The 72,089-nt window shown below is 42.9% G+C and overlaps 1 protein-coding gene across 1 annotated transcript; it reads right to left on the reverse strand.

Moving 5' to 3' along the window:
* Positions 1-23,149: 23,149 nt before the first annotated feature.
* TRIB2 (tribbles pseudokinase 2) lies at positions 23,150-45,293 on the reverse strand. The gene is made up of 3 exons (XM_032775179.2): positions 43,721-45,293; positions 39,147-39,439; positions 23,150-24,708 (listed from the first exon to the last, which is right to left on the reverse strand). Exons 1-3 carry the CDS (start codon positions 43,988-43,990, stop codon positions 24,240-24,242), a joined length of 1,032 nt encoding a protein of 343 aa, XP_032631070.1. The 5' UTR covers positions 43,991-45,293; the 3' UTR covers positions 23,150-24,239.
* Positions 45,294-72,089: the final 26,796 nt, after the last annotated feature.

Here is a 72,089-nt window from a genome sequence, read left to right on the forward strand (position 1 = left end):
GCACCATGGGAGTTTTGGTGTACCCCCCTGAAATATATAATTATGACTTTTTTCATGGTTGTTTACAAATTTTCATTTCACTGGTAATGACTGAAAGAAAATAACACATTTTAAAGACAAATAGGTGGTGACTGTGACATTGCACCCTATAATGTTTTATAGAAATATGCTTATGAGTGTAAATATGACATAACTGAAATATGCTTTATGCTAGATATGGCACGTAACATATCTTTTCAAAGGTTATGATCTACTACATATATTCTATTTGTATGCATGTATCATTTTTATATCTGAGGTTATGAGCATTGGCTCTGCTTGTATTTAAAGTGTTTGCTGTAGGAAGCACGTAAGGCAGATTTGGTCAACATAATGTGAAGGGGTTATGCAAGTAATTGGGAGCATTTAACTAGTAATGGACTTTGGGAGACGCCAATCCACATCTGAGCTTTCTTCGGATCATTCAAACTACCATGTAAACAATGGCATCGGCTTGCAAAAAGATGAATCATTTATAGATATCTGACTTGCCCAGGTGACTGCAAACTCCATCTTGTTGAGGGGATTTTACACAGGAGAACAGAGGGGTTTCCACCCACGAGAGAGAGAGAGACTATAAAAGGCCCTGGAAACCCCTCCATTTTGTCTTCAGCTGGCTCAGAAGATAACCTGTCCACCTCAAAGAGATGCCTGAAAGAAACTGGAACAAAGGACCATAACTATGGGGGTGTGAGTGATTGCTAGACCCAGACTAGGAAGGAATCTAGTCTGTTAAAGAAGCTTATTGGAATATCTCTGAGGGTAAGATTTACCTGCATTTAGTTTCCTGCTGTATTAGGCTTAGACTTGTATGGTTTTTGTTTTATTTTGCTTGGTAATTTACTCAGGGCTGCCCAGAGGATTTGGGGGCCTGGGGCAAAGCAGGGGAGCTGCAGTGCTTGTACTCACCTGGCGGCGGTCTGGGTCTTCGGCGACATTTTGGCTGCGGGGGGCCCTTCAGTCCCTTCGCATTTTCGGCATCACTGAAGGGTCCCTTGCTGCTGCAATACCGCTGAAGACTGGGACCGCTGCCGGGCCAGGGCTCGCGGGGCCCCTGTGGGGCCTGGGGCAAATTTCCCCATTTCCCCCCTCCTCTGAGCAGCCCTGAATTTACTTTATTCTGTCTGTTATTACTTGGAACCACTTAAACTCTACTTTTTATATTTAATAAAATCACTTTTTACTTATTAATTAACCCAGAGCAAGTAATTAATTCCTAGGGGAGCAAACAGCTGTGCATATCTCTCTATCAGTGTTATAGAGGGTGAACAATTTATGAGTTTACCCTGTATAAGCTTTATACAGAGTAAAACTGATTTATTTGGGGTTTGAATCCCATTGGGAACTGGGTATCTGGGTGCTAGGGACAGGAGCATTTTTTAAGCTGTTTCAGTTAAGCCTGCAGCTTTTGGGGGATGTGGTTCAGACCTGGGTCTGTGTTTGTAGCAGGCTAGTGTGTCTGGCTCAACAAGACAGGGTTCTGAAGTCCCAAGCTGCATGGGAAAACAGGCTCAGAGGTAGTCTCAACACATGAGGTGGCAGTCCCAAGAGGGTTTCTGTGATCCACTCATTACATTGACTCATGACACAAACACTTAATCTGATACTCAAACAAAAGCCACACTCATTTTTCAAAATTTAATTTTGACATGTTTAAATACCAGCAAGGGAAATTATTTTCAAAATACTGTAGCAACACTTTGCATTACAAAGATCAAAATACTTAAGGGCAAGTGTTAAAATTTTGCAATGCTGTAGCAACAAATACACATTATATAAAAGGGTTACAGGAGGGCAGGATAACATCATAAAGGGAAAGTATGTGACTCACTTATAAGGGTAAGTGAGTTATCCTAATGTGCAGTCTGAAATGGAAATAAATGGATCATTAACAAAATATTTTACATAAGGCAGAGTCCAAAAGTAAGGGGTTGTGTAAGGCTAACTGTAAAAATAAGCAGATGAATCCTCTATAATAATATTGCAACATTTTTTGGCTTCCATCTATCGGTTGCCATAGGATTTTTACTTAGTGAGCAACCATTGAACACAAGGCAGCACGCTTGCCAGAAGAACTTAGAAAATGGTTAGTAAGAACCCATTTCCCAGCTGCCCAAAAGCAAATAGATTTGCAACTGGGATGTGTATTATGTATGCCTGATTTGAATTTCTCTCTCCTTTTGAGAGTATGCAAATTTCTCTCTGAAATAAAGTTACTTGTTATGCAAGGAATCATTTAAAAAAAAGGCTAAGGGAAAGAAGGTTAAGGTAATGTGTATATTGCCTAAAGAATCATGAGGCACATTAAAAATCTCTGTGATACCAGCTACTTCTGCAAACGGAGAACACCTTGTATGTTCCTCTGGTGGACATTAAAACAAAGAAACAAGAATAGCATTAAACCATTTTATTTCTCTGCCAGTTTCCAATTTCTAAATTTCCCTTGCTGGTATTTAAACCTGGACACAGTAAGATACAACTCCTGCCACAAAAGGCTAACAGTCTAAGTGGACAAGATAGACAAAGGGACAAAGGATGGAAGACAAAACAAAGGCACAGAGTGTGGAAATCACTTGCCTAGAGTCAGATAGGATAGAGAACGCAGGTCTCCTCACTGCCAGTCTAGTACATAATCCACTAGGCTGCACTGTATTATTGTGTCAACTTCTGCTATGTCTCTTGGGATGATTCAGTTAATGATTTCAGGTTTTGTTTTCTTCTCCTTTTGAAAGAACAATTAACATGATTTAGGCTTTAAACCTAAGGTGTTATAATGGCAACTTGTCTATCAGTGTAGATTTTTCTACAGAATCTATCAGCAGAACCTGTGAGTGCTTCACATATATTAATGAATTTATCCCCAAGGTAGGTCAGTGTTGTCTCCATTAAACAGGCAGTGATCTGATCCACAGGAAGACTAAGTAGCTTTCCTAGATTCACCAGGGAAGTCTGTTGCAGAATGAGGAACTAGATCCACATCTCCATCCAGTGCCTTTACCACCAGGCCACCTTTCCTCTTACCATGGACCACATTTGGAAGTACATTGTCCCACGGCACAGCTTAGCAAAGTTAATAATTCCTGTTCAGGTGGCATTACAGGTCAAGACTGAGGTGCACTGACAGCTATGTAAAAGTGCAGATAAGGATTGTGCAATCTGTCAGCCTCTACATTCTGCCCTTTAAGTCCCTAATTTTCACAAGCAACAGCATTGCCCAGAAACTCAGGCAAAAAAGAGAACTTTAGCATCTCCAGATGACATCAGGTTGTAATGCAGTTGGAACTCACAAACTGAGCAGGATTCTACCTGGATGGAACACCTCAGAAGCCAGCCCTTAAATTTGGGTGATGTTATGTAGCTTGGGATGTCAAAGCAAACTAATTCTCCAGCATGGCAGTAGGGGATTCTTTGCTGCTGTAAGTGCCATCTTTCAGGTGCTACAGAAAAGAAAGATCCTGATCACTTGTAGTTAATGAATGTCCCATGAAACTTTTTGAAAGAGTAGGGGTATTAACCCTGATGTCCTGCTAAACTCCAGTTTAGATTATGGATTGATGAGGTCGGATATGGGGTTGAATTGGGAATTTCAATAAGGCTATGAAGTTAATATGTAAGTGGTTTGGAATTCTCTATTGGGTATTATTTTGTTTGATCCTATAAAATCTAAATATAATTAAACACTAATAGTATGCTTAGCACTGCAGGAAAAGAGGCAGAGATGCCCCCTGCTCATGGAATTTACAGTCTAAATGACTGACAAAACAGAGCAAACTCACGGTGAAGAAGCTGGCTGTTCATTTTTTAAAAACATTTTTTTTCTTTGTGGGCTTTAGGAAAAAGTGAGTCTTCTGGAGAGATTTAAACAAGCACTGGATGGATTATCTATCTAAGCACATCTAATGTTTTCATCATCATAAGCCAGGATTTTCAACAATGACTAGTGATTTTGGGTGCTTGAGTGTTTGGACAGTCAACTTGCCACCCTAAAGGAGCTTGATTTTCAGGAAGCACTAAATATACCCCCTTAGCAAATCAGGCCTATTTAGTGTGTGTCAGTTTGGACACCCAAAGATTCAGGCACCCAAAAGCTCCAGTCCCCTTTGAAAACCTTTGGTCATGCTGGATGGGGGGAAGCCTTGTGGATGGAGGGAAGCAGTAGTTCTTGTATATCTTGACTTTAGTAAGGGTTTTGATACTGTCTCACATGAACTCAAACAAACTAAGAAAACACAACCTAGATGGAACCTGTATAAGGTGGGTACATAACTGGTTGGAAAACCATTCCCAGAGAGTAGTTATTAGTTTGTCGACACTCAAGCTGGAAGGGCATATTGAGTGGGGTCCCACAGGGATCAGTTCCGGGTCTGGTTCTGTTCAATATCTTCATCAATGATTTAGATAATGGCATAGAGAGTACACTTATAAAGTTTGTGGACAATACCAAGCTGGGAAGGGTTGCAAGTGCTTTGAAGGATACAAAATGGGAAATGACTGCATAGGAAGGTGTACTGCAGAAAGCGATCAGGGGATGATAGTGGATCACAAGCTAAATATGAGTCAACAGAGTAACACTGTTGCAAAAAAACAAACAAAAAAAACCAAACCAATATCATTCTGGGATGTGTTAGCAGGAGTGTTGTAAGCAAGACACAGAAAGTCATTCTTCCGCTCTACTCTGCGCTGATTAGGGCTTAACTGCAGTATTGTGTCCAGTTCTGGGTGCCACATTTCAGAAAAGATGTGGACAAATTGGAGAGAGTCCAGAAGAGAGCAACAAAAGATTAAAGAGCTAGAAAACATGACCTATGAGGAAAGATTGAAAAACTTGGGGTTGTTTATTCTGGAGAAGAGGGAACATGATAACAGTTTGCAAGTACATAAAAGGTTGTTACAAGGAGGAGGGAGAAAAATTGTTTTTCTTAACTTCTGAGGATAGGACAAGAAGCAATAGGCTTAAATTGCAGGAAAGGAGGTTTCGATTGGACACTAGGAAAAGCTTCCTGTCAGGGTGCTTAAGCACTGGAATAAGTTGCCTGTCATTGAAGATTTTTAACAGCAGGTTAGACAAATACCTGTCAGGGATGGTTTAGATAATACTTAGTGCAGAAGACTGGACTAGATGACCTTGCGAGGTCCCTTCCAGTCCTATGATTCTATGATGTCCTCTAGATCCTGTTTACATAGTTAAAATTGAGAGGAAGATTGTCCTTGGGATAAAGGCACTAGACTGGGACCCATGAGATATAGGTTCAATTTCGGGCTCTGCTATAGACCTCCTGTATATCCTTGGGCAAGGCATTTAAACTGTCTCATTTCCTCGTCTGTAAAATGGGCGTAAGAATACTTCTCTTCTCTGACCTTTAGTCTGTCTTGTCTATTTGGATTGTAACCTCTTTGGGCAGGGATAGTCTTCTGTTTTGCATATGCACAGTGCCTAGTACAAGGAGGGTCTGACACAAGTTTGGACAGATAGGTAAAACAAATAATAATTGATAGTGAATTCTGTCAGTTAAAACCTAAACATGCTGCCTCCCTTTATTTTAGCTATTTTTGGGCCCTTCTGCCGCAATTCAAGGACCTGGCTATAACCAGATTGCAAAACTGTCAACACGTCGTGTTAACACTTGATAAAATTTTGTAGCGAAGACAAGGCCAAAATTAGATTTGCATCCAGCCAGTGCTTAAAGTAACCTGAAACACGTGCCAGTTCCCCTGCCTAGCAATTAATTCTGCTTCCAGCTGCCAGATTGAGTCCCCACAACAATTCAAATCCCCACATGGGTTCCACCTGTCCCCCACCTAGCCTCACTTCTGCTCCTTCTGCATCTCCTGGGGTTCTTCATCCCAGCGTCCAAGGAATGGGGGCAGCTGTAGTGGGGTTCCCTTCCCCCTTTCCAGGCTGGATGTTGCAGGGAGGGAGAGGAGAGGAGCAGAGGCACCATCCCATTACTCACAGGTTAGGGGAGCACAGCCAGACTTTGCTTCTGGGCTTTCCGTCCCCGTCTCCCCACTCCTTTCCTGAGAGAATAGTGTTGGCTCCTGTGGGGAAGGGGAGACAGATCTGGCTGCTTTTCACCAGGAGGTGAGCAAGTGGGGAAAGCAGCCAGTCAGAGGGGGATTTCCCCCAGGCATCACTTAATGCATGTGCCCCTAAGGGACCTAGCTTGTTTTTTAGAAATTTTATTTCAGAGGCCTGTGACCCAGCTCACTTTAAGCACGGCATCCAGCATAATTGTTGCAATCTCACATGTATTCCAGCAACGGATCCTGTTGCTTTGACCCTAGGTTGTAAAGCACTATACCCATCTAGCTAGGCATCTAGGATTAAATTAGCTGCAGCCACATGAAGGGTGGCAGAGAGTTGTAAGAGGCAAGCAAACATGATATGTTTGACATTCTCCCCCCACTATTTTGAACAATGAGTATCCAACAGCGACTGTATTAGAAACAGGCTGGTAGTGGATGGGCACAGTAAAATTGTATAGGATATTTTAACTCCACGCCCCATCGGAAGAAGAGAATGCAAAGATTTTACCCTTGTACTGAAACTGATCCTTCTGAATTAGACTCATGTCAGAATTTAGGTACCTTCCTCTTCATATTTATGCAGTGCCCTCACTATGGCATCTGAGCACTCTCTGCTGTGACCCAAGTGTGTGACCCAAGGTAACAGGCTTCACATACAATTAAGGTTGTCTTAAATGAAAGCAAAGTTTATTGGCATAATAGAGAAAATACAGGGAAAGTCATACAATGAAACTGGTTAAACCAACTGATATTAACTAAGCATACAACCACAAAATGTGCTATTAAAGTGGCTTAAGCAAAATTAACACCGTACCAGGCACAATGCCCCACCTTTACAGCAAGTAGTCTCTGATCTTTATCTCAGCAATGAGCATGGTTCAAGTCCCAAGATGTCTGGATAGATCAATGGGGGATTTTTTTGTAATTTTTTAATTTTTTTGCTGTATAGGAAAAATAGATTATCTTCCACAAAAATATAGGGTTTATCCCATAATCTTTGTAAGTAACAGACCATCTCTTCTTTCAGGCACCTCTGTTCAAAACTGCATAATTATTAACCTAAACAACCCACCATCACCTTTGTTCCCCACTATGGCCCTTAGGTGTGAACATTTCAGCCTGTCATAAACAGATTGTTAAGGGTTAATGTCTCTTCTGCCTTTAAAGGGTTACAAGCAGGGAACTGGAACAGCTGACCAGAAGACCAATCAGGAGACAAGATACTTTTAAGCCTGGGTGGAGGGAAGTTTTTGTGTGTGTTCTTTGTCCATTGTGTGTGTTCTTCTCTCGGGGGGTCTGAGAGAGACCAGACATTACTACAGGCTTTCTAAGTTTCTGGTTAAATAGTAAGTAAGAACAGGTGATTTTAGTCTTTATAATTGTTTTACTCTATTTGCAATTGTGGATCTGGCTGGTTAACTTTTATATGAGTAGATGCTGGGAATATTTTGATTTGTATTGGTACTGGGGGAAAAGTTTCTTTCTGTGTCTGTAGCTATAGGACTCTGTAATATTTACATCTTGAAGTTACAGAGATAATTCTTTACTTTTTCCTTTACTTTTTCCTTATTCAAAGATTTCTTTTTAAGACCTGATTGATTTTTTTCTTTGGTTAAGGCTGAGGAATGAAGGGAGGGGGATCTCTTTGTGTTAGATTTATGGAGCGTGAATCTATACTGCCTCTGGGGAAGAGGGAAGGGGGAGGGAAAAAACCTGCTCGGTGTGTTTCATGGAGTTTGAAGCACAGGATCTTCTAGGGGAACCCAGGGAGGGGAAGCCTAGGAGTGGCACTAGTGAGGGAAAGAGTTTACTTTCCCTGTGTTAAGATCCAGGGGATCTGGGTCTTGGGGGTCCCCAGGGAAGGTTTTGGGGAGACCAGAGTTTATCAAACACTCAGAGTTTTGATTGGTGGCAGCATATCAGACCTAAGCTGGTAATTAAGCTTAGAGGAACTCATGCAGGTACCCAAATTTGGGACGCTAAGGTTCAGATTTGGGAATTATACCTTATGACACAGCCCTTTCTTCTTTAATGATATCTAGCTCTTATACAGTGTTCTTTATCAGTATCTCTCAAAACGCTTTACAAAAGAGGTAGTTGTTACTAATCTTAATTTATGGATGGGGAAACAGAGGCACATAGAGGTGACGTTACTTGCCCAAGGTCACTCAGCAGACCAGTGGTCAAGCCCAGAATAGAATCCACATTGCCTGAGTCCCAACAAAGTATTCTGTCCACTAGGCCATGTTGTTTCCCATATCAGTTATTTTGGGATGTCCCAGTAATGTTTTGTCCCTAGTGGGATACCTCCCTTACCTTTATTTCTGCAAATGTAGCCATTTTGGATGTCAGAGAGAAGAAGATCTACAGTGGGTCTCAATCCCCTGTATTTTACTTCCACACACACACAACTGTGCAAGATCTGCTACACATGCAGCCTATACTGTGGGAAACGGAACTGCAGAAAAACTTTCCTTTACATTTAGCCTCCCCGTGTCTCCAAATGCTTTACTCACACATACATTTGTGGATCCCAAAATATCACTAATAGTGAAATTTAAACAGCAGTAGACAAATTTCACACAGAATGAAATTCACCACTGTGCACGTGACAAGAGCAAGGCCTTTGCACCACCTGAGTTCCAAGTAAACCTATTTTTTTAGGACTTATCTGGTGATGAGTCCTTGTGCTTGCTCTCTGCAAGTGGGTAAACTTTCATCCTATGAATAAGTCATGGTTGTGTTGATGGCCTGGTCAGCAGGAGGGAACAAAATTGTATATGAACCTCAGAATTCCAGTTTCATCAGCTGTGGATGGCACCAAGCTATCAGTGAATTTCTCTGAATCACAAGAGCAAGTGATGACAACATTCTTGTGGTCTGCCCTGTTATGTGCCAAGGCACAACCATCACCATCAAACCAGCATGCGAATGTCACTCAGCAAAGTCCTGGATTCAACAGCAATGGAAATATTTCAAAGGTTTCTCCTGATGTGAAAGCGACTACCTAGCTTGAATTACACAAGACAACTAGTTCCGAGTCAATTAAATAGCTATTTCATGGCATTTTTATTCTGCTGTAAAATCCCAGTTGCAGTCTATACTGTAGTACTTCAAGGATGTGTTCCTTTGATCAAATCACATAATGCATACGAAATAACATCTGGCATAGCATGCAAGTGACCTTAGATATGTTGATTTGAGTGGCTTTCAATTACTGAAGCAGTGCAGGTACTTGATGCACCTAGTATTTTGAAGTGTATGGTTACTTTAATAACATGCTGTTTGTTACATTAAACTATAAACCAATACAGCCTGACCTCTGCAACTCTATTAGACACCAAGAAGTTGGACCCTTTCTCCACATATACATTCCACCTTTCATAATACCCCATTGTAAAAGGATCTACTAAATGATAGGTCTCAGGCCCCTTTCATCAGAACAAGTTGAAAGCCAACATGATTAATGAACAATGTAACCAAACTCTATGGAAAATCTAGATATAATCTGCAGTTACTGTGATTACACATATGAGTGAGTAGTATACGAGAAACACATTGATAAAGGTACCTGGATTAGTCAGCTGGGATCCAGTAAATATTCTTTCTCCTTTTCCCTCCTTAAGACTAGAGAGATCTCGCACTGGACTTTTAAAATGAATGATTACAATACGAAACATCAAATTGTACTGTACAAAAAACACTTAGATCCAAGATACTAATTTCTGTTCAGCATTCAGATTTCTAAAATATAGGGCCAGTTTCTACCCTGTTTTACACCTGGTCATGAACTTAGAGGGAAATTTTAACCATCAGATCTTATATAAGAAAAATTCAACATAACTAAACTTTGGATGAATACAAAAGATTTGAAATGACATGCATCAGTCATGTATAAGCTAGGTAGGGTATGAATCTTGAAGTCCTTTTCACATGCAAAATTCCCATTTACTTCAATGGGAGTTACAAGCATGCATAGACGGTGAGATCAGGTACTTGAAAGGAAATTCTGAACTACCTTATCCGATTTTGCAAAGCATTTAAGAACATACTTAAGTTCACTCCTATTCGGTAAAGCACTTAACCCTATGCTTATTGAGTTGGGGCCTAAGAGAACAGCTTTTCACAGATATACCAAGCTATTACTTTGAAGTTTGCATAGTTAGAGGGCCTGAACCAAAACCTCTGAAGTCCCTTTTTTTATTTTAATAGACTTTGTATCAGGCCCATAAGGAATAAAAAACTAAGATGCTTACTCCCTTGGAACATACATACACAAAAACAAGTGTTTAACTTGATGTTATCCTCAGCAAATGACATCTTGGAGAGCCCTGAAAAGTACAACTATATAAAGTGTGCCACCTTGAAGTCTCTTATAGCATAGCTATGAATAGGGGCAGATGCAAGTGACCTCCTACAGACAAGTTTATCATAGCAGCGTCTTGAAAGAAAAACAGGGAAAGAAATCTAGTTACTTTCCATCACTGTGTGTGTGCTGCCTTCCAAGCCTCACATAGGTTATTTTGCCCCCACACTACTCACACTTTAAAATAAACATGCCTTTTTATTTTTATTTTTATTTTTGTTTTTATTTTTATTAAGTGAGTAGCCTTTATACCCTGTTTTCATGGCGTAACATTCAGGTGATTGCAGGCTCCAGTTTCTGCCTTTTTCCTTCCTGGATTCAGTAATTAGAAAATCTGACATTGCATGACAACCTGTGAAGAGAGACCATGAAGAATCAAACATTTATATGTCAAAACTAAATGTACATGTTTTATAGAAACATTGGGAGATAGTGTAGGTCCAAATTTATTCCTAGTGTAACTCCACTATCTGCAAAACCCTGTATCTCACACTAAGTATCATGGCTTTCCCATAAGTGACTGCTCTGTTGGGATGCCAAGAAGTGAAGTAGTGATCAAAATACCATTTCCCTCTTTGTATGCTCGCTCTGCAGGACGTATTTTCCGAACCTAATCAGATGAAGATAAACACCTTGTGATGTATTGTAAGTCTGGCTGAAGTTTTATTTTTGTACTTAGTATGTTGCCAACTCCTACTTGAGAAATGCATTTAATGTTTGCAGTGGTGTAATAGCTGTACTGGTCCCAGGATACAAAGGGGAGAAGGTTGGGGAAGTGTTAACCCTTCGGGGTGCAATTCAGACCAGTGAGAGGTTGTCACTTCTTACCCTGAGTGCCTCACAAGGGTTTGCTACTGCAGCTCTCTGTCTGGGACACTTACAGTCCGCAACAAGCATGCATGTCATATTCTGTGTCTGTGTGCTATGCAAGCGAGCCCTGCTTCACCAACTCTGACCCCAACTGCCTGGCTACAGCCCCACACTGGCTTCTACCCACTTGGATGACAACCAGCAAGGTGACCCCAACACACTCCCAGTCCTGAATTTCCCCAAACTGTATGCTCTGACGTGTCCAGTCATTTCCATTCAGAGAAATGAAGTTACTCACATTGTGCAGTAATGATCGTTCTTCGAGATGTGTCCCCCTATGGGGACTCCACTGCTGGTCTGTCTGCATCCCTGCACTACTGATCGAAGAATATTGGTAGCAGTGTCCGTTAGGCCCACACATGCACTGTCCATCCTCATGCCCCACCATGAGGGCAGTCAGCACGCACAGGCTAACTCCCTTTAGTTCCTTCTCAACCACAGAGTCATTGACAAGAACTAGGAAGTAGAGGGGAGGAGAGTAGGTTGTGGAGCACTGTAGCAGGGCGGGGCACTCACCGCCACTGCGCCTCTTGCTGGTCAATCCCGGAATTAGCTCATCCAGCTCAGGAGCGCCCTCCTCTGGCCGGTTTCTCCCCTACCCCTCTGCAGTCACTTTATCTCCACCAGTTCAAGCCCCACATCCCTCCCAGACCACGGTGCCCCTTACCTTGGAGTCCTGCTTCACAGCAGTGTCCTCACACTCTGGATCTTTCCTCCTGGGGAACCTTGACCCCCTACACTCACCTTGCCTCAGTGGCTACTGCCAGTAGTTATCTGGCCACTTTTCTCAGTGGCAAACTGCAGTCTGAAATGGTCCTTAATCACTGGCAAGGGGGTTGGACCTGGTTCCTTTTCTTGCCCTGGCTGCCTCCAGGCAGCCCAAGTGCCTCCTCCAGCCTTCACTCAGGTGGAGCTGCAAATAGTCCATCAGCCTAGGCTCTGGTTCAGAGCCAGGCAGTAAATAAAGTCTCTCAGCTCCACCTGCACTCAGGTGGGGCTGCAAGCAGCTAATGAGCCCAAGCTCTGGTTCAGAGCGGGGCAGGAAACAAAGTCACTCAGGTCGGGCTGCAACAAAGTCAGTTAACTTAGGCTTTACTTCAGCTAGCCTGAGGGATGCGGAGACTGCCACCCACCACTAGGATGGCAGGGGGGATGCAGGCCCTCCCACTGCACTGCATCCCGGCCCAGGGCACTCAGAGTGGCAGAGGGGTCTGCCACTGCATGAGCATGGATCCAAGCCGCAACATGCTGACTCACCCTCTGTCAACGATGCAGCCAGACAGCGGTCTATGACCCCTGGGACAATTCAACTTTCCCCTCTCCAAGGGTACTTGCTGGTCCAGTGAGGGTAGGGTGATCAGTGGGGGTCTCAGTTGCCAGCAGAAGCTCTGCTGGGGCTGAAAAAGTCATCTGTCTCCTGCGGGGTCGGGTTGTCCAGGGGTCCAGACCAGTCATCTGCTTCCTGTAGGGCCGGGTCATCCAGGAGTCCGCACTGGTCTGGGCCAGTCGTCTGCACTCTGTGGGCCTGCTGCCACCTCCTAGCGCGAGTGCTCAGGGGACACATCTGTCCAGTGGCTGGGCCCCTACTGAGCTTCCAGGTCCCACCTTCATACTTCCAGCCCCGTCCCTTGACCTCCAAGAGCGGAGCTAGGGGTAGGGCTCTGCCCACAAGGGGATGGAGCCACCCTCTTCCTCTGAGTCTGGGGAGGACCAGTCTACCTCACTACAAGCACCCACAGGGAAATGCTGAAGAATAATCATTGTTACTGCACAAGTTGAGTAACAACTTCTTCTCTGAGTAGTATCCCTATCATTAGGGCCCTACAAATTTCATGGTCATAGGATTTTAAAAAGCGTAAATTTCATTATTTCAGCTATTTAAATCTGAAATTTCATGGTGTTGTAATTGTACGGGTGTTGACCCAAAAAAGGAGTTGTGTGGGGGGGGGGGTCGCAAAGTTATTGTGGGGGTTGTGGTACTGCTACCTTTACTTCTGCGCTGCTCATGGCGGTGGTGCTGCCTTCAGAGCTGGGCAGTTGGAGAGTGGCGGCTTCTGGCCAGGATCCCAGCTCTGAAGGCAGAACCACCGCCAGCAGCAGCGCAGAAGTAAGGGGGGCATGGTATGGTATTGCCACGCTTACTTCCATACTGCCGCTAGTAGGTTGCTGCTTTCAGAGCTGGGCACCTGGCCAACAGCTGCCGTTCTCTGGCCATCTACCTCTGAAGGCAATGCAGAAGTAAGAGTGGTAATACCATGAACCCCCGGCAACTCTCTTTTGAGTCAGGACCCGCAATTTGAGAAATTCTCTTCTTCCCCATGAAATCTGTATAGTATATGGTAAAAGCACACAAAAGACCAGATTTCATGGTCCGTGATGTGTTTTTCATGGTCATGAATTTGGTATCAGTGCTTCACTGTAGGTGATTCCTGAGCTTTGGAGTTGGGTCAGTTATAGCTGACAGCATTGTGGAGTTAAAGACGGCATTATAGGTGGAGTCCCCAGTGATGGCACAGTGTTCTGAAGTGTGGACTGATGCCCACGTTGCCACCCTACAGATCTCTGGGACAGGGACATTCTTGAAGGTGGTGAAGGATGAGGAGATTGACCTTGTGGAATGTGTATGAATAGTATCTGGAGGGGTCAAATTGCTAACTTGGTAACATTGTCTGATGTAGTTGGAGATCCACTTGGAGAGTCTTTGGGCTGATATTGCTGAATCTTTGGATCTTTCCACAATGGAGAGGAAAAGACTTGGCGACTTCCTGAAATCCTTCGTCCTATTCAGGTAGAAGGCTAGGGGTCTCTTGATAGCTAGAGTGTGTAATATAGCCTCCCTTGTCTCAATGAGGCTTGGGATAGAATACTGGAAGATTAATCAATTGGTTCATGTGAAACGGGGAAGTTATCTTTGGGATGAATTCTGGATGCATCCTGAGCGTAACCTTGTCTCAAAAGAATACTGTGAGAGGGGGATGTACCATCAGAGCTGCTATTTCTCCTAGCCGAAGTAATCACTATCAGGAAGGTTGTTTTCACTGAGAGGTATGTAAGCGAACAGATGGCCATAGGTTCAAAGGGGGGCCTAGTCAGATCTTTCAGTACCAGGTTTAGGTCCTACAAGGGATAGGCAGTCAGGTTTGTGGGAAAAGATATACTATATCCCTGAGGCCTGGTCTACACTACGGAGTTATGTCAAATTTAGCCGCGTTAGGTCAATTTAAAAATGACTGCCTCCACACAACCAACCCTGTTCCGTCGACTTCAAGGGCTCTTAAAATCGACTTCTGTACTCCTTCCCGGCAAGGGGAGCAGCACTAAAATCGACCTTGCTGGGTCGAATTTGGGGTAGTGTAGATGCAAATTGACGGTATTGGCCTCCGGAAGCTATCCCAGAGTGCTCCATTGTGACCACTGTGGACAGCGCTTTGAACTCCGATGCACTAGCCAGGTACACAGGAAAAGCCCCAGGAACTTTTGAATTTCATTTCCTGTTTGGTCAGCATGGCAGCAGCACTGGTGACCATGCAGTCCACTCAGAATCGCAAACGAGCTGCAGCATGGACCAAAAGGGAGACACTGGAACTGATGGCTGTATGGCGAGCAGCATCTCTGCAGGCTGAACTCTGATCAAAAAGAAGAAATGCAAATATATTTGCCAAAATCTCACAGGGCATGTTGGACAGAGGCTACAACAGGGACACACGGCAGTGCCATGTGAAAGTTAAGGAGCTCAGGTAAGCCTACCAAAAGACAAAGGAGGCAAATGGTTGCTCTGGGTCAGAGCCCCATACATGCCGCTTCTATGACCAGCTGCATGGCATGCTAGGTGGGGACCCTACCACTATCCCACCACTGTCCGTCAACACCTGCAAGGGGGGAGTCTCACAACAGGGAGAAGGATTTTGCGGATGAGGAAAAGGAGGAGGAGGAGAATGTGCAGCAGGCAAGTGGTGAATCCGTTCTCCCAGGCAGCCAGGAACTTTTCTTCACGTTGGAGCCAATGCCATCCCAAGGTGGGATCCCAGACCCTGAAGCTGGAGAAGGCACTTCTGGTGAGTGCACATTTGCAACTACAGTACAGGGTTTAAAAGCAATAGTGTTTAATGTTTGGTTTGCCCTGAAGACTTGGGATGCATTTGCAGCCAGTACAGCTACTGGAAAGGTCTGTTCACATGTCTGGGGATGGAGCGGGAATCTTGCAGGGGCATCTCCATGAAGCTCTCCTGGAGGTACTCTGAAAGCCTTTGCAGAAGGTTTCTGGGGAGGGCTGCCTTATTTCATCCTCCACTGTAGGACACTTTACCATGCCAAGCCAGTAGCAAGTATTCTGGAATCAACACAGTACAAAGCATGGCAATGAATGGTTCTGGGTTTTGGTCACATTCAAGCAACATTCGGTCTATATCTTTCTGTGTTAGCCTCAGTAGAGTGATAACGGTCATGGTCACCCGATTAAAATAGGGGAATTTTTGTAAGGGAACAATAAAAGGACCCCGTTCATGCTGGTCTGTTTGCGCTTGGCTAAAAGGGATCATCCCAGAGAATAGCCACGCGGCGGGTGGGAGGAGAGAAGGGATCATCCCAGAGAATAGCCACGCAGCAGGTGGGAGGGGAGACGGGATCATCCCAGAGAATAGCTATGTGGTGGGGTGGGGGTATGTGTGTGCTGCACATCCACCCAAAAACCATAGTCCCTCCTTTTAAATGTGAAACCCAGCCCATTGCTTGCTCTGGGAAAGGAGGGTGCTGCAGCTTGAAAACATTCCAATGTTATGAAGGCATTAGAAGCCAAACCTACGTACCTTTTGGCTAACCATGACTGCCTGGAAACCGAATTCTGTTGCCCAGCCATGTGTGATGTGTCACCATACCGGCAGGTGCTCAACATAAAAGGCAAAATGTGACCTTGTATCTAAAGCACATGTGCTGTCTGCTGTGAATTGCTTCATTCACTGTGAAAGAGTCTCCCTTTTGTTCTCAGAAATGTATTATCTTAAATTCTACTCTCCCTTTTTATCTCCCCCAAGTGCAACTGTTTCTACTCTCCCCCTATCATCTCCGTCCCTGAGGTTATCGCAGATATAGAAGGCGAAAAAAACTTACTCGCGATAACATGTTTTCCGAGCTGATGCTGTCCTCCCATACCGATTGGGCACAGCTTAATGCATAGAGGCATTCAGTGGCAAAGGCCAGGAAAGAATTAAGTGAGCGTGAAGAGTGGAGGCAGGACACGATGCTGAGGCTAATGGGGGAGCAAACGGACACTGCAGGATCTGCAGGAAAGCCAACAAGAGCACAACACAACTTATTAACTTAATTGGGGTAAATACACCCTTCCCTACAAACATAGCTCTGATATATGTTTACTACATTATATAAAAACATAAAACATTTACTGATCATCGGATATAGGTTAAGTGATGCCAAGTAAAAGAAATAAAATCAGAGGCTGTTACAAACAAATACAGGAAAAACACACAAAACAGTCTAGCAAGGTACAGGTTTTTTCGTGATGGCTTTTCTCACCCAGTCTTCCAGCAAAATGGCCGATCCTCCAACCCTTGTCAGGATCTCCTCCAGAAGCCCAAAGCGCTGGTTCGTCTGTTTTCTTAGGTGAAAGAGAGAACTAAGGGTATTCTACTCCTTTCTTTTATAAACCTGCAAACCTTTGATTCTTCTGAAGGTTACCCCTCAAAGTAAAGTTAATTCAAGCTGTGAGGGAGGTAACCCGGAGTCTGGTGATGAAGGAAGCTCCACACTCTTTCTCCTCCTGCTGGTGTTTGCTAAACAGCAAATCGTTCTGTTTCCTGCAATTCCACCTCCCATCCCCCTTGTTAGTTTGATGGCCCTATTTACTGTTTATATATAAATTAAGGTAAACCTACATTCTTTTGTTTAGGATAGACCTGTTTAACAAATCCCTCTGACATGCCTGGTTTAAACACACTTTACTCATAATTACAACATATATCCATAATTCTTAACACACACCACATACATACTTCATACAAGAATATTAATGATCAGTGAGTTTAGTTTTTCCAGTGATACCACACAAGGCGCATTTTGTTCAAAGATTATTACAATAGTATGTTGGGTGTGAATATAATAGGTGTGTTTAGGGTCACACTTCCCACCTCATTTCAGGCCCTGGGGATTATAAGGCAGACAGTGACAACCCCTCACTAGTCCGAACTGCATCCCAGAATGTTGGCAGGGAGATATCTTTTACTAGACCAACTTGTTTGTGGAAGAGAGAAACAATATCATGTGCAGAAATAGATTGTCAATTGACCTACTACTTTCTATAGGTTACTATATCAAGATCAATTTTTTCCCCTGGAGGGGATAGATGTTGTGCTAAGGCAGGGGTTGGCAACCTATGGCACACGTGCCGAAGACGGCACGTGAGCCAATTTTTAATGGCACCCTGCTGCCTGCCGGAGTCCCAAGGGGACACAGCGAGTGAGGGGCAGGCCCGTGCCCCCCGAGAGAGGAGCCGCCTCAGCGACCTGCCCGTGGGCTCCCGCGTCTCCTCGCCCGGCAAGGAGCCCTGCCCGGGGACGCAGAGGGGCCCGCTCACCTGGGCCACCTTGGTACAGCTCGCCATGGCGGATTGGCGGCCCGCTGGGGGAGCGGGTTCGCGGCGGGACCTGGTCCCGACTCCCGGCGGCAGTATGCAGAGGCGGTGGAGGCGAGAGAAGCTGGCGGCGGCAGCTGCTGAGTGTCCCGGGGAGGAGGCGCCCAGCAACGGCCATGGCCCAGTACCTGCTGTTTGCGAGTTGGGAGGAGCGGACAGCCCGGCGGCACTCAGCGTGTAGCAGGTGTGGGCGAGCAGGAATCGGTGGTGGGCAGAGAGCCTTGGGGTGAGGAGCTCGCGTACCGCGTGGTCATGCGCCGTCTGGAGCGACTCCTCCAGACACAGCCAGAGGGGACTCTCTCGCCAGGGGCGCTAGTTGCATTCGTGCTGTGCGCCACGGGGCCCCAAGTGGGTGAGCTGGCTGGGGGTCGCAGGAGAGGGGCTCTGCCCTGACGCACCCCCCCACCACACACACACCCAGCCTTCTCCCCTGAGCCCCCCAAACACACACTCAGCCCTGAGTCCCACACACCTCCCAGGCCCATGCCCTGAGCCCTGTACGCCCCCCCCCACACTCATCCCTCTGCTTGACTCCTTTACCTCCCCTCTACAACCCCAGCCCTGATTCTGGCACCTGCACACATACCCAGCGCCCCTCTGCCCTGACACCTGCACCCCCCTCACATACCCTCAGCCCTCTGCCCTGACTCTTGCACCCCTGTCACATACCCAGCTCCCCAACCCTCCATGCACCCCCCACATCCTGACTCTTGCACCCCCCACATCCCCACCCTGGGCACCAAATGGGAGCTCTTGCACGCCCCCCCCCCACATTCCCACTTGCACCCCTTGCACCAGATGGGAGCTACTCAAATAAGTACCCCACACCCAAACCTCCTCCCCCAACCCTGAACCCCCTCTCTCATTCTAGTTCCTGGCCAGACCCTTCATCTCTAGTCCTGTGCTCAGTGCACTCTCACCCTCAGCTCAGTGGAGCGAGAGGAAGAGAATGGCCAGAACCAGGGAGAAGGTAGGTACCCACTGTATGTGGGCAGGGCCAGGACCCCAGACTGGCAGCGGGCTGAGAGAGTCTGGCAGCCGGGATCCCGGCTGGCAGGAGCCGGTGGATGGAACCCCTGAGCAGCAGTGGGCTGAGCCGCTCAGCCCACTGCCGGTCTGGGGTTCTGGCTGCCGGACCCTTGCCAGCCGAGGTCCTGGCCGCAGGCCCCACTCAGCCCGTTGCTGGCCCAGGTGAACAAAACCCCAGACCAGCAGCAGCCGGAGCGGGCCGGCGGCATAAGATCAACATTTTAATTTAATTTTAAAAGAAGCTTCTTAAACATTTTGAAAACCTTATTTATTTTACAATACAACAATAGTTTAGTTATATAATAGATTTATAGAGAGGGACTTTCTAAAAAACATTAAAATGTATTACCGGCATGCAAACCCTTAAATTAGAGTGAATAAATGAAGACTCAGCACACCACTTCTGAAAGGTTGCTGACCCCTGTGCTAAGGAAACACTTGTGTCAGGAAGTTGTGGTCCGTTGCTCTACCAAGGCTACACTAAGCCGAATTCAGAAGAAAGTCTACCTGAATTTAGAGAAGTATGAGCTGGTGTAACCAACACCTTCTTCCTGCCCACTCTGAATGTCAGGTATACCAATTTAGACTCTTAAGAGTCAAATTTCTGTGCTGTTACACTGGCATGTCATTGAATTGGAATTACTAAGGATTTACTCTGGTATATCTCTGAGCAGAGTTTGTCCCTTAGATTCACACCCATTTGCCAGCATAATCAAACCTACACATCCCCTGAATTTGGTCCACTGAGTTTCCAAATCCTGATCCTATGGAAGTCAACAGAAAAACTAATTGACTTCAATAGTCAGGCTTTTAACCAATGAGTCTATCTATATTGGTTCAACTCAAAAGTCAAGGAACTGGAGGACAAGGATGTAACAGGAAAAGTACCTAATACAGGGATGTTAAGAAGGATGCCAGTTAACATGGGAAGTGGTCTATTTTACCCTATAATTTATGATTCCCTCTTGTAAAATGCTTTGTGTATTACAGGTAGAAATATACCACATTACAGGTGACTTACACTGTGGTTCACAGACTTGCTTCTGAATTTGCCTCATCATATTAGTAATAACTTCTAATATTTGGACAGGACAGTTAAAAGTTGGTCAAGTTTTTGGCTATATTGACAGTTATTAAATTAGCGAGTTTCTTCGATAGAAAGCTTAGGAGAAATTTTAAAGAATAAGGAACCAATCATTAGTAATTCTTTTGGTATTCATTATGCTATTAGTCACAAAGCTCACTCACGCATTTCCAATTTCTATATAATCATTTCAGGGTGAACAGTATTTTTTTCCCTTCCCAATAATTTTCCCTTGGCATCACACTACATACCCTTCCTTTTGCTGCCTGCCAGGAAAGTGTGGGATTTTTTATTTTTTTAAAAGAGAACTCTTTTTTTGGAAGCACAAGTGACAGGTTTTACTGTTTTTTCACGAAGAGATTATTTATAATTTAAATGTTTATTCACTAAGTTGGTGCACCTCCATAATTCAATGTGATCAGCACACATGATACAACTGTGGTGAATGAATGACTAAGTTGTTTATGTCCTCTGGGATGAGAAAGTCACAAGAAAAGTTGCCTGCATTAAAAACCACCACAGTAAATACTGCAATACTGGTAGCTTTTTGTCTCTGAAAACTGGCTGTAGGGTTGTGTCCTGATGAATGATTTCATTTGTGAACGAGGCTTTTCATTCTAGTTTGTTAGACACTTGCCCACAGAACGAACCAACACTTCACTGAACAAGGTTGGCAGTCTTTGCTCAGGAGTGTACCAAGTCTGGAATAGCAGTTAGCATCCAAGTCAGGCTTGACCTGTATTAGCAAAGCCATTGGGAAGATACCATGATGCCTGATCCCTAACTACTACTACTTTCAGGAACACTAAATGCACCTATAAGATTAAATTGAAAAAAAGCCAAAAGACAAACTATTTGAAAACCAGCCCTTCCAAGGTTAAGCTCTGGGTTCCGGAAAGTTCAGAGCTCAGGCTACAAGGATAAGGCACTCCATCAGCATTGCATAAAGAAATTGACTCCCAGTGCCAAAGGCTTCCTTCACAGCAGCATCAAGCATACTTTATTGTTTAATATAAATCACTGCAAATGAGCAGTCATTAGTCAGCCACATTTTTTTTTTCATATAATTACTGGCACTGAAAAAGAAAGCATACAGGTTGTCGTAAAATTAAATCCAACTATTTCCACCCAAACAGAACAGAAGCTGTTTGCATAAGTTTCGGGGTAGATTGGTGGGTGTTTATGTGAGTGTTGGGTGGGAAGAAGGGGAAGGGAAGAGACACCCCCCTCTTCCAAATCTCCTTTTTTGTGCAGGATCACAATCTGCTTTTTCCTATAAAGCACATTTATTGTAGGAGTTTGATTTGAAAGAGTTTCAAGTAATTTAAACCCTGGCTGCAGACACAAAAATCATTTAAAAGCTAATTTCTCTAGGAGTTTCCACATATTAATGACATTGTAGGACGTCACTGTGAAGATCAATTTGTATTTCTCAAACAACAACCACCCAGCATATAAGACGTGTGCCAGAAAATAAACTAGGATGAACCAGCGTGGTACAGAATTAGCCAACATGGTATTAATGGCTGTAATATGTACCAAGGAGTGGATTTTCACAGAATGTACCATTATTTTGAAGCGTTACTCTAGGTGTGAATTCTGGTCTGCAGTGGCTCTTCACGCCAGCAGACATGCCCAGAACAGAATGCTTTTTTCAGAACCCTGCACTATTTTATACATGAAAGCTCAGATTCCAACAACCTTACTCGTACACCCTGAAATGCACCTTCTACTGAGAACAACTGAAGCACTTGAGGAGTAAAGTACTAATCAACATGAGTAAGGGTAGGAGACTCAAGTGCAAAACAAAGACAGTGCTTTCCTCAGCCATGGCTTTAGCTCCTGTGGTATGGAATTTAGGGGTACCATGACATGTTGGACTTTGGTAATTATCGGTATTTCCTCTTGACTTGAGGAGCAAGACAGCACATTCATCCTGCAAAGAAATTACATTGTCTCACTGGAGAAGCATAACTCTCATTAATGGACGCTATTCAGGTGCACCAAGAGGAAACTGTCTTATCCTGACATCTTAGCAGGCCTCAAGAAAACTAATTTCATTCGCAGAAGTTAAACTGTGACATTTAGGTCTGAAGACTTAAGCGTTCTTTGATAAGCTATCTGAGGCCTGTCTTTACAGGTTTAATGAGCACTTAGCAGCAGTTTGGAGATGATACAAGCTAAATGATGAGAAATGGGCAAGATTGCTGCAGAAGTGTGGAAGATATAAAAAAAATCCTTCACAACTGTGGTTTAGTTAAATATGCACAATTTTATTTATTGAAGAGATTAGGACAAAAACATTAAACCAAATACATGACAAAGCACCAGAGGCAGTAAAACCCCACCATGCACATCACCAATCTTTCCTCCTACAAGGTACTTATAAAATTAAAAAAAAAAAAAAAAAAAAAAAAAAAAGTCCTTCTTGACACAGCACCATCTTCAGAGTCTAAAAACATACTCCCTTTATATTCTTAGTTACCAAAATAGAACCAAGGCAGGTCAGCTGCAGCTAGCTTCATCTTTTGATAAAGGCCCGTGAAACATCTTCGAGAGTGGGACCGTAACTTCCCTGCAGGGCAGGCAAATAGCATCCATACGTCAAATGCCAAGCAGCTGTACGCACATGCCACATACTATAATTGAGCACAAATTCAAGTAACATTTACATACTACAGAGTCCACATGTACCTACCCAAAAAACATGACCACTTCACAAAACGTATACAGGCAGTAATATCAGAACAACTGAGGTACTGGAAACACAAATATTTATGCCAAGAGATTTCAATATCATACAGCAATATAAAAGCAGTAATTAAAAACCATTTGCCAGTCTAAATCAAATAAAGCTATCTAGAAAAAAAGCTAAATAAAAAGTTATTCAGGGACAGAAATACCTGAACAGAAAAGAAATGTGTTAACTACAGCATGTAACATGTCATCCCAAGTCAACCCGTAATTGAAGTACTGGCTTAATACATCACTACTGTGACATTTTCTTCAATAAATAGAGTAAGTCTTGACAATACAAAAAGGTGCATATTACTGTGTATGTTTCGGGAGAAGTATCGATATTACAATAATGTTCAGCTTATTAATACCCTTTTATTTCTTATTCAGGGCATAACAAAATAACCCCCCAAAACCAAAGAAATAAAACAGTTGCCTTCTCAAGAGGAATTCAAAAGAAAAATGTTAATGTTTTTCTTCAATAAAGAGCCCTCTATTTACATGTGGGCCAGTCAGTTAAACAAAAGGTTGGTTCTGAATCTAGAACTGATACAAGGGCTTTCTGCCCTCTACAGTCACACACATGCAGCATGGCAAACATGGCAGCCAGTATTTCAAACCCTTTAGAAATAATACAGGTTTTCTTTTCTTCTTTTACTATTATAGCAGTAATGCATCTGGAAGTTTGAGTAATAATAGCTTCCTGCAACAAACCATTTGACACAAAACAGAACAGCTTGTTAAATGACAGTTATTTCCCCTTAAGGGAACAAAGCATTAAAATGTCATTTCCTGACAAGAATATTAAGTAGTATATTTAGAAGAAATATGAGTTGAAAATAGCTATCAAGAGACATGAACTGAACTTTTGTTTATTTTTTTAGCACCCACTTTTCATGTCTATGTGCATCTAATTTTTTCTTAAATGAATCCCGTTAATTATTAGACATCAGATTTTAAAAAAAAGAAAAAGAAAAAAAAAAAAGAGTTGCCAATTGAACTTTCCCTGAATAATGGCTGAAGTTAAATATTTAACAGTGCGATGCCAAGATGCGTGTTGAGGCAAAAAGTTTCTCTACTTGTTGTGAACTGCAACTATTTTAATGAAACAGAAATAGGAGGGATACAGCTGCACTGGAATTGGCATGTGCAGTCAGTCTCCTTGGCTCCAAAAGGTGAGAAGCTACAATTGCTCCATGCTGCCTCCCGCCCCGCCCTCCAAATCAATCTAACCTGATAGCAAGGCTCCCTCCCCCCAAAATCTGTCCCCATGCTACATTTGTTATATTAGCTCCTTGTGGAGATTCCTTCTCAAACCAAGGAACTCCAAGTGTCTTTTGCTACCAAGCTAGGCTGATGCAGGATGTGATTTAACACGGTCAGGAAGGACTCCTTCATGTGACCATCTCTAGGTCATTGTACCTTCTGAACATCAGTCTTTGTGCTCAGTTAAAAAATGGGTCCAAATCTTCTTCCATGTTGACATCAGGCACCAGCTGATCTGATACTTCCTTAGCACCATATCCTGAATTAGAGACATTAAAATCTGTAGAAAACCAGGGATGGTCCAGAATTTCCTGTGAAGTCAGCCGTTCCGATGGCTCCCGGCGCAGTATGCTACGTATAAGGCATTTTGCCTTGGGGGAAAGAGTCTCTGGAATGTTAAATTGCCCACGACGGATCTTGCTGAAGAGAGAACTAGGCTCAATGTCATGGAAAGGATAGCGTCCAACTAACATTGTGTAAAGCATGACACCTAGACTCCATACATCTGCTGCCTTGCCAGAGTAGCTGCCATTTGTGTTCAAGATCTCTGGACTCACGTAGGCCGGGCATCCATGCTTATCAGAAAGAGAGTCATCATTTCCTCGTAAAATATACGCATCTTCTAGACTTTCCAATTTTACTCTAGTCCTGTAGGGCAAGAAAATAGAGGCAACCATTAAACCCACTGATGAATTCCAGACTATTGCAGTTACACAATTATGATAATAATAAGTCAGAAAAATCAATAATCCTAAAAAGGTGCATCAGCTTGGAATCCCCATTCTCAGGCTAAGATTTCCTTTACTTATAGTAACATGTGCATTGTCTCTTCCCTCCCACTCAGACACTTGATTTTATTAAGAGAATAAATATAACCCCAATCATACGAGCCTACACTTTTTGGTAACAAGACTTCAGTTAACTATAGTAAGGTATGCCTGAGAAGTCATTCCAGAGCTCTTGCTCTTGGTGGAGTCTTTCATTGCCAAGTTCACTAAGATTGTAACAAACGGGAGTGGGGGGTGTTTTAGATTGTTCTTGTGGCATTGATTCTTCCCCGTTTATTATGCAAGTTAGGGTGGTTTCTTTGTTTCCAGAGGGAAATTACCCAGTTCACTAAAACTCAAGAGATAGCTTCTAGCTTACAAAAACTACAGAATTTTTTTTATTACAAATTGACTAAAACTTTCAGATGAAGCACTTACAGTCTGTATGGTGAAGTGACATCCGAAAGAGGATAAAGCTCAGAATCAAGGAGCAGCTGGTACAGTAATAATCTACTAGTAATAATTAACATAGCCTTTTCCTCACATAGACCAAAAAGGTACATACTAGCTAAGGGCTAGAGTACAGCTCCCTTATTCACATTGGTGAACAGTCACTCACATTAGTCCCATTGAAGTTAATTGGAATAATTAAGTCACAATCTCACCTTAAAATATCTTCTCTCTTTAACCCCAACACACAATACAGGAAGAATGAACTATACAAATAAAATTTAACTCTTCCCAAACATTCCTTTATTCCTTTAAATAGGATCACATTAGTTAGGTATGTTAAAATGGTATTTAACAGATTAAAACAAGACTATCCTGCTTAGGGGAATCAAGAGAAAGAAGGAAGGCAATACAGTTCTTTGTGATGGACAGATTAACAAAAAACGATTTTCAGCAGGACCATATAAATGGCGTATCTAGATTGGAAGCTCTTCATATCTGAAGTGTCATGCACTTGTTAGCACAATGCAAGAATAATCTCTGCAGTGGCAAATTCTCTTTTTATTTCAAACTAAAGTGAAAAATGACTCCAAGCTTCCTTGTTACATTACTGTATTAGTACAGTCTAACTGTACATATCTATATAGCATTTAAAGTTGAGATCCCTTTTCACTGACAGATGGGACACTGACACTAGTTACCCTTTAGTCTATAGATTTTATTCGCCAGTAATGACAGGTATTTTAGGAACAATTTTAGTGTAATGCAAGCACATTGGAATCCTTCTTCTCTGAATGGAAAAGAAGCATGACATTTAATCAGGATTTTCTTTTATGAGACAGAGTGTTCAATGTAAAACATTCACATCAGGGATCATAACCCAACATTGGCTAATATGGTCCTAGTCTCTTGTCATCATTGATCCCTGGTAGGCCCCAGGACAAGAACAGGCCCTGTACAAGACAGTATTCCAAAACCATAAATTCACAGGTGGGGCTGTGAACAGACTGCAGGCCGCAGCCCTTCATTACAAAGCACCTTGTTGCTAAGTATTAAGACACAAAAAGGGAGTCCTATTTCTTAAATGTTTACTGAGAACTTTGCTTGGGCTTGTGTAGTAAAGGCAACCATGACCCATGTTGGCTTTAGAACTGGATCCAGGATGGCTCAGGGCGACACTTGTAAAGCCAGTCAGGGCATTCTGTTGTAAAGTGCTATATAGCAGACTGCTCTATAAACTCTCCAACCACCCTCAGACCATTTCGACATCTACAGACATTTACTAGTCGAGGTCAAAGCCCTTTTGGCAACATGCCTCGAATAAGGAAGTCATAAATACCTAATTCAGAATTCCTGACTCCTAAATACAGTACATAAAGGCAGCTTATTCTATGATTAAATAGGCCAATGTCTTCTCCCTTAGTGCACAGTGATGGGATGTGTGCCACGCATTAGCTTCCTAATTAACTACCCATTGCCGGCTTACAGACACCTCTGGTGGCAATGGACAGGCAACCAACCTTTAGAATTCCAAATAATAATCCAGTGCAGTTATACTTCAAAACAGGAAAAGTTGCAAGATCACGGTCAGCTTCCTTCTGTGTCAAGTTCAGAACCTCTTTATGCACAAAAGGACTGAAGAGGGAAGCTGACTAAGAATGCTGGTAGGATTTCCTCTGCAATCCTAAATATACACTTGTTCCTCTATCTAAACAGGAGAATAGAAAAGGAGGGAAGACGAGAGAGAGAAGAGAGAAAAGGACAAAGGACAGGAGAGAAAAAGCACAGGGCAAAGTGGGACTGAAATTGAAGGCAGAGACATGACTGGTGGTCCCAGTACTGTAGCTCGTCATATTTTCCACCAAGATGTAGAGCAGAGTTACTCAGATGTGCACTTCGGTCACTAAACTGCCAAGCAGCAAAGCCATCAGTTCACCTTTGTTAACTAACCGAGTAAAATACACCCCCCACCACCACAGACACACACAGGCTGGAGAGGAGTATTCTATTTATAAACAACTAGTGGGAGGGAATCCAATACATGCACCCCTACATATTTCCCTGTACTGTTGACACTCAGATGGTATTTATTCCCTTATACTTTACATTTCCAATAGAGCTTTGGATTAAAAAGAGAAAGACGAACTAGTGAGTATTTTTTGTGTGTTTTTTTTTACTTTTATAACCAAGTTATTTGAATTCCCAAGCATTTATGTTCTTGTGACTGAGTGGTGCCATATAAAACTGATGCTGTGGGACCAGAAAGACTGCTCCTCTCCCTTTAAAAATATTTGATTCCTAAGAAATCCAATGAGAGAAGAGGCTTCCTTTGTTATAAAAGCAAGCAACGCGCACACACACTGGAAACAGAAAACCTTACTATGACCTTGAGCCTTATGCAAGGTGCCCTGCATTACAGGATCAAGCCCTATATGCCTGCTATTGCAAGTTTGGTTTAAACTAGTAAACTGAAGAGCAGCTGACCATTTTTTGCTTGCTCCACTGTAATCTATGAGTGAATGAAGCAAACAGCCATGTTTTCATCCTTCTGAACAGAGTGGACTTCAGGAAACACAAACAGACCACCTCGAATCTTTTTATATATATATATTTTACAAACACACACACACTCTCTCTCTCTTTTTTATTTATGGATTAAAGCAAGGAAATGGTGGCCCTGCTAGAAGCAGTGTTTCAGTGAAGGTGATCACTAAACATGCAAGCTAGTATATTTGCATTTCACTTTGTATAAAACTAGTAGCTTGCTTTCTTAAGTTCTTCCACATCAGGTGTACTGAACATAAATTAGCACCTACTCACATACCATGAACTGCTCGGACATTTTAGTTAGCTAGGCTGCTTTTGTGAAAGATCACTAAGACCAGCATGAATTTACAACAATGAAAAAATTTTACCTATTGGGGAACAACATTAAGGGTATGAGGAAACCAATCATATGATAAAGCTGTCTACACACAGACACAGAATATGTGCAGGTATTTCCAAACGCTTTAGATGCCAAGACCCATATTCAGTGAGTTCGGTGGAGAAAAGAGAGAAACCCAACCTCCTTAGTACTTAAAGCAATGGAGAAAAATAATCTGGCCTTTGTTTTCAGAAGTGACAAGAGCTTTTGGATGCCTCTGTTTTGGAGTGTCTAACTTAAAACATCTGATTTTCAGAAGGCATGAGTACTCACCCTTTTAAAGCACGTCACATTAGCAATTTTGGGCTGTCTAGTCATTCCTGAAAATGTAGGTTTCTGTGCAAAGGGTAGGAAAGTCATCCAGTTTCAGAGTAAACAGACAAGCCTAAATTTGATTCTTAGCAGGCTAGAGCAAGTATTTTAAAATGAATTCATGATCAGTTTTGAAACTCTTCACATTGTGTTGTTACCAATTTGGAATAAAAGAAAACTAAAAAAAATTAATTTTGCAGTTAAAATCCTTCCTTTCTCCCAATAAATCCACTTGACAGAAACAGGAACAGTGTTTAAAAAGTACTATAGGAATGGCTGATGCAAAATTAATCCCTAAAGTTCAGATGTACACAACTGCCAAAGCCAGATGAGAGTCACTTTAGACATGTATTGTAGAGCAACAAAGACTTTTGTGAAGGCCTGCATAATTATAGTACATAATTTCAAGTTTTAATGCAGAGACTGAATAAGCACTTGGAAAAAGAACATTATGCATCTATCAGATCATTGATAAAACACCGCATTAGCCTAATGCATTAAAAAAAATACAACCCTGAATCAAGGCTATTTAAAAAGGGGAAGCTATTCTGCCTGTGAACGCTTTCCCATTACTGGTGAATGAAACCACAGAAGTGCAATCAGAGGGCAGCAGTGGTACTCAGACGGGAAATGCGTCTTTGTCCCCATAGAAACCGTCAGGGAAACCCATGAAAAACAATACCACTCTGAATTTCTTATCAATATGCCATTCATTACTTGACTGCATTCAGACTGTGCTCTTCAGTAATGTAACAAAACCTGATCAATTAAACCTCTTCTAGAAGATTCTTCAATGTAACCTCCTGAGTTGGCATCAGTTCCTGGCAGACAGCTTTGTTATCATACAGCCTACACTTTTTCACAGTGATTCACATTATTCCTCCCTGCAGAGTTTGGGGATTACGGACAAATTACTGCACTGCCTTCTAACACACAGAAGCCAGAGCCACAAAAACTCTGCAATCACACTCCAGCTTCAGTCATGTTCTCCAAAAAACAAACAAGATTTCCAGAACTAGAATCAGTGGAATTATTCAGAGGCCTCAAAGCTCATTTTTACCACTAAGGGAAAAAACTGATCATTCAACAGATACAGTGTGAATGAAAGGGTGTTTCTGAGGTGCCCTATAGTTAGGAAGGCCATGCATGAACTGAAGGGGTGATTAGTAACAGCATCTGTTTCTTACATTTCTCCGATACAGTGTATACGGAAACTGACTTCTTGGCCGCAGCAGCTGAAGGTAGGGTTAACATTTTAGGAACATAGAGACTGCAATACTGCACCAGACCAGTGGTCCACCAGTAGCCAATACCAGCTGCTTCCAAGAAAGGGGCAAGAAACTACTCTCACGTCTAACTTGGTAGGTACATTACCTACCTGCTAGTCAAGCATTGTTGGGAGTGAGTGTTCAGGAATGACAGTAATTTAGCCAGTAGCCCTATGCTCCAAGAGACCAGAAACCAATTTCTATAGTCATTTGTCCACATCTCTATAGTTATGCACTAGAGAGCAAACCAATGTCAAATGATAATCTTTTCTCCTCCCCACAAACTATCCCTTCCATTCTAAGACTCCTTCCTAGGTTAGACCACACACGCAACACATCCACATGACCACATGTCATAGGCAACATCATTCTGGCCTAGGACAGAATGGCATTTCCTTTGGCCCCCCACAGACGTGGCTCTCACTGAACAGAGACTGTTGTTGAGCCATACTCTTTCCCCACTCCAGCGACAGAGACTACTCAGGCAGGATCAAGAATTGCTCCCACAGAGCCAATAATCAAGTCCAATCAGGGTAATTTAGTAGCAGCTCACTCTAAAAGGCAAAAATTGAGCATGGACTGACTGTGCCATCAGATTTGTGAGAAAACGCTGGCACTGCTCACTATTCTTTGCCGCGAACTGACTACTGTAAATAAGAGAAAAGAACCTCTTTTAAACAAACCAGGACAGCGGTTTGAAGTGAACATCTACTTTAGATACACACACTATTAAATCCCAATATTTGCTAACGTGAACATATAATAATTTAGTTCAAAATTCATCTCTGCTCCAAGGACCATGCTATCTTACCCAGGGCAAAGGGGACAACCCCTTCCCTCCCCCTGCAACAATTTAGCAATGGAGTGCAGAAGCGGGAAGTGCTGCATTCTCAGTATTAATCCTCCTTTCCCCTATGTCACAGAACTCTTTCGGTAGGGATTAGGCTCCACACTGAAGGCGGAGGCTGGCAGTTCTCCAAATGCAAGGAGCAAGAGGGAGGTGGCTCAAACAGCGCAGCTTTGGAGGATACGTATTACCAAAGGAATGGAAAGATTCTCCCACCACCCCACTACCATGCAGTAATGGGAACTGCGCAGATTCCCTCACTATCCTTAGAAGAATGCCTCTGCAAGTGCAAACTTCAACCCAGTTGCTCAGACTCCAGTGTGATAAGCATGGCTTAGAAATTTAGGGCCAGAACCTTAGCTAGTGTAAAGTGACATAGCTCCACTGACATCATCTGAGCTCACATCAGCCAAGAATGAGGCCCAGACTGCTCTGCATTCAGGATAAACCTGCAGTAGAAGTACCTTATAATGCATCCTTCAGTGTTCCTATAGATTTAGGACACAAGACCTTCACTAAAGTTAATGTAGTTCCGGTTCTGTACTTTTCTAACTCAAGAGGATCTCAGTTTTTTTCAGTGAAGGATAAGACCACAAGGATTCCATTATTTGATAAGGATCTGGGATAAGGTGGCTATCTGAACTCACTTATCTTCCTTAGATCGCATTAGAGATCAATGGTTTTAAAAGGCTCCACTTGCAACTCTATGCACCTGTATCCACCATGTTCTCCAGAGCCTTTTACACCAGGAGCAGCAGGAAGGAACAAAGACAGGAATTTGGTTCAGTTAAGATAGCTGTCCACAAGGAATGCAAGAACTAACCCCAAGTTTACTGCCTCAGGAGACACACTAAATAAGCAACCTGATTATCAGTGGTGCTGAGCACCCACAGCTTACATTGCGCAAAACTGGATCTATGGAAAACAGTCCGAGTTTTGAAAAACGGCTAGATTTTGGGTGCTCAATTTGAGACACTTTACAAGAGGCTGGTTTTCACAAAATGTTGGGCGCTGCGGGCGGCCTGAAAAAATCAAGCACCTTTCAGGTATCTCAAGCTGGGCAACCAAAAAAACACTAGCCACTTCTGAAAATGTAGGCAATGCATATTGGCCAAATACTTATTTTGGTTAAGTGAAACAAATGTCCAGTAATCAAAACTTGCAGGGGATGGGAGGGAGGGGGAATTAGTTACCATCGACAACAAAAACCCTGCGGAAAGTCAGCAATGCAACTAGAACGTGACTGACTTGAATTCAAAACAAAATGCTGAGCATGGTCAGAATTACACAGTTCATTCAGGAGTTTGCTGATGCAGTATTATCGCCTCAGCACAAGGTGAGGGAGAGCAGCCCTCTCAGGGAACATGGTGCATGCCACTTGCTGACTTGTCTGAAACACCCGAGAAGAGGAGTGCCAATCACAGGAGAGTGCCCATAGACTGAGTGAAGCATCATGTATGCGCTTCAAGCACACCAGAGTGTGGAGGCACCTAGGCACTAAAGAGTAACAGACCCCTCAGAGAAAACGGTAAATACCTGTGGAGGTGGGAATGATGGAAGGTGGTCTCAGGAAGCGGGAGAGAGGAAGGGGGAAAATTCCTTCCAGATAGGTGGGAGTGGTGCAGGTATTCCACAAGGCATAGTCAACTCCTGTTGGAGGACCCAGTCTTCTCTAATCGCTGTCTGGTCAATTTGGAGCTCCCATGCTCTCCCAGAAACCAGTGCTTCAGTACTGGGATTAGAACAGCAGAGAGGACTCCTGGCTTCTATTCCCAGCTTCTGCTACTCCCTTGTTTGTGATCTTGGTCAAATCACTTAACCACAATGACCACATTCACCTCTCTATAAAATGGGGAGAATATCTGCCTACCTCACAAGGACATTCTGAGGCTTAAGGTTTGTCGATTGGTTCACGGACTCTAGCAAAAAGGCACCGTATAAAAATCTGGATCAAAAAGGAGGCTTAGCAATCAAACGACACAGAAAGCAAAGGGATCATGAACCTGGCTGCTGACAGAAGTTACTTAACTGTTCTGTTTTATATTTGAAGTTTGATGAATGAGGATTTACTGCCTGAGAAGACACAATCCAGCCTTCCCACACACTAAGGCAAAATAATGAGAAAGAGCCTCAGTTTCTGGAGTGAGATTTGATCTATGCTTAGACCCTCCACACTTCAAGTTATACTATTTAACGCTACACCTTTCCTCTGAGATTAGGTTAAAAGAGGATGATAGAGCGGTCTAGAAAAGAAACCCACTTTTGTTTCTGCATCTTTATTTTAAGAAAGCTCTGTTTACACAACTGCCATTGCTACAATTGAAAGCTCTTTGAACAGTTTCCCTAACTCCTAGAAATCTTGTTTGTTCACTGTGTGTTCTAAGCAAGGTTAAAGGTTGCTAACATCAGAATGCAACCAGCGGACTGCACTACAATACAGGAGTGTGTGGGGAGGATGCATGGTGGACAGAGAGGAGTGGGGGAGAAACAGCACTACCCAAAATAAGAGAAAGAGTCACTTAGGGCAGGTCTACACTTAAAATACTGCAGTGGGACAGCTGTGGTGCTGTAGCACTTCAGTGAAGATGCTACTATGCTAATAAGAGAGCTACTCCAATCAGCACAGTTAATCCACCGTCGGGAGAGATGGTAGCTATGTTGACAGGAGAAGCCCTCCGGTTAACACAACACTGTCTACGCTGGCAGCTAGGTAAGTATAACCACGTCACTCAGGGGGGTGAATTTTTTATGCCCGAGTGACATAATTATACCAAGTGTACATTTGTAGTGTAGACCTTGCCTTAATAGCCAGTAAGTATGCAGCAAATTAAATCTCCGCTCCAAATATCTGTGGGATCCGTTTTACTGTGCTAAGATGCCAAAGAACAGAACTAAGTTACCTTAAAGCAGAATACACTGGTCCCAAGGAACTAAACAGTTCCAGAAAACAATATAAAACTGCTCAGTGTACCAAATAAATACATATTACACTACCACAGGCTTTCTAAATTAGTGGATTGTGCTGGATGTGTTGCCTTGGCATAGGACGAAGTGTCAAGTTATACTTATTTTGATTAACTCTCACCTGCATGCAATTTCCCATATTTACTAGAAGAACAAGGAAAAATTACAATATCTGGAATACCAATATTATTTTCATTTTCCCTATCAAGAACGATTAATGTGCAAGGTCCTCATGCTTCAAACATTATGACAGCTAATATTTTAATATAAATGAAGTCTTTAAAATGCTATAAAGAAATTAATAATTCCTTGATAGGAGAAGTGATACTTATGTTAGGAAAGCCAACGCAAAGAGCATGCTACATACACAGACTGATTTGATTCTTAAATCTTCAATGTGGCTCCTCCTGGAACAATTATGTTTTATATAAAACTGATGAAATACATATACAGCAATACTGGACACACAGCTATTTTTAGCACAGTTCAATGAAGATGTTACCATTCTGTGACATTATTGGGGGGCAGAACAGCTGGGAGAACTGCACATTTTCTCTGCTCAAAGGCACAGAGTATGCTGCTAGGTCAGTCTATAGGAGAAAAATATCTCATGACATGAGCATACATAAAGCCCCACAAACCTATAAAACAATAACCTGCCTGTCGCTCTGTGTGTGTAAAAGGGAGAGGTGGTATTTGCACATCTTGTGCTGTGAGTGTGTCAACTATTCCACAGCAGTCAACTTTTTAAAAATTAAAATGTAAGGAACAGATTTTTAAAAGCGCACAGCACCCAACATAGCTCCCAATTAGGCGCCAAAAAACAAACAAACAAAAAGCTGGTCAGCTCCTACATGGAAGCTGAGCTGTTTTGAAAGTCTAGCCCTGAATTTTATATGGCAAAGTCACAGCTATCACTACATAAACAGATGCGCAGCTGCTCTCTAACCCAGCCTTATGAAGTGTTTCCACCCACACAGCAACATCTTAAAGGTCTTTACTTCTTCAGAGATGAGGTATGAATTTAAAAGTCTAACTCTGAAATCCCAACATTAAGCTCAGTCCATTTCACCCTGACAATTTGTATTTTAAAAAGGGTAAATTAAATGCAAAAAACCTTCTGTTACATAAAACAGTTAGATTGCATAGTTCAAAGTCAGGAAACACAATAGTACTATTGTAGCAGTACCCTGACTACGGTGCATATCTGTATATTTCATATAATTCAATTAACAATGCTCAAATATATAGGCTCTCAAAGCTGGATAAATTAACACAGCTGTAAGACCCTAGGGCCAGATTTGCAGAAGTGCTAAGCCCCCCAAATTCCAAATGAAGCTGACAGATGTAACAATCACTGGGGGAAAATAAATCTATCACTCTTCCCATTTTTTGTTTGATTTTAACTGTGCAACAGTAATTTTAGATTAAAAGGTCTTTAAAACTGAATCCTAAGCCCAATATGTGCACACTAGAGAGAGTGTGAAACTTAATGCACCATCACATTCTAGCTTTGCTTTAGGATATCGCCAGATTGCCATGAACGGAATTAGGGCTCAGATCTATGATGTGTCGAGCACCCTCAACTGCCATTGAGCTCAGTGGGAGTTAAGGGCACTCGGTACACCTTGTTGGATTGAAACCCTACATCTTTCTAATTTACAGCTGTTATATAGGTTCAGAAATGGCAAGAAAGCTTCTAAATGTGCATGCTTTTAATACAACTTCAAACGTTAGGACTTGATTACGTATTCCTAGACATCATTAGGCCCAAAGAAGAGAGTAGGCACTAAGAAACCCTGAAACTGATTTTTTTTAAATGAATTTGAACTACTTCTGAAGAATACATAGATTTATTGATTTGGTTCCTAATCCTCAGTTGCTTTTACAGCTCTCAGCTAAAAGCAGCCAAAAAGTGGGAGAATTTTCACTCAAGTGCTGGCCAAATGCTACAGTGCCAACCTTGCTTCTAGAGAAATAAAGATCAGATGGTCATCAACTAAAGGAAAGTTTAACAGGGGTGTACGTGCGTGCGTGTATATTAAAGATGCATTGCAAAAAACAAACATGAAGAGAGTTAGGAACAGAAAGCTGTGCAGAAGGACCCCAATTAAATAGCGAGGGCCCGGGGAGCAGGAGCTGAGAGGCCCAAGTTATTCAGCAGGCATACAATTTTACACTTCTTTTTATTTGCCTCCTCCTACTTCCTGGTTCATTAGAAATGTCACAGACAGCAGTAATCTGTGACATCCAAAATACCATGCATTCCAAGCAGGCTGCTGGTTTCTGTGATGATGTTTCTCAGAATGCAACATCACAAGCAGTAGCAGCCTTGTTGAAATGCCTGGTATTTTGGATGTCACCGAATGATGCACTCTGCAACATCTTCAGTGAACTAGGAAGTTGCAAGAAGATTTTACAGAGAGTAAATACAGCAGCAGCAGCAGACTGAAAGTGATGATTGATTGCTTTCTGATGGTTTGGAGCATGTCAAGAAAAATAAAAATAGAATCTAGTTCTTCTATTTCTGCCTTTCACTATCTGTTTCACCTGACTGGGTCTCAATTTGTTCAGATGAGAAATGGTTTAATGTATGTAAATCATTCTGACACACCTGGATGAAAATTAATTTTCTTGTTACTGGCTTAAAAATAACAAGCAACAGCCGTTTAACCTCTAAGCATATGGTATTTTAAAAATCAGAAGAAACATTCTCTTTTAGTTAATAATTGATTGGGCTTTGACTCTCCAATTAATGTTAACAATAAAGCAGTGCTAGTGCAACACAGACCTATACTTTGGCCTTGTGCCTTATGATGTAGTCAGCTCTTAGGAAGCATTTAGTGCAGGATTTCCAAAGGGCAAAGTTCCATAGTAACTCTGCTCTCATTGATCAACACCCACTCACTACAATATATAACCACACATGTTGTGAGCATATATTATGTTCTCTGTGCAAAAATGTTTATTAACAGAGTAAAAATGACATTGCCAATTAAAAATGCCGTATGCAAGTTTTCTTACTATACTTCTCAACCAAGCCTCTACGTGCTATCACGATATAAATATTTATTAATAATAAAATTAACAGTGACAATTGCAAAAACCTAATTGTTTACATCTTGCACTTATCTCAGACTGGTAACAATGTTAATCACTAGTGCTCTTTTCCCTTAAGTTCCCAGTGATGAGAAGAAGAAGAAGGTCTTATGTATTGCAGTGGGAGGAGAAAATGGGGAACAGCTATGTGTTTCTAAATAACTGTTTATATGGGAATTAAATAGGCTTTTAGTAAAAGCCTGTTTCTACAAAATTTAACTTTGAGTTTTAAGTTGACAATACCCATAAAACTCTAATTAGAAAAACAGAAAGTTTCTATTCCTCATGGTTGAGAAGAAACTTCCACATCTAAATTGAGGCAGCACTGTCTTCCTCAGCCTGCAGATGGCTCTCTCAAGTGCTTCTGCTGCTACTCATAGCTTTCCTGAACAGCCACAAAAATGAAACTGACAAGACACTGACCTATTTCATTAAAGCAGGGGTAGGCAACCTATGGCACGCATGCGCAAAGTGGCATGCATATTGATTTACAGTGGCACTCACACTGCCTGGGTCCTGGCCACCGGTCCGGGGGGCTCTGCATTTTAATTTAATTTTAAATGAAGCTTCTTAAACATTTTAAAAACCTTATTTATTTTACATACAACAATAGTTTAGTTATATATTATAGACCTATAGAAAGAAAACTTCTAAAAATGTTAAAATGTATTACCGGCACACGAAACCTTAAATTAGAGTGAATAAATGAAGACTCGGCATAGCACTTCTGAAAGGTTGCCGACCCCTGCATTAAAGCAATGCAGAATCCTGTGCACAGCAGTAAAAATGCCAATTTCACTCTGATACAGCTTGAGCAGAACAGGCAAACACTCAACGGAATCACAGGACTGGGAGGTTAGAGCAACAGAAAACTTAGAAGTGACTCTTGTGTGGAGAAAGAGAACTCCCTCTCTCTCCCAGGAGCCAGCTAAAGGGCTTCAAACTGATCAGAAGGCTTTCAGCCATGACTGATTTGAAAGAGGAAGCTCCCAAACAGGGTCAAGAACAGCCTGCTGGGAATAATACCCCCACTCCCAGGTTCCAGCAGCTGGGCATGAGGGCTGCACTTCTCAGCAGATTGCTGTCTCTATGCCTTTTTGGTGTGGCCCCTCCATCTTTTGGGTCAGCCTGCAGCTAAGTAGGCATAAATTTTCTTCATGAAAGAAAGGGGGGAAAAAAACAAACAAAAACAAAAAAACAACCCCAAAACAATACACATCATAAAAGAGGAAAGAAAAGCACAAAGCTCCATCTCTTTCCATTCCCTTTTATTTTAAATCATTTGAAGGTCACCTTCAAGTTTAATATTTGTCCCATGTTCCACACTGCTCCAGCAGGGCTCAATGATGTGTGAGAAATCACTACCGAAATGCATCATGGAACACAATTAATGGGAACTGGTAGCCACAGGGAAAGGATTCTAACCTTCAAGGGTCTGAAGTCTGTTACAATATCCCCTTCATCTACTTATATCCAGAACCATCTCACCACAAAAGCAAGGAGATAGGAAGGAAAAAGAAAAGAAAAAAAAAAAAAGTCAGTGCTGCTGGTTTTGGAGAACCATCACTGCACTCTCCTTGCCACCTCTGGTCATAAATGGTATTAACAATGCTGAGAATTCTCCTCAAAGAGTTCAGGGTTCTTGTCAGCGTCAATCCCCCTTCCTGATGGATCTCCTAAGGCCAAATCCCATGGGGAGCTCAGGGCCCTGAACTCTAAGTGAAGCTAGTGGGAGCTGTGGCTGCTTAGCAACTTTGAAGATCAGGCCTCATGAAAGCTGAGCACTCAAAAGTTGACACAGCCAACCACCATAGACCTTTTATGTAAATGCAGGCCACGCAGGAAGTCTGTGCCACAAACAAGAGCAAACAGACCTGCCAGTGCAGTGCCATAACCATTAAGCCAATTCTTCCCTCCTCCCCTCTTAGGATCAGGCAGCAACTTTAATCTCCAAATCCCACAGATCTTGGGGATCTGCCACAGGCCTCTGCACACACTCTCTCCTCCATGTACACAACCTATCTCTATGCAGCCAGCCTCTTCCTCCAGAAGCCAACTGCTAATCAGGACAATGGGGATTCCACAGTGCAGAGGTGGAAGATCTGGAAACAATACTAAATGTCCATACTACTTGGCTTCAAAATCCTCACGTAGTTGGTAGAGGAAAAATATGCCCACTTCAAATATGGCGCCCCTACTCTAAAGATGGGATGGTAGCAGAGCATGAGGAAAGGAAGGAAACTGTCCCAAACAAAGCATCTTCCTTACCAGGCATCGATGCACAGATCTTCAGGGTTTTTTCCCTCATCAGCCATAGAGAAATAGGGTTACAGTAATGCACACAGTGTAATATTAACCTTAACCTAGAATTTGTTGGCTGTAGAAGAGCAAGGAGGAGAGAAACTAACCCATTCGAACAGCAATCCCAAGTCCAACATGCAAAAAGTTCTTACCTTTCTTCATCCTTAAAGATAAATTTTCGCAGTTTGAGATCCCGCAATACCAGTCCACCATCATGACAGTGTGCAACAGCAGAAGCTATTTGGTAGAACAGTTTGGCTGCCTCCTCTTCTTTTAGCTTCTTGCAGGTACGAACAAAAGAATGCATGTCCCCATAGCCTCTTTCAAAAAACACGTACGCTTTTGTCTCCCCAAGAATTATTTCAGTAATTTGGTTGATACTGTTGTGCGCAGGTAGACAAAAACACGGCGCTAATGACTCTTGGTAGCAACCAATATCAAATACCTAGAAAACAATGACAGTAAAACAAGGGTTAAAGATAGCATAAAGGTACAAAGTGGTAGTTATATCTGGCACTCAGCACTGTACAGAAATTTGTTGTCGTGTATGTACACTGCTTTTACAACTCTTCTTGCCATGTGTGGAATTGGCAGGTGCATTTGTGCATGGCGTTGGGGGGAAAAAAAGCCCAGAGACTATACCTCCTTACCTGGAAGGGAATGCTAAACTAATTAGGCCTTAGCTACACTGGCGCTTTACAGCGCTGCAACTTTCTTGCTCAGGGGTGTGAAAAAACACCCCCCTGAGTGCAGCAAGTTACAGCGCTGTAAAGCCTCAGTGTAAACAGTGCCCAAGTGCTGGGAGCACAGCTCCCAGCACTGTAAGCTAATCCCCATGGGGAGGTGGAGTACCTGCAGCGCTGAGAGGGCTCTCTCCCAGCGCTGGCGCCGCGACCACACTCGCACTTCAAAGCGCTGCCGCGGGACCACTCCCACAACAGCGCTGTACAGCTGCAAGTGTAGCCATACCATCAGTAGAGGTTTTTCTCCAGAAGTAATAGTGTGAATGACTTGAAGACCCAATATGTGATTAAACCCAGATTGTAACCTACATTATGGTTTGAGAGCCATAGTTATATATAAGATGTCAGGCCTCAAAAGTAATCAAATTAACCTTCTGTTTGAAGAAATCCAACTAAGACCTCAGAGACCATGAACAAATCTTTGGAGACTTGTGCTTAAAGAGATCTTGTCAAACTAAAGCCAACAAATCTCTTTACTTATTTTACTAACTCCTTAAAGCCTTAACATTTTTTCATGTTTAAAATCAAATGTGTCACCATTAATATTGTTTACTTCCTCTTACTTATGTTCATTGCTAACAAGAAAAAATCAGAGAAGTCAGTTTCACTTTCACATTCTCACTTTTGCAATGATTGTGTTTCAAAGGTCAGAAAAACATTGTGGAAATACTGGTTTTAGACTTTATATAAGCTTTATTTTAAAAAGTAATTAAATCTTGAGGCAAATATAATTGAATGTCCCTTTAAAAGTTGACTGTCACTTTAAACAGTAAGCAGGTTATCAATGATCTTGTGAATGGGCTATAAAAATGCATAAAGGATGCTGGGAAATCCAAATATAAAATGTTACTATAGTCTAGTGATTATGAATGAATCAGTATTTGAGTCAATTAAAAAATCTAAAGCAGTGGAAAGATTCCATAGAGAACAACAGAATGCTTACCCTTTCTTACTGCAGAGCAACAGATGACAAAGAGGGTATTATATTATACTGTTATACTACCCCAAATGCACTGTAGGGTACAAAGGAAGGGATGAGGGTTTCCAGCACTAGAGAAACACTATTACTGTCCAACACACTCTGGAGTGTACTGCTACTTTCGCAACAGTAATCTGGTCCCACTAGAGATGCAACTGGCTACTCTTTGTATTGTTTAGTTAACAGCACTAAGAGGAGCTGATATGTCCTTAAACCAAACTCCCATTAATATGATTGCTTTTCATCCTAGCTTGCCTCCTTGGGGGGCAATCACTGTCATTTCCTCTGAAGCTTTAAAAGCTTTTAAGACTAAAGTCTTCTGACATGGTTCAACAACAATTTACAAAAAGCTTCTAAAACAAACTAAGGTTTTTAATGCTTCAAAGCAGTTTTGACAAAATTCCCTCTTCAGGAGACATTCCAAGATGGCACGACACTTGACAAAATGGGCCAAAATACACTTACCTGTGCTGCTATACTCCATCACAGGCAACAGTCATTCAGACAGACAGACGCCCAACTAACCCAACTCATTTTATAAGAAGGAAGATTAGCATCAAGGGGTTCTGGTGACATGATAAACCACAAAGGCAGCACTCAGTGTTTGTTGCTAAAACCCCACTGCATAATTCATTCCAGAGGGAAACTCACTGACACTTGGATCTGTGCAGAGGTCTCAAAAACTTAATAACTACCACATTAGAAGTGGTTGGGATTACTAAAAAGTAGCTGCCATAACAATGAAAAAGGCCTTTCATAACCTCCCAGTATTTTAAACTGTCTTCATCTGAAATACCATTTCTACAATTCTTATGCAACTGTAGCGTCCTTAAAAAAACACCACCAACTACCTATGTTATACTCCACAGTTCTGAGGGAACATTGATCAAGTAGGTCTCTGATGTAAGACAACAGACCATATGTGTTTTGTTTCTCTAAAGTACTATCATACTGTCACTATCCAGAAGTTTTTTTTTATAAAGGGCTTTTTTGCAGCCAACCTATGTAATATCCCTGGACTCAGTTCAACACAAGTTCAATAACGAGCAGTCTGATTTAGTTGTTAACAAGGGGAAGGGAGCAGACACCATTGTTCAAATGCCACTGAACCCAGAAGCAACTAATGGCATTTGTAGTTAGTGGGTGCAACCAAATGGATCTGAATATCATCAGGATGTGTGTGCTATTTCACCTTATGCCCATGCAAGAAATTAGTTAAGACTGTCTCAGTAGGATACCAGACGGTAAAACTTGTTAGCTGTCTTAATGGGGAGGATATTTGTCAAACAGGAGCCATGCTACTGTAGGGTGGTTTAAAGTATACGTTAATTGAGGAAAATAAAGGAATGTGATCACTACTCCTCAGTTAAACTAGAGATTCAAGGCAAATTAAATATTTTCAGGGTATGGATGACAAGCAGTGGCTCACACTTATGAAGGAAACTGAATGGTGTAAAGTTTAAAAAAATAACAAGAAGCATCTTAAAAGTGTATGACTCAATGGAAAAACAAAACAAATTCACCCTTTGAGGAACTGAAATTTTGCTGCACTCTGCCATAAAAATATCCTGAAACACTGCAATACTTGCAGCTAAGGGAGAAAAAACTTGCTAAAAATAGAGCATAGCAATGTAGTTACTACTAACCATGCAAGTTTTTATATAATTTCATGCAGAGAAGCAGCAGGATAGTCTTACTTCATAAGACAATGCAACTGTCCTAATATGTAGCTCTATTCGGCTTTCATTCTAGAAATTCTATTTCAACTTGTATTTGTTTTGGTAACAGAATGCTTGCATTTGTACAACATGCAATATCACTCAGCTTCCAAGGACAAAAGATTCCCCTCTCCAAAAAAAATCAAGTGTAAATTAAATCTTCATTAAAATCAGGGTTTATGACTCATAATTGAGGAGTCCATTTATATTACCCTCTGAATCAAAATCTTTTACAAACAGATGAAAGGAGTAAATTAGCACCTCACCCTTGCAATATGTGCTAGTCCATAACTTCTTGTGAATCAAATTTAAAAGTATGCAAGTATGCAATAATCAACAACGTTATGACCAATCCTTTGAATAATTTTGAGTGTCTGGCTACTGTTCATTACAGACAACTCAACACCAGAAATTTACAAAAGATTGCTAAATGGCATAATTATATATTTTGGGAACAATACAAGCATTAAAGTGCATGTTGCAGGGTTGCAATTTGCTATACAGTCACACTGCTACTGCTTACATGAATGAGCATATGTCTAATATACCAGAGACAATGAAAAATGTAACCAGTGCAGTTTAGGAACAAAGGGGAAAAGAATATTCCCTCAGACTGAAAGGGAAATACATTGCTTGATAGAGGTGCAGGCATGTGGGTTTCCTTTTCCCATGGGTCACCTTCGGATGTTAAAAGAAAATGGGGGAGGGGGCGTTGAAAAGCAGGCAGTCTACAAAGAGTGGCTTAGGTATTTTGTCTGCGCTTCTAAAAAACGTAGGCGTACAGCTTTTATTCTTGCTGAATTGTGCAACGGGGGAGGATGCTATTTGCAACCAACCTCCTCAATAACGAGGGCTCACAGCTCAGCAGGATTAATTCAAGGTGGATTTTTAATCACTTTTCAGACAAAGCTGTCTACAACCTGCAAGGGTTTCAAACTAAAGAAATAAAGTAAGACACCACAGTATCTTCAAATTAGCAGGGGGCTCCATTTTGAAGAGACTGGGGAAGGATCAGGTTATAGCATGATCAAACTAACATTTAAACATATTTTAAAGATGGTTCTTCCTAGTACAGTTCATGTTGGGTAGAAGGCAGCTTGGCTCCAGGCCACCGTTATAACGTGGCCATTGTCTAGAGTGAGGGGGAAAGTTACAGGATGCCTGCTTAATTCCGTTCATTTGGGGTTTGGTTTTAAATTGATCTAACAATCGAGCTGGTCGATATCCGATCAAATATAAATCAATACACGATCTGGTTTTAAAAAGATAATGGAGAAAGGTGTTACCTTGCAAACCAGCTCCTCTCCACTGTGCAGATGCACGGCTCGGAAAACGTGGTCTCCCTCAAGAGGCTCCAACAATAAGTATTTCCCGATGCAAGAAACGCAATGCGACAAGTTAGGAGTCTCTGGTGGGCTCGGAGAGCCTAGGTTCGGACTAAAACTCTGGCTTGGCTCGGTAGATCTTATAGACGAGAGCTCTTCAAAATCCTGGTTTTTATTCCGAGGTCTCCCATATCGCGCTATTGTGATAGGGGTTGACCTTTGTATGTTCATGGGTATTGAAAGAACGAACCAAAGTTATATACCAAACCCCTGGGTTAAGATCAGTCACTTCCCAGTCCAGCGGCAGCTGCCTTTGTGTTATTAAAGGGGGTGGGTTACCTAGATAAATAGTACCAAAAATAATAACCCACAATAATATCAAAGCGATTGTTTTGCAAGCGGATCAGCTTCAGAGCAGCGTGCTGAGAACCGTGTGAACAAAAAAAGCGGAGTTAGCCGCAGGTCTTTTTGTTTCTTGTACGGCAACCGACTCGTTTGACTGTTGGATTTTGTCTTTTTTCAGAGAGCAACAAAGTAACTAATTTGAGAACGTGGAGAGCTGCAACGTTCGGTTTTCGAACGCAGCCTAGCAGGGAGGCTGTAATATAAATAGAGCAAAGAGGGGGGGAAAAGAAGGGGGAGGCTGATTCGGTATCAGTCTCTGGTGCCCTGAACGCCTACTAAAATTTTTAATACGCTCAACCCCAAAAAGGTTAAGTAACGTGCTGCATAAAGGACTGGATTGTCCTTTCTCTTTCTCTCTTTTTAATACAGGCAAAAGAAAAAAAAGTTGCCTACGTTTTAACTGTAGATGGCGTCTGAACCTTTCCTCTGATTGCAAGGGCTATCCAGAAATTCAACAAAAAATAGAGAGAGCATTTAACTTAAAAGAGCGGTCAGCGGCAGCAGCAGAGCCGACAAAAGATACAGTATAGCTATAAAAAAAACCTGCAAAAATACTTCGGTTTGCCTTGGATTTTTTTTTTGCCTTAACAGAATGAACTGCAAAACCCAAAACAAATGTGCACAAATATCCACACAATTATGCAACGCAAGATTTTGTTGTTGTTTTAATCAAAGAAAAAGTGCAATCAAGGACACGATCAAGAGTCTTAGCTATCCATTGCACGAGGTTTTTTTTCGTATGTTTTCCCGCAGGGCCTCCAAGCGCTTTAATAGAATTCACACACAAAAGAAAACAAAACAAACTGCAGGAAGAAAAATCCTGGCGGTTTCTTTTCTCTAGGGTCGGAGAATGTGAAGGGGAGGGGGGACGACAAATTGCAATCACTCTCAAAAAATATTGCAAGGATCTGATATATTTCCTAGAGGCAGGAGAAGGGGGAAGAAAGGGATGGCCGGGCCGATCCCTTTCAGCAAGACATCATCCCTCCACCATGTATTAATAGTTACTTACGTGGCTGGGATTCTCTCTCTAGCTCGCTCTATGCCTCACTACTCAATGTCAGCAGCTGCAGCAGCACATTTACCCGGTGCTCCAGTGCACAGGCTGACTGCACAATCCCCACCGCCGCACAGCGGACTGGCTCAGAGGAGAAGCCCACCCCACACAGAGACGCCTCCTCATTGAGCCAAAGCACCATCAATCACAGAGCGATCCTGCCAACCCTGCCCCCCCACCTCTCTTCCCTCCCCACCTCCACTCACTCTCACAGTGAATGAGCCGGTTTCAGGGTAAACAAGGTGAAATATCCTTCCGCAGCACAGGCTGTGAAATAGGAGCTTTGTAGTTGCTGCTGGAGCTGACTGAGTCAATTCTTGGAACTGTGCATGTCGAGTTTTACTGACCTCTGCTTTCCGTTCGTTTTATTTGCCTGGGATCTGGCATATGCTGGTTGGAAACTGTGTGAACCTTGCGGTTGGGGATGGTTTATTAACCTTTTTTAATAGATTTTGTCCTTAATAAAAATGGAATAAACTCTCCTAAAATAAGAACCCAACATTTTTTCCCCTTTGCATGCATGAATGCTGTGTGTGTTAGACGAGGTTATGAGAGCCCAAGGCTTTTTTTTTTTTCCTTCTCAATGAAGAAATCAGTTTTTCCAAGCAACGTGGGTCTTAACATATTGAAGCAAGCACCAGCAGTGACTTCCCAGTGTAATTAAGTGGGAGGAGTTGCCCTCACTCCAGCACTAGTTTAATCACCGTTCCAAACCTAAAAGGTGCTGTAGGGGGGAGGGGAAGGTAGCGAGAGCAAACTCATTTGTATTACATAAAGGAACCTATGAATGAGTCATCCTCTAAGCACAAGTGGGGTTCCTTTTCCGTGTTAAAACTCCTATGTTTTTACAACTGATTTTGGATGTATATAAAGTTTAATGAATAGCTCCCCAGGCCCAATGTTTTCTCCCTCGAGTTTGGCTTCCTGTCAGTTCTGGAGCCAGCAAAGGGAGCAGTGTTAAAAGCAGAAGAGTGCAATCCAGGCGCGAATAGCAGCCGCATGCAACAGAAAATGGAAATGGTTTTGCCCTGCAGCAGTGAGGCGATGCAACGCAGGGCAATACAAACTGGGCATTCACTGCTCAAATCAGGGTTTTGTAACTTGTGACAGATGAGAGGTGGGAGGGTTATTATCTGGGATTCTGGGAGATAGCATCCACTGTTTGGGGCAATGACCTTTGTGTCTGTGTGACACAGTTCTTGGCAAAAACTTGGGGTGTTCTAACAAACATTAAATAACCCCAGTGTAGGTGAATCCATCTGCCTTTTGCACACAAGAAATACCTTTTAATGATTGTAGCACATAGGTTGTAAATGAATCCACAGGGAGGTGTTGGTATGTGCAGGGGAAAGAGACATTTGGATTGGAAAACACTTTAGCAAGGGCTCTTTTTAAGCCAGCACCCCTTCCGCTTCACTTATTCCTTCCCAGGGTGGTTTGGGTCTTGTGTTATCCCAGAAAAGCTCTGAGCTGCAGCTATCCACTGTTAATGTACCAAAAGTGTAGATATAATAAAATATTATTGAAAATGAATATGCCTATCCTTGGGCCAAAATCCTGTACAGGGGAGTCAGTGCTGAGGAAACTGCAGGGCTTAACCCTTTGTAAATACCAGTTCCTTTGTTTAGGGGAGGAGGTAAGGGAGAAAAGAGTATAGCCACTAATTTGCAATAATTTGTGAAATTCACCTCTCATTTCTTCTGAAATACCAAGCATAGTTTAGAACCACCACTAGTATAAGTTTTCTCAATACCTCCATGTTCCTTTGTTAGACCTTAGTCAATTTGTTCTTCTCTTCTGAAGATTTAAATGATAGCAACTTGTATTATGTGCTGAATATTGTTTGGTTCCCCAGACACCTTGGAGAGATAGTCTGTTATAAATAAAAAGTTACCTGAAAGCTCATTTACCGTTTAGAGAAGGTACTGAATTCACAGCCCAGTGGTGGCATCCTCTGTGAACAGAACAGATACCAAAGTGAGAAGCAGCATTACAAGTCAAGCCAAGACATATCAACCTTGACCTAAAGGAGTTGCCTCAAGAGGATAATAGCAACATCAAAATAACCATACTGGATCAGACCTGTGATCCATCTAGTCCAGTATGCTGTGTTTGAGAGTGACCAACACTAAAAGCTTCAGAAGAAAGTATAAGAAATCTTCCAGCAGGCAGATGCGGGATGCTCTGCCCCTGAAAAATCCAGTTCTAGGAATTAGAAATTGTTTTACATCCTGAAGCATGATATTTTATATTCCTTCAAAAACATAGCATTAACATTGATCATTCTGAATAGCTGTGTTGGCCATACAGATGTCTAATCTCTTCAAGTATTTAAAGTTCTTGGCCTCAATGATACCTTGTGGCAATGAGTTCCACAGTCTCATTATGCACTGAATGAAAATATATTTCCTTTAATCAGTTTTGAATTTACCATCCTTCAAATCCACCAAAAGTCCCCTAATTCTTATGTAATGAAAGTGAGAGAACTGAACCTACCAACCTACTTCCCCTCTGGGCCATTTTTTTAATGCTTTTATTTTGTTTTTTTAACATGTCTCCTATTATTGGTCTCTTTTCTAAATAAACAATCAAATCTTTTCAATCTCTATTCACATGGAAGTTACTCCACTGAGTAACATCAGTGTAAAACTTGGTGGAACTGATAGAAGACTCAGTCTCTGTAAGCTGCTGGTCTGTTTCCTCAGTCTAGGAAGGATTAAAGATCACACTCAAGGTCCATTAATACCCTTTCTTCAGGGCAACATTTATTGGTTGCACCAATATTCTGTAGCAAACCCCAAAATAAGAGTTCAGCATAAATCTCTCAACTACCTTTCCCCTGACCCAGGGGCTTCCTTGTCACAGATCCTCTACTACCAGGAGCTCTTCCCCAATCTTCTTATAGACTATCTGTGTCTCATGCTACAGGGACCAACCCAGGTCTAGTAGCTGGCCCCAGGGTCTCCTGCAGGAGCCTCTTATATAGCTCTCCACCCCACACTGGCCTAGTTGCTGGCTTTTATAATTACATGATCCCAAGCCGAACAGTCTAAGCTGGAAGGTAGTTGATCTGTCACAAGTAAAGCTCGGCTCAACTTCTTTTAAAGGGTCAGCCACTCTGTGACAGTCATCCAGTGCTGGAGAGCAAGTACAGCACAACTCAGGTCTCCTGGCTAATTTCTCTACTCTAAGCATGGGTTGATAGTGCTGCTTCTCTAGTAGTACAGCTGTGGTGTTTATAGATTCCAAGGCCAGAAGGGACCATTGTGACCATCTAGTCTGACCTCCCATATAACAACAGGACATAGAACTTCCTCAAAATAATTCCTAGAGCCTATCTTTTAGAAAAACATCTAGTCTTGCATAGATGCCGACTCCATGGGCGTTTTGGGACTGGAGCACCTACGGGGAAAAATAGTGGGTGCTCAGCACCCACCGGCAGCCCCATGGATCACTTCCTCCCCCTCTCCCCCCAGAGCCTCCCCCCTGCCAGCAGCCTTGCCAATCAGCTTCTACCCCTCCCTCCCAGTACCTCCCACCCGCCGCAAGCAGCTGTTTAGCAGTGTGCAGGAGGTGCTTTGGGGGAGGGGGCAGAACAGGGCAGGAAGAGGCTGGGCATGGGTGGAGGTTTGGGGGAAGGGGTGGAGCGGGGGTCCAGCATCCCCGGAGAAATCCCGAAGTCGACACCTCTGCATACTTGATTTACAAATTGTCAGCGATGGAGAATCCACCACAGTAAATTGTTCCAATGACTTATCACTCTCACTGATAAAAATTTAGATCTTATTTCCCCTGTGAATTTGTCTAGCTTCAACTTCCACCCACTCTCTCTGCTAAATTGAAGAACCCATTATTAAATATTTGTTCCCCATGTACATACTTATAAACTGTAATCAAGTCACCCATTAATTTTCTCTTGGTTAATCTAAATAGATTAAACTCTGAGTATATCACTATATGGCTTGTTTTCTAATCCTTTAATCATTCTTGTGGATCTTCTTTGAACCCTCTTTATCTACATCCTTCTGGAATTGCAGGCATGAGAACTGGGCACAGTATTCTGGCAGCAGATGCACCAGGGCCAAATACAGAGGTAAAATAACCTCTCTATTCCTTCTTGAGATTCTCATTTATGCATCCCAGGATCACATTAACTCTTTTGGCCACATGAGCCCACATGTTCAGCTGCTTATACACCATAATTTGTAAATCTTTTTCAGAGTTAGTTTTCCAGGATGGACACACTCCCACCCCTGTCCTGTAAGTATGGCCTGCATTCTTTGTTCCTGGATGTATACATTTACATGCAACTGTATTAAAATACATGTTTGCTTGTGCCCACTTTACCATAGATCCAGATTTCTCTGAACCAGTAATGTCATAAGTAGATAGGTAAGGGTTAATTTTCTTTTACCTGTAAAGGGTGAACAAAGGGGGAACCAAACACCTCACCAGAGGACCAATCAGAGACCTGGATTTTTTTTAAAGTCTGGGAGGGAACTGGAAACTTGTGGTTTTTTTTTTTGTTTTCCTTGGCTGTGAGTAAACAAACTTTTCTTCTAACTCCATCTTCTTTCAAATATTCCACTATCAAGTGTGAGTACAAAGGAACCAAAGTAATCGGCTGGGATGTGCTTTGATTGTATTTACGTGGGTGTTGATTTGCTGGACTGGTTTAATTGGGCTATCTTTTAAATCAGACTGTTTATTCATATTTTCTTATAAGCAAGAGCCTGTATTGATCTCTTAATGCAGTATTATTGTTCTGTATTTTTTTCTTTCTTTTTTATATAAAGTTTCTTTTTAAAAACTTGTGGGAGTTTCTTTTCCTAGTGAGGCAGAGGGGAGGGAAAAGCCCAAGCTCTGTGTCTTACTTTCCTATTGTCCCAGGGCGGGAAAAGGCTACGGGAACAAAGGGAGGGGTGAATCTCTTGTGTGAGCTGACTAGGTTTGAATGCATAGCCTCGGGGAAGCTAGATTGCCTCTCTGGTTGTATTCAAAGGGAATAGGACAGCATCGCACCAGCTAACCCAGGAAAGGGGGGGAAGCTGGGGGATGAGATAGAGGAGACCCAGGGGCTCTGGGTCTTGGAGGGGTCCCCCAAGGAAAGGTTTGGGGAACCCGAGGGGGCCGAAACCCTGGAAAACTTTGGCTGGTGGCAGCGAAATAAGATCCAAGCTGGGTATAAGCTTGGAAAGGTTCACAGTAAGCACTCAGATTTTGTACGCTAAAGTCAGGATTTGGGACAGACGTTTACCACAAGTAATCTCTCCTCTTCATTATGTACCACTCTCCAATATGTGTGTCATCTACAAACTTTATCAGTGACAATTTTATGTTTTGTATGTTAAATATCATGGGCCAAGAACAAATCCCTGCAGAACCCCACTGGAAACACACTCTCTTGATGATGATTCCCCACTGACAATTTAATTTTGAGACCTACCAGTTAGCCAGGTTTTGATTACATTTAGTGTCTCCATATTAATTTCATATCATTCTTGTTTTTTAATCAAAATGTTCTGCTGTACTAAGTCATATGCCTTATAGAAGTCTATTATATCAACACTATTATCTTTATCAGCCAAATATGTAATCTTATAAAAAAAGATAAAGTTAGTTTGATAGGATCTATTTTCTATAAACGTTTGTTGATTTACATTGGTTACATTGCCTTCCCATATTTCTTTAAAAATCAAGTTCTGTACCAGCTGCTATATTATCTTGCCCAGGACTGATGTCAGGCTGACAGGCCTATAATGACCCAGGTAATCCAATTTACCCTTTTAAAAAATTGATATAAAACATTAGCTTTCTTCCAGTCTTCTGGAACTTCCCCAGTACTCCTACACTTATTGAAATCAGCATTAACATTTCAGAGAGCTTCTCAACCAACTCTTAAAACTCTTGGACGGTAGCAGGGGCAGCTCCAGGCACCAGCGCAGCAAGTACGTGCCTGGGGTGGCAAGCCGCGGGGGAGGCCTGCTGGTTGCTGTGAGGCGGCGTTTCTGCGGGAGGCCCGCTGGTCTCGCGGTTTTGGCAGTAATTCGGTGGCAGGTACACCCAAGGCGCAGGACCGGCGGACCTCCCACAGAACTGCCACCAAATCCACGTGACCGGGGTGGACCTCCCGCAGAAATGCTGCAGAAGGCTGCCTGATTGCCATGCTTGGGGTGGCAAAAAACAGAGCCGCCCCTGGATGCTAGTTACCTGGACCCATTGATTTTAAAATATCTAGCCAAACATCATCCAAAAATACTTCTGGGATGGAAAGAGTGATCTCATCGCCATATGTTGAGACTATATAATCTGTTTCTTCCCTACATACAGAACAGAAATATTTATTGAACCTTTCTGCCTTTTCTGCATTGTTATTGATAATTCTACCATTTCTATCTAATTCCATTGTTAGAATTCTTTTTATTCCAAATATATTTTTAAAAACTCCTTATTGTGCTTATCTCTGCTGGCCATAGATTTCTCCTTGTGTCCCTTGGCTTCCCTTATCAATTTTTTACAATTCCTAACTTCTGCTTTATTCAGTGAGACAGTATGTCTGGTGATTAATATAATATGGACATTGTTCTTCAGTGCTGCATTATGCTAGGCCATGATACCTGGAAACAATAATGCCAAATAACTGGTAAATTATATGCCCAGTGAGAAAATATTTAGATGATCATAATCTCGTAATAATTCTGAAGATAACATGCTTTAAAAATATAACTCATGTCCCCTCTTCTACTAAGTAAATTAATTTGTGGATGGTATCTATTATAGGGTAGATTCCAAGTAACTTTATATCTTTGGGACATTATCCTACGGATTTACTTTGTCTGGAAACTAACCTGCAGACAGATTCCCATCTGTAGTTTCCCTATCTAGATCAGGCCCTGCAATTCTTTGTTCCACTACTTATAGTCTCCATGTGGAGACTTCTTCTTTGGTAGCTGTGTCCCAATAGAACTTTTCCTCCAGGAAAGTGCTATGTTTTCCCTGCATAGCAGCTGCCCTCTTTAAAAGTGTGCTGTTGCGAGGAATTTCCCTGGAACATTTTTCTTTTGGCACCCCCACCACTACCCAATCTCAGAGCCTATTCCCATCCAGGGGTGAGAGGAAACTTATATTTTCCTACTTTGCCTTGGGGAAGTACACACCTTTCCTTTTCCTTACGGGGGGAGGACCTTATTCAAAAATTTTCTAGCACTGCAGACAGAAAGCACCATGCATGTGGAAACTGGAATTTCTTATAGCATTTGGATTTTAAAATATTTGGCAAAAAGGTGTATTGCTGCTTTATCAACAGAAAAGCAAAGATTGTTATTTGGGGGAAGGGAGGTAGAGGAGTTTCTTGTCCATCTAACTTTTTCAGTTTTCTTCAGCATGAGAAGTTTATTTTGCATCTGCTTTTGTATTTGCATGAGGGAACTCAATGAGGACATGATCCAGAAGACCACTGAAGTCAATGGGAACCCCTTTTAATTGACATCAGTGGGTTCTGGATAAGGTCACAAATCTTATGAATGACCAAAAGACAATTTTGTATAGATTCTCTTTTCCAGGTCAACCTGCTCTTTATCCCTTTTGAATATTTCGCAAGGAAATACAAACCAAAACCAGAAAGGATGGTAACTTTAAAAGTGGCAAAATAAAAACCTTCTTTTTTTGCTGACTTACAAGGTGTGCCATTGATCCTATCAGAAACCTCAAGCAATGATTAAGAGCATACAGTGTGCTCAGGAGGTGTTGAAAACTTGCATATTGAAAAGGGCAGTTCATTCCAGCAAAAATGAATAAATCAATCTAGGCCAAAATGTGCTAGTAAACACCGCCCACCTGTCCACAAGAGGCTAATTTTAATACAGGATCCTCATTGTTTACAGACCATATCAGATTTGATTTTTTAAAAAATAATTTGCAGTATATTCCTAATATGCTAATTACTCATAAGGATGAAGACTATGAAAAAAGTTGTTGATCCGCAGTTTACAACAGAAACAGATCGTTCAAAGACATGGAGACAAACAGCAATTTTAAAACAACGGGCCTGGTTTTTTATCCTCTGCACTGGGAAATGGGTGCATTTCTTGTCAAATCAGGTACTATGCGGTACAGCAGTGGTTCTTAATATGGGGTGCATGCACTCCCCTGGAGGTGCAAGATGCCCTTTCTGTGGGTGCGAGACATGCCAGAATTTTTTAAAAGGTAAATCATCAAAAATACAAATTAAGTACAAGCATGTAAGTAAAACTACTTTGTTTAATCAAACCTATGTATTTATGAACATTATACATTTTTTAACAATTACTGTGTTAAATTTTAACTGCAAAATTAAAATAAATATATAATTCTCTCTCTTTCATTCTATAGTTAGAATATATCTAGGTTTAAAGAACTGACCTACTTCAGTGATTTTTGATAAGGGGTGCGAGAACATATTTTTGAGATCCAAAGGGGTGCAGGCTGCGGTAAAGAACCACTGTAGTAGAGGATTGGGCAAAACATGTGACAATATATACTTGTGTACCATATCTGGAGGGAGAATCAAGCCTCAGGCACCAGTATTCACTTGAACAATAAAAAGTGTGTTATTGAATAACTCAGTTCAAGATTTACAGCTGACTACAGAGCATAAAAAAGAAACAATATACAAAGTAATTTATGTACTGCAGCCAGTTAAATGAGGTAGAGAGAAGCAGGTACAACATTTCAGTAAATGGCTTTCTTTTTATGTTGCATAGAAATTGTAAAGAAAAAAGCTATTTGCTCAAGTGTCAGGGGATTGTCTTCATATATTTATCTAGTATGGATATACAAAGTACATTACATTACTATTCTGTAAGAGTCTCCCCCCGTCCAAGAATTGGTGATCTTGGTCTCTGGGTCCTAGCCCCAGTGATGTAGTAGCAATTTTAGAAGTGGCTATTGTTCTGCTGTATACTGAAACATTGGAGTTTTGCTCTGCAATGAGACACTGATGGATCACGGCTTAAATGGTAGTTTGGGAACCACCATCTGTGTTACTAGATCCATGTTGATGACTCTTGGAGAGCATCAGCATGGATGGATCAAACTACCTTGTCAAATAACAGAATCATCGTCTCTTCTGAGGCGTGGTCAGTAGTCTTTATTAATAAAAATAAAATAAACGTACAATAATTCTGCCAACGCAATGGATTATTCGCTGCTTGTACTTCTGCTCTCTCTACTAGCTCTGCCATCAGAATATGGCACCATTCACAGCTGCTAAAAGTGGTTTCACTATGTATATCCATGTCACTGACAGCCCCCTACTCGCTGAAACCAGCCTTACATGACAGAACTTTCTCTCAAGAAGGCTTTATTTTTAACGTTGCTACTAAACTCCTAGTTTGTCTGTGTAAAATTACAGAAAGCAAAAGGTACTCTCTGCTTATTCTATATTAGATGTAATAGTTACACTTATCTTATCAACATCAGCTTATCAACCTTATCAACATCAGCTCACTAATAAGATGGCCATACTGTTATTGATGGGTCACCAATGGAACAAGGAATGTGAGGAGTTAGGCTGAAAGCAGCTTAGCCACATGGACAGAGATGTTCACTTTTTCAATTTAACCTGCATTCAGCATCCCTCTTTTTCAGAATGAAACATGAGGACAGCATCTGAGCTTTGAGTCCTCCTGTGTTCAACAGCTCTAGCCCTGGAACTCAGTCTGAAGTCCCCCAGAGCTCTGGATTCTGTAGACTCAAATCTAGCCCAGCAATATAGACCCAGAGGAAGGACTGTGAGCTGTATACAGACCTGGACATGCAGGAGGATGAGAACTGCAGGAAAGTAAAACTATTATTTTATTTTATTGGGGAGCAAAGCAGAGATCTGCACTACTATGAAGCTCAACACTGCCTCAAGTCTCTCAGAGGTCCTAGGAACCTTGGGGACCTATTGCTTCCTGAAGCAGAACAAAACTATGGTGCGACAGAGGTTTTTCACTGGAGACTCATCCAAAGGAACAGGAGACACTTATGACCCAGTAGGCACAACATCCAGCAAAGGCCTACATAGATCCTTTCAGACCGGAGAGACAGAGAACCATCTGGAGGCCAACTCTAAGGAAGAGAGGATATTTCACAGAGAGAGTCAGGTGACAGGGAGACAGAGGTAGTTCACTTCCAGTGTGGTCTCCTGTTGACACAGTCTTTGGGATAAAGATAAGACTCCCTCTTGCTATGTGCTAGCAACCTGTAGGGGAGCTTTGGGTATCAATTATTTATTTTTAACATTTATATTAAAATGTTTGTAAAATAGGGAAGCTCTATCATGATCAATGAAACTGGAGTCAGAAGGCCCATGTTTCCTGCAGAGACTGTTACAGACAGGACACCATCAGAACAGGAAATGTAGGGAGTTAGGCTGGAAGCAACTCAGCCAGAACCATGCACAGAGTTTAACATAGTTCCTCTTCCTGAACTCAACCTGCATTCAGCATCTGTCTCATTGCTAATGTAACCCTTCTGCCCCTCTGAGTTGGCAGCAACAAGGGCCGGGTTCAGTATTTAGGGGTTCCGTTTCAATAACGCAAATGCAAAACCGGCTTGAGCCTCCACCCAGTGACCTGGGACAATTACATACCACCCCCCGGGCACCTCTAGGAGGCAATACTTCCCCTCTCGCAAGCATAGAGTCTGAATGTAGCAAAATCCTTTTAATAAAGGAGGGAAACAATGTAGCATCATATTAGGAAAACACCACAAACAGGATTCATAACGTAAACTATGAGCAAAAGACCCGCCAAGTAAGTTTTGGCAATGTCCTTTTCCCCTTAGGGTCTTAAGTCCAATCACCCCAAAGTCCAACAACCCAAAAGTCTCTGACTCTGGTCAGTGCCACCCCAGAGTTCAAAAGTTTATCTGCAGAGTTTTACCCCCCTAGCCTGGGTAGAAATGGGAGAGGGGGGCGGCACACGCAGGGTGTTAAGGGGCATCTTACGTGGGCCAGGGCTGATTGCTCCACCTCTCCGTGGAGTTCTGCTGCAGCCTTCACCACGACCGGCTCCACTCCACCAGCTGTGCCGTTCCTCCAGCCAACCCATGAGCCGCTCCAGCCGTCCCCGCAAACCGTTCTGCTCCGCTCACTGTTCCGTGGGCTGCTCCAATGTGCTGCAAACTGCTCCACTCTGCCAGCCGCTTAGCGATATATCTTCAGGCCCCCCCACTAGTTAACACAGCACTTAGTGATCTCAGCTCAGTAAGCTTAGCTCTTTTAGTGATTTTAGCTCTTTCAGTGATTTCAGCTTGTAGTTGGGGAGCCCAGGTGCTGGTGCACCATTGGCCCAAATTGAATTCAGCTCAGCAGCTTCTAGATGGACACCTAATGGAATCAAAATTAGCTCTGCTCTTCAACAGTGGAGAGAGGAGGATGTGCAATTGGTGAGCCAGGCCCTGACAAGGGACCCATACCATCAAGTACACACCCAATCCCCAACCTCTCTCAGTTCACTGGGTTTTGGCACCCATGTCCCTTGTCTAGCGAGTGCTATTTAATTGATGGTGCGACTCTCTGTCATAAAGCAGTCTCATAGTTCCTCATTCATATAATCAGGGTGACAACACTTTATTCCTCCTGCGCCAATAACAAAGAAATTGGGGATCCCAGAGGTGTCAAAATTACCATCCTAGGCTGCCGTGGGCTATACTAGGTGGGGTGGGTGTGCCAGTGCAAATACCTGAAATTCCTTTCCATACCCTCCATAATTCACCACCAGATGTCAGGGTAGAGCACTGGTGACGAGAGCCTTTAATTTCAATAGAACAGGTAGTTTTTCTTAATTGGTGGCCTGGGCTGAGTTTGATAATCTGAGGCCTTCACCTGTAGGTTAGAACCCATTACCAGCGTGAGAACTTACAGCTTCTGCCATTACAGCCCACCACTATGGACTGTTACTACATAGCACTGAAATAGTTTTTTTTATATACACCTCTACCCTGATATAACACGAATTCGGCTAAAATGCGGTAAAGCAGCGCTCTGGGGGGGCGGGGCTGCACGCTCTGGCGGATCAAAGCAAGTTCAATATAATGCGGTTCCACCTATAATGAGGTAAGATTTTTTGGCTCCCGAGGAGAGCATTATATCGGAGTAGAGGTGTATTATAAACATCAAATCCATCTTCTAATAATATATACGGCCTACTTTTCAAATAAAACAAAAGATTTATTGCTTTTCCTCCACTCCAGCATCTGTGTTTTGGTAGCATGTATAGGGATGTTTGTGGACCACAGCTTACTGTCTATATGGAGCAGGTCTAGAAGCACTTTTTTTGCAGTGATGTGTGTTCATGCGTCAGCAAAACAGGTTAAACTACCTGCTTGTGCTACCACCAGTTTATCTGAGGTAGCACAGGTGGCTCAAGATTTCACCAATCCATTCATTTAATAGATTCCAAGGCCAGAAGAGACCATTGTGATCATCTAGCCTGACTATAACCCACGGCTCTATGGGATACTGCTTTATCCTGGCTTTCCTTTTTTCTCTTCTATTTCCCCTTCTTATGTTCTCTTTGTTTATTCATTGGCAAGTGTTTGTTAAAGGGTCTCCAAGAGAAGCCAAAAGAATGAGCAAGAGTGGAAGAGAGAGAGAGCTAAATGTCACTGCAAGGTTTTATAACATGTCAGGAATAGCTCTAGTTTCCTGGTTGCTTGCAATGAACCACAGGCCCTGCCTGCAATGTTACATGCATAGGAAAAGCAGGATTACACTATACTGTATCATCTAAACTGGAACACTGTCTATCTGAAGCACAGTATAGCTGATCTATAATTCACAGTCTCTTATTTTGACAGGCTGGCTCACAGTTTTCAGTGGGTGCGTGAGGAAGTAACAGTGCACAAAACTTACATTACTAATACCATTGCCATATAAAACAAATGTTTGAATGTTTAAGATATGATTCAGTTCTCTTGCTAATCAATGTCCTACAAGATTATTTTATGAATATATTAAAGATAAGACAAACCCAATTTCCCTACCATATGCATAAAAGGCTCCAAATGCTGTGGAACCAATGCAATTCCACCGTGGTAGATGCAAGAAACCTGCACAGAAGGCTTTTGGTCCTGTGTGCTGCTAAGTATTGCTTTAAAAGGACTCCTTCACTGTTGCAGAGGGGATCAGGTGGGGTTCCCGTATCTTTGTCAAGGTGAAGGGTGGGTGCAGCAGATGGAGAGGTTAAGGAGTCGTGAGCTGTAGTAGGTTACTGGTAGCAAAGTGACTCAGGCACAGTACCACCATCTGGATGGAAGATTCTTCCCATCCATCCCTACAGACTTTCCTAATCACATCTATAACAGTTGTTTCACTCTGTGGTTATGTGTTTGATCTCTAAATATTGACTTGCCCATAATTTTTTTAATAGCTCACCCATTAAGTCTTTTTATTTAAGTTGTAACAATTTTCTCTTAGACAACTTCAGTGGCAACCTTTCATTCAGCTATTGCCATGAGCTGAGGAATGCCAGACAATTAAAATGTGATCTCCAACACAATGTTCAGTGATAGCTTCCATGTTTCTAGCATTGGACAGCCTGTAAAATGGTCAAGATACTGTAGTTTTGACATTTTAAACTCCAACTCTCAGACTGGAGACTTCAGGTTACAAACATTTGTTTTGAAGTTAGTCGACAACTAAATACACAAGACTTCCCACCTACCCCCCATCTTTGTGATCCTGGACAAGCCTTGGCACTTTTCTCTGATTTGAAAAAATACGAAGCATTTTTAGATTGAAATGTAGTGAATGTATTCTTTTTTCACTTGTATCTATTTTGAAGTTCACATATATCTGATACTGCAGCAGGTGGCTTTTTGCACTTGGAGAAGAGATTAGAGCTATAAGTTCAGGCTCTTAAACTAACTTGTGTATTACAGGAACCCTTTCAGTTCACTTCCTCAAACTACTCCATTTCTAAAGTTAACATAAAACTTGGTCTGTCTCAAACAGACATTACAAAAAGACTTTTGTCACCTAGTCCTCCATGCTGATCCCAGCTGACATTTACTTGCTATGTTGCCTTCTGTTCCTCAGTTTTCCCATCTGTAAGGTGGGAATAAGAATATCAGAGAGGAGAGTTGCCAGAGGAGAATTTTCACAGTGCGCTGAAGCTGAAAGAATATTGCTTTTTATTTATAGATGTGAGAAAACTGCAGGAAAAATCATTACCATTGAATTAGATGTACATAAATTAAACTAAAGAGCCTGCAACATCCTGCTGCAGGAATGATGCAACAGTCAGTCAGTGCTTGTCTACATGGTGAGATATTATGGACTATGGGGATGTGATTTCTAAAGCACACTAGCATGCTGCGCACTAATTGATCCATGTGGATCCTGCTAGTGTTCACTGAAGGTTATCTGCTTAGTGAAGAATCTTTAGTGTGCACCAGCAGGTTCTAAATGGAGCAGTTAATGCACAGAATGTTAGGTCACTTTAGAAATCATACCATCCCCATAATCTGCATTACCCCACCATGTAGATAAGTCCTAAGAGTCTAACTGAATGGCCGAGTGTAACTCTGCTTCCTGAAACTTGCCAAAATGTGACGCTGGCTGACTTCCAGAATTATGGGGGCCCCAAATATGGCATGCTGCCACTTGTGGAGATTTCAACCCCAGCAAATGACATGTGTGATCTAGCAGAGTACAGTCACCACTATAGGATACAGCAAGAGATTGATCTTTGCAGTAAACGATTGCCAGCTACTGTATAGCTCTATATGTTGTGGTCAACACCTTCAACTGAACGTGGAAGCCAATAGAGACAAGCATGTATGAAGGGTTGTGTAGCATAAAGGCTCATCCTATTAAAGAGATGAATCTATGTATTTTGCAGTAGTTAAAGTTCTTGAGGCCTTTTCAGAAGGTATCCTGTAAGCAAGTAGCACTCCCAACTTGCTTTGAAATACTCTACACCAGTGGTCCCCAAACTTTTTCATCTGGCAGGTGCCAGACGACGAGCCACTGAGGACCATGGCCAGCGGACAAGCATCCATCGAAATGCCGCCAAGAAGCGGCAAAGTCAAGAGGCATCACCGCCAAAATGCCGCCGAAAATCAGTGGCATTTTGGTGGCGACGCTTCTTGATGATGCTGCTTTTTGGCGGTGACGCCTCTTGACTTTGCCGCTTTTCGGCGGCATTTCGGCGGATGGTTGTCTGCCGGCCTGTACATGGGCGCAGATAGATGCCCCAGCGGGCGCCATGGTGCCCACAGGCACCGCGTTGGGACCACTGCTTTACACACTACAGAGAATCCAAACTCTCTCCACTTCCTGGGGTTTGGCTCTATTGAAACTGAAATGAACAGCAATTAAAATATTGTTTAGTTCAAACCTTTTCTCCAGGCTCAGCTACTTGAATGGCTCCTACCTCAGGACTGCTCAGCCCACATCCTAGATCAGAAATTGGCAACCTTTGGCACACGGCCCATTAGGGAAAGCCATTGGTGGGCCGAGACGGTTTGTTTACCTGCAGTGTCCACAGGTTCGGTTGATCGCAGCTCCCATTGGTCACGGTTCACTGTTCCAGGCCAATGTGGGCTGCACGAAGCGGCAGCCAGCACATCCCTCGGCCTGCATCACTTCCCGCAGACCCCATTGGCCTGTAACAGTGAACCATGGCCACTGGGAGCTGTGATCGGCCAAACCTGTGGATGCTGCAGGCAAACAAACCATCCCAACCCACCAGTGGCTTTCCCTGAGGGGCCGCGTGCCAAAGGTTGCCAATCCCTGTCCTAGATCATCACTCTAGGGGAGGACAGAATGCTTCTGTCCAATTACTTTTTCCCAAACAGGCGGGGTGTTTCAGGTGTAAGTCACTGATTAGTGTCTGTTACTAGTCCTCGTCTGTGCTGATTCACAGAGGATAGGAGTTGTTACAGACCCTAGCTTTAGAGCTTTGGTTCAACCTGGGGCAGCTCATACTTTTAAAGCTATGGAGTTCCAGTTCAGTCCCCAGTGTGTTAATCAAGATGGTGTCCATCACACAGGCAAACACTTCCAGCTTGTTACGTAGCTCTACTGATAGCAAATCACAGTAATTTTAGCTTCAGATCATAATGGCTTGGAGCAAGATGTACCTCAGAAAGGTACTTCAGGCACTATAGACCGCCACCTCATCTGAGAACTCATGTTTTGTGTCATCTCCCCGGCCAAAGAAAGCTTGGTCAGAAGAAGGTTATACATCAGCAGTAGAAGCGACATTCTACAACAGTGATTTTCAATCTTTTTTCATTTGCAGATCTCTAAAAAATTTTGAATGGCAGTGAGGACCCTTTTGGAAATCTTAGACAAAGTCTGTGGATCCTCCAGAGGTCTGCAGAAGACAGGTTGAAAACCATTGTTCTACAGCACAAATTATTGGGCTCACTACAGGTATTAAACTTTGCTCAGTTATAGCCTTTGATACAAAGGAGGTCAGACCAGATGATCTTATGGTCCCTTCTGGCCTTAAACTATGAGTCTATGAATTCTCAGTCCAAGTTCATTCATCTGATATTTTCCTGGTCCATCAGTATCATCGTCACCACAAATCTGAGCCAAATCTACATCAATTTGCTCCTTTGTCAAACACTGAAATAGCCAAAAGACTGCATTATTTGTATGAGTCTCCTTAAACACTTTGCTAAGCTGAATAACTACACCATCACCTCAAATTCTGTTTCCTTGCTAATTCAAATGAATAATATTGAACAACATACTGTGGCTGTGACAACTGTGGATCTCCCGGGAAGTCCTTTGCATGAGGTAGTTGGTTACAAGCTGGTTTTAATTTTATCAAATTGTATGGCTCTAGCCAACACCTTAAGAATATTATGCCTTCAATTAAGATCTTAACATGTTAAAGAGAAAATGAAAAAGAAAGCAAATGATTATAAAGAATAATATGGATGTGATAGACAATTGGAGTGGGCCACATCAGTTTTTAAAGATAAACCTTCAAGATATTTTTCTGATTAAACAGTAAGCAATCCCTTAAGTGTCCATGTAGATGACATCTATGCAATCAGAACTAAATGTCAACTTAAAAAAAAATGGAAACTGAAAAGCTGCTTGGAAGTAGGAACAGTTATTTCTCCACCTACCTCTCAGCTGCTGTTTTATATAATGAATGAGTCTTCATTTATAAAACATTTTTGTTGTTCTTACCAAAATCAGAAAATAAGAGGGTAAAGGTGTTTCAGGATACCTAACTGGACTTAATATTATGGTCTAGAATCTGAAAAGCAGGATTCTGATACTCTTACATTGAATAGTTGGTTATAATTATTATCAACAGAGCTTGTACACTATAATTATGGTTAACAAATGCTTTTCATTGTAAGACCCTGTTTTCAGTTGCTTATAATATAGCAGAACTTGATCATTTGGGATGAAGTTTTCCCTACAATATGTTTGCTTCCAGCTAAATTTATTATTATAGAAGTTTCAGCTAAAATGGTTCAACCATTTCTGAGAATGAGATTATGAAAAATACTTTTGCCCATGTTAAAAAAAAACCAACCAATCAACCAAACACCTTTACAACCATATACTTGAGATACACTAGTTCCTCTGTGTTTGGAACAAGGGCTTGACATTTGACTAGGGGAAGAGGTATTGCTCTGTTGTCAGGGATGTGCCTTTTTCACGGGAATGGCAAAATTTGGCGTAATTTGCCAAACCTCTGAAAAATCTCGCACATGCTCAACAGAGATTTGTTAGAGTTTGGCAGATAAATTCATGGAAGGTTCTGTCTGCAGTAAACATTTTTCAACCCAGGGATGCTGGGGCTGAGCCCGACTTTCCCTGCAATTATTCCTCCTGGCAGCTGGGACACTGTGGTGCCAGTTACAGGAACTGAGAGCAAGGAAGATGTCTACTATACTCTCTCTAGTGATAATGAGGCAGAGTAGAGGACTTGGAGAAAACTGCCTGACTCAAATGCAGAGGGGGCCAAGAGCCAGTGTGTGGCATGATGGAGATGCATAGGAGTAGAGATGGGGTACATAGTTGTAGGAGGGGGTAAGAGAAGGGGCCAGGGGATGGAGTTTGATAAAAATACAAGGGGAAAGATTGGGGCCAGAAGTGTCTGTAACCACTAGACTACTCCTCTCTAGAATCTGACACTGAACCTGAGTCCTATCTTGACATTCCTCTGCTGTCTGAAAATAGGTGTGATACCTGCCAACAAAGTGTCTCACTCATCACCCTTCAGTGGCTGGCCACATTGAAGATAACTGCCTGCTACTGCTACCAGTTACTCCATTAACTGTGCTGTGGATCTAAAAGTCCAGCCTCTGCCAATGACCCAACTTGGGGTTCAGTATGGATCGCCATGATAGAAAGCACAATTTCTAAGTTTTTTTTTTTTAAATTAGGAATTTACATCCAAAAGAGCTATGTTAAAAACATTAGGGTTGCAAAGTCAAGCACTCAGGAGTTAGGAAATACCAGACATAAGATTGCCTGTGCCATTTTAATTTGTCCCCTGTGCAGGCTGGTTTGAGCTTGGGCTGGAGAGCATGGAGCTAAGCCAATCCTGATGACAAGATAAGATCACCTGAAAGGAATTAGGGATTCTGGTATAAAGGCAGCGGGAAGCTTCAGAAAAGGAGTGGATGGTTTAGAGAAGTATTTGTGATTGCCAGAGGCAGGAAGCCTTGTAGTGAGCTAGGGAGGCCCAGTACAGGAGACTAGCCCGAGCTGGAACTGAGGAGAGACTTTGTTTTGAGACTTTGAGTTCTGCTTTGGACTAGCTCTGTTGTTGCCTTAATGAAAATTTAATTAAAGGATTTTGGGCTGAGAAGGTGACTGGAAAATTTTGTCTTAAAGGGGCTCTAGTGAAATGGAAAGAGAGGAATAATACTACTGCTCTTACAGGGGCACTGTGAAGACAAGGTCATTAATGTTTGTGAAGCATTCAAATATAGGAAGAGAAGCACCAGGAGGAAATGAATAGTATTATACTCAGTTTGGATTGTGTGTGTTATATGATACCTGGGACATGTGCTGAATGAGGAAGATTGAAAAGAAATAGTGACTACCCATTCACTGAATGAAGCAGAGGTGCTGTGGAAAAAAATAGCATATGATCTTGTAATTAAAGACTGTATTGGGGTTCTCAACCTTTTTCTTTCTGAGGCCCCCCAAACTTGTTATAAAAACTCCACGGCCCACTTGTGCCACAGCAACTGGTTTTCTGCATATAAAAGCTGAGGCTGGCATTAAGGAGTTGCAAGCAGGGCAATTGCCCAGGGCCCCATGAACAGGGGGCACCACTAGTCGAAGTTGCTCAGGGCCCCAGGCTTCAGCCCCATGCAGTGGGACTTTGGCTTCTGCTCTGGGCCTCAGCAAGTCTAACACTGGTCCTGCTTGGTGGACCCCCTGAAACCTTCTCATGGCCCTTCAGGGGCCCCCGGTCCCCTGGTTGAGAACCACTGGACTATATCATAATGTTGATAAGTGAAAAGTAATACACATTGGAAAACAATCTCAAACTAAATTAGCTATTCGAATAATAGAAAATTAGGGTTGGAAGAGACCTCAGGAGAAAATCTAGTTCAATCCCCTGCTTAAAGCAGGACCAACCCCAGCTAAATCATCCCAACCAGGGCTTTCTCAAGCCGGGCCTTAAAAACCTTTAAGGATGGAGATTCCACCACCTCCAGAGGTAACACATTCCAGTGTTTCACCACCCTCCTAGTGAAATAGTTTTTCCTAATATCCAACCTGGACCTCCCCCACTGCAACTTGAGACCATTGCTCCTTGTTCAGTCATCTGCCACTACTGAGAACATCTTAGGGTTAGCTTCAGGTAGTTGAAGGATGCTATCAAATACCCCCTCACTCTTCTGTTCTGCAGATTAAATAAGCCCAGTTCCCTCAGCTTCTCCTAGAAAGTCATGTGCCCCAGCCCCATAATCATTTTCATTGCTCTCCACTGGACTCTCTCCAATTTGTCCACATCCTTTCTGTAGTGAGGGGCCCAAGACTGGACACAATACTCCAGATGTGGCCTCACTAGTGGTGAATAGAGGAGAATAATCACTTCCCTCAGTCTGCTGGCAATGTTCCTACTAATGCAGCCCAATATGCCATTAACCTTCTTGGCAACAAGGGCACACTGTTGACTCATATCCAGCTTCTCATCCACTGTAATCCCCAGGTCCTTTTCTGCAGAACTGGCACTTAGTCAGTCCCCAGCCTGTAGCAGTGCATGGGATTCTTCTCCCCTAAGTGCAGGACTCTGCTCTTGTCCTTGTTGAAGCTCATCAGATTTCTTCTGGCCCAATCCTCGAATTTGTCTAGGGTCCAGAGTGACCTCTCTCTACCCTCCAGCATATCTACCTCTCCCACTAGCTTAGCGTCACCCATGAACTTGCTGAGGGTGCAATCCATCTCATCATCCAGATCATTAATGAAAATATTGAACAAAACTAATCCCAGGACCAACCCTTAGGGAACTCTGCTTGATACTGGCTGCCAACTAGATGTCCATCTGTTGATCACTACCCACTGAGCCCAACGATCTAGCCAGCTCTCCATTCACCTTATAGTCCATTCATCCAATCCATACTTCTCTTAACTTGCTGGCAAGTATATTGTGGAAGACTGTATCAAAAGCTTTGCTAAAGTCAAGGTATATCATGTCCACCTCTTTCCCCATATCCACAGAAGCAGTTCTCTCATCATAGAAGGCATTCAGGTTGATCAGGCATGACTTGCCCTTGGTGAATCCATGTTGACTGTTTCTGATCATCTTCCTCTCCTCCAGTGCTTCAAAATGGATTCGTTAAGGACCTGCTCCATGATTTTTCCAGGGACTGAGGTGAGGCTGACCGGTCTGTAGTTCCCAGGATTCTCCTTCTTCTCTTTTTTAAAGATGGGCACTATATTTGCCTTTTTCCAATGTCTGGGACTTCCTCCAATTGCCACAAGTTTTCAAAGATAATGGCCAATGACTCTGCAATCACATCAGCCAACTCCCTCAACACCCTTAGATGAATTAGATATGGCCCCATGGACTTGTGCATGTCCAGCTTTTCTAAATAGTCTTTAACCTATTCTTTCACCACTAAGGGCTGCTCACCTCCTCTCCATACTGTGCTGCCCACTGCAGCAGTCTGGGAGCTGTCCTTGTCTGTGAAGACCAAGGCAAACAAAACATTGAGTACTTCAGCTTTTTCCACATCATCTGTCACTAGGTTGCCTCCCCCATTCAGTAAGGGTCCTGTCATAAACAGCTAGCTAAGGGTTAATGTTTCTTTTACCTGTAAAGGGTTAACAAAGGGAACCAAACACCTGACCAGAGGACCAATCAGGAAACTGGATTTTTCAAAGTCAGGGAGGGAATTTTTGGACTCTGGCTCTTTTTGTTTGTCTCTTCAGCTTGAGAAGCTTCTTTCTATCGTCTTATCTTCTTGTTTCCAACTTGTAAGTACAGGTAGAAAACAATGTAGGCTTTATGTTGTTTTGGGTGTATTTACATGTGTGTACTTGCTGGAATGTTTCAAATTGGATATTCTTTTGAATCAGACTGTTTATTCATATTTTCTTATAAGCAAATAGCCCTGTATTTGTCATCCTGATGCAGAGTTTATATTCTTATGTTCTTTTTCTTTCTTTTTTTTATATAAGTTTCTTGTAAGACTTGTATTGAGTTTTCTCTCTGGGTAGGTTAGGAAACAAGGGGAGGAATTCTCTTTGTGGTTAGATCTACGGAGGGTAAGCTCGGCAGCACCAGGGAATTGGTGAGGCGGAAAGAGAGATAAATCATTCTGTTCCTCATGTTTGAGGGTTGTCTCTTTGTGGAAGAGAGAGGACAGGCTTCTTGGTATTGTGGTGTAAAGAGATTGCATCAATACTCTCAAGTTGCCCAGAGAGGAAAGTCTGGTGGGAGAGGGAGGGGGAAGGGAAGTGGAATATTTCCCTTGCCGGTTAAGACTCAGAACTTCTGGGTCTTGGGGTCTCTCCAGGAAGTTTGGGAGGACCAGAGGGGCCAAAACCCTGGAAATTTTGCATTGGTGGCAGCGAGATAAGATCCAAGCTGGTAATTAAGCTTGGAGGTTCATGCTAAGCACCCAGATTTTGGATGCTAAGGTCCAGATTTGGGACAGAGGCTTATGATAGGTCCCACACTTTCCCTGACCACCTTCTTGTTGCTAACATACCTGTAGAAAGCCTTCTTGTTACCCTTCATATCCCTTGCTAGCTGCAAGTCCAATTGTGCTTTGGCCTTACTGATTACACTCCTGCATGCTTGAGCAATATTTTTATACTCCTCCCTAGTCATCTGTCCAAGTTTCCACTTCTTGTAAGCTGCCTTTTTGTGCTTAAGATCACTGAAGAGCTCTTTGTTAAGCCAACTGGTCACCTGCCATATTTGCTAGTCTTTCAGCACATCAGGATGATTTGCTCCTGTGCTCTCAATACGGCTTCTTTAAAATACAGCCAGTTCTCCTGGACTCTTTCCCCCCTCATATTAACCTCCCAGGGGATCCTGCCCAACAGTTCCCTGAGGGAATCAGTCTGCTTTTCTGAAATCCAAGGTCCATATTCTGCTGCTCTCCTTTCTTCCTTTTGTCAGGTCCTGAACTCGACCATCTCATGGTCACTGCTGCCGAAGTTGCCACCCACCTCTACTTCCCCTACCAATTCTTTCCTGTTTGTGAGCAGCAGGTCAAAAGGAGCATGACCCCTAGTTGGTTCCTCCAGCACTTGCACTAGGATTTTGTCCCCAACACTCTCCAAAAACTTCCTGGATTGTCTGTGCACTACTGTATTGCTCTCTCAGCAGAGGTCAGGATGATTTAAGTCTCCCATGGCTTGTGATCTGGAAACTTCTGTCAGTTGTCTGAAGAAAGCCTTGTCTACCTCATACTCCTGGTCTTGTGGTCTATAGCAGATGCCCACCATGACATCACCCATGTTGCTCTTGCCTCTGAACTTAACTCAAAGACTCTGAATTGTCTTTTCTCTTGTTTCATACGGGAACTTGGAGCAATTATACTGCTCTCCAACATACAATGCAACTCCTCCACCTTTTCTCCCCCACCTGTCCTTCCTGAACAGTGTATATCCATCCACAATCATGTGAGTTACCCCACCAAGTCTCTGTTATTCCAATCACATCATAATTCCTTGATTGTGCCAGGACTTCCAGTTCTTCCAGCTTGTTTCCCAGGCTTCTTGCATTTGTGTGCAGGCACCTAAGATAACTAGCCGATTGCCCTACTTTCTCAATATGAATCAAGAAGCCTCCTCTGTTGCACCCTCGTGTTTCCTCCTGGTATCCCAGTTCCCCACTTACCTCAGGGCTTAGGTCTCCATCCCCCAGAGAATCTAGTTTAAAGCCCTCCTCATTAGGTTAGCCAGCCTGCTTGCGAAGATGCTCTTCCTTCTCTTCATTAGGTGGATCCCATCTCTTCCAAGCTTTCTTCCTATTACCACTCAAGGAAGAGATCTTGGAGTCACCCTGCCTAGTTCTTTGGAAACATCTGCTCAATGTGCAGTGGCAATCAAAAAAGTGAACAATGTTAGGAACCACTGGAAAAAGGATAGATAATAAGACAGAAAATATAATTCCACTATAAAACTCCCTGGTACGCCCACACCTTGAGTACTGCATGCAGTTCTGGTCACTTTATTTTAGAAAAGATATATTAGAATTGGAAAAAGTACAGAGAAGGGCAACAAAATGATTAAGGGTATTGAACAGCTTTCATATGAGGAGAGATTAAAAAGACTGGGATTCTTAATCTGAGGAAAGAGTCATCTGAGGGGAGATATGATACAGGTGTATAAAATCAAGAACTGTGTGGAGAAAGTAAGTGTTATTTACTGCATCACATACCACAAGAACCAGGGGGCCCTCAGTGAAATTAACAGGCAGAAGGTTTAAACCTAACAAAAGGAAGTACTAGGTCACAAAATACACAGTCAGCCACCTGTGGATCTCATTGCCAGGGGATATTGTGAAGGCCCAAAGTATAACGGTTCAAAAAAGAATTAGATAAGTTCATGGAAGATAGGTCCATCAATGGCCATTAGCACACGTGGTCAGGGATGCAACCTCATTCTATGGGTGTTTCTAACCCTCTGTCTGCTAGAAGCTGGGACTGGCTGACAGGAGATGGATCACTCTAACTTGCCAGAGGTAGCAGGTTTGTATAATTTTTGGTGATGCCCAGAACAGGTCCAAGTCCCTCCTGCCTGTAAGTACCTATCAGCATATGAGGCCATCGGCACTGTATCATGATGAATGGAACTGGAGTCAGAAGGGCTATGACAGAGTGCCAACAGCAGGAGGGGGTGCCGACTATGGGAGGGAGTTTGGCGTGCAGCTTCTGGGAGACATTTTGGGTGCGGAAGGGGTGTGGGCTCTGGCAGGGAGCTTGGGTGATGGGTGCGAGCTCTGGGCTGGGGCAGGGTGGGGTTCAAGATGGAGTATGGGAGGGGGTTTGGGGTACTAGCTGCAGGAAGGGGTTTGGATGCTGGATGTGGGCTCTGGGAGGGCTTTTGGGTGTTGGGTGCGGGCTCAGGGCTGGGACAGAGGGTTGGTGTGGGGGAGGGAGTGCGGGGTGTGGGCTGGGCCAGGGATGAGGAGTTTGAAGTGCAGCAGACAGGCTGCCCCGGGGCTGGGGGCCAGAGAAGAGGAATCCCTCCATCCCTGTCCCTGCCAGCAACAGTGCTCTCGGGGGAGAGGGGGCCCTTTCCCTGCCCCTCCCCAGCAAGACACTGATCAAAGCTCCCCAGGGCTGCTGCTTAGGAGATCCAGCCAGGACAAGCCCCCTCTCTCCCCTCCCAGAGTCAACTTGGAGTCGCCTGCGGGGGGAACTGCAGTGCTCCTCCTCCCCTCCGCAGGTGCAGCAACCACGTCAGCCTGCCCCTAGCACTGCTCCTTTGTAACCAGCAGCGGCAACAGCTGGTGAGAGAGAGCAGCACGGACCTGCAGGGGGAAGCTGCTTGCTGCCCAGGGCAGGCAGGGACACATGGGAGAGGTGTGTGGGGCAGCAGATGGAGCCGGGAGACACTCCAGGGAGGTGCATGATGGCAGGTGGGGCCAGGCGAGAAACTTATCCCTGAATATTGGTGGAGCTAGGCCCCCCATGCCCTGAATTTGCTGGAGCCCAGGCACCATGGGCCCATATAACTCACCACCTCTGTAAATTGCCTACTTTAATTCACTCCCTCTGAAATAGCTTGCACCAGACACTGTCAGAAGACAGGACACCATTGGTGTGACCCAGTATGGCCACTCTTATGTTCTTAGTGAATATGTTCAAAGGGGCTGAATTAAGGTTGAACAGGCATCCTTAATTCTGACATTTCCTAAAAACTGAAGATGTCACTTTAAAAGCGTAATGTTCTTTTAATGTAGTCTTTTTTGGATGCAATTACTTATATTACAGTCACGCCTAGAGGCTCTAACTTTGATCAGGGCCCTGTTGTACCAACACATAGTAAGCTATAGTCCCTGCACCAAAGAGTTACAATATAAATGGATCAGAAGTACAAAGAATTGAGAGAGGTAAAGTGACTTGTCCAAGATCACAGAATCAGGAACAGAGTCTCTTCTGGTGACTCCCACTACAATGGACCACCCTGTCTCTGGAAGTAATTATTTGAGGAGTAAGTTATACTCAGTGTGAGTAAGGGCATCAGAATCTGGTCCCATAGTAAGCCATCAGCTCCCCAAACTACCACAAAATTCATTCCAAAGGGTTTGAGTAAACGAGGAACATTATTTTACATGTCACATTCACAAAGGAACTGAGTGAAGCTCAGTTTTAGCTCTCACATTATTAACTGCAAACAACAGAATAGAATAGGTCACTCCGTGTTCTACTCAAAAGCTACTCAAAAGCTTCAGTAATGGAGAAATTAGTGAATTTTGATTTGATGTTATACCAATTTTTCAGAGAAACTGGCAATATTACTTTCAGAAAAGGATATCGAAATGCTTTCTTTCATGTTTCTTCCGAGTGGCCACGATTGCAATGGAATATGGTGCTACTCTTTATGTCTGAGCCGAACCTATTGGGTAACGGTGCTGTGCCCTGTTAAACAGCTGCTGAATTGCATACCAAGCAGTGACTGCATTTTAGTGGTGAGTGAAATGGTTTCGTATTTGTTGTCCAATCCTATAAATCCTTGCTCATGCAAGGAGTCCTTGCTCATATATGGAACCTCATTACATTTCAGTGAGGCTACTTTGAATGTAAGAGCTCCTAGTGAGGCAGAATGGCCTCCTTCCAAGCCAGAACCGGAGGAACCACTACACTTCCAGTTGGGTGCGAGCGGGGCAGAAGGAGCCCTGATCCCCCGCCGGCAGCAGAGAGGTGTAACAAGAAGCACAGTTGCTGACTTCCTCTGGGCCCTGGGACTGCTGAACCCCCCCACTTTGTCTCAGTCCCACCACCACCCGACGACCCCTTTCCTCCAAGTCCCCACCCCCACCCCCACTCCACCTTTTCCCATGCCCACTCCGCCTCTTTCTGCCCAGTTCCACCCTCTCCCCTGAGTGCCCCCATCCCTGCTCTTCCCCTTCCCCACAGTGTCTCCTGCACTGGGAGGGAGGGGAAGGAGTTGATTGGTGGGGCTGCTGGCAGGCGAGAGGTGCTGAGGGGATGGGGTGGAGCCGGCTGCTCGTGGGTGCTAAGCACCTACTAACGTTTTTCTATGTGTACTCCAGACCTGGAGCACCCACGGGTTCAGCATTTATGACAGGAAGTATAAAAGGCAGGCCCTGCCGCTCAGTTGGGCTGAAGATGCTGAGGGAAACAGACATCTCCCACCTGCTGCTGGCGCAGAACCCCAACACAGACCTCTGAAGCACTGAGGACCGAGAGGAG

This window comes from Chelonoidis abingdonii, chromosome 3 (genome assembly GCF_003597395.2).
Source record: "Chelonoidis abingdonii isolate Lonesome George chromosome 3, CheloAbing_2.0, whole genome shotgun sequence".
Taxonomy (NCBI): domain Eukaryota; kingdom Metazoa; phylum Chordata; order Testudines; family Testudinidae; genus Chelonoidis; species Chelonoidis abingdonii.

Coding starts and splice junctions, on each gene's coding strand:
- TRIB2 (XM_032775179.2), bottom strand. CDS start 43,990: ATGAACATACAAAGGTCAACCCCTATCACAATAGCGCGATATGGGAGA. Junction 39,440..43,720: donor GAGAGGAGCTGGTTTGCAAG/GTAACACCTTTC, acceptor ATTGTTTTCTAG/GTATTTGATATTGGTTGCTA. Junction 24,709..39,146: donor ATCTTTAAGGATGAAGAAAG/GTAAGAACTTTT, acceptor CTTGCCCTACAG/GACTAGAGTAAAATTGGAAA.